The following is a 72,089-nucleotide window of genomic DNA, read 5'->3' as shown; positions in this document are numbered from 1 at the left end:
AGTAGTAAACAATTGTAGCACACAGCAATCTAGAGAATTATGGAATTTGCAACAATAAGCCATGGAATATCAAATCAAGTATAGATTGTCTACCTACCTACAAGCATGAATTAAATTGTAAAACAACCCATCAAGCCTAAGCGTAATTCATCAAATTAATTGACAAAACCATTCATAAGACAATATGTAATCACAAAGAGAATCAATAGGAAGAATTAAACCATATGAATTATAGATATATAATCCTCAATTAATTACACTTAGACAAGCAACTAATATAGAGAATTATTAGGAAGAATTAAACCATAGAAATCATAAAGATAAACCAAGATTCATTTTATATACAAGGCTAAAGCACTAATCAGTAGATAAATTCCTCAAAAAGTCAAGAGAAAGGGTTTAGTTTACAAGCTTGGGATTCATCCAAACCCTAAGGAGAAGCCTAGCCAATCATGGAGGAGATGGATGTGGTCATGGAACCCTTAAGGGCTATCTCCAAACATGGCTCCATCTTCTTCCACGTCTTCTTTTTGATGAATTATAGAGAAAGAGTGCGTAAATCTTCAAGTGTATTCTTGGTGCTTCCACTCTCCTCTTTTCCAAAAATCCTAATCTCTAACTTTTCTAGAGAGAGAATATATTAATTATAATGTAAAAATAAAAATGATAAAAAGCTAGATCGATTTTACAAAATGGTTCAATTCTCTTTAAATACAAGCTCCTTGGAGTAGTGAATAAGTCAGAAAATGGCCTTCTAATTGGTTCAATCTCGCAAACATGTGGTAGGTAAAGTTCAGGCCAACGCAGGAATAAAATAGCTCGCTACCAGCATATTCTCGATCGATGATGGATTTTCTCGATCGATCGCCAATAGCTTCGATTGATCGTGAATGACGTGGCATGAAAATATCTGTTTAACCTTATCCTTTGCTGAGCTGGCATGCTGACAAGGCTTCGATGGATCGAGAACCTTCGATTGACCGTGGTTGAGTCTTTGATCGATCGAAAGTATTCCAGTGCACTTTTTCTAACTTTTTTGAATTTTCTTCTTGACTCCAAAAAGGAGCTAATAGGCTCTTTTTAGCCTGTTTGAACCTTAATAGACAAAAATAAGGATTAGAATTAAAATGAGAAAGTAAGATAGATTAATGGAATAAAATACCTTAACTTATGTGCTAAAATGTGCAACATTTGAGCACTTATCACACCCCAAAACTTAGATATTGCTAGTCCCTAGTAATGAACTACAAAGCAAAGAAGGAAAAAAATAATCTACACAACTATAAACTAGAAAGCAATAAAAGAATAGCGCCACTTTCGTATGGAACACGGTTGTATTTAGCATATGCAACAAGCCTTTTGAACCCCTAGGTTACCCCTAGTGAACGAGTGAAGTCTTGTGAGGGTTTTCGGAAATGATACCCACAAACATCAAGCTCTTTCTCACTAAAGAGGCACCAATGATCCAAACAAGCATTGAAAGAAAACTATCTCAAGTATGCAATTTTTTCAATCACCTTTAAGCAATCTTCCAAAATTTCAGCAACAAACAAGCTAATATAGTCCTCCACATATCAAGTAAGATGATCATGCAAATCAAAAAACCTCTAGCATTCTTTTTGAGTAAACCGGAATCAAATATGTTGCTATCTTAACAAATCAATGAAATGGGCACAACTGGCCTCAAGCTAGCACACAAATCTAATACCAATCATCAAGACAAAGAATGAACCTCTTTATTTCAATTTATTTCCTACATGCTCTCTTTGTTTTTCTTTTTCACACTACTTTTTTTTTTTTTTTGGTTAAGGATCAAAGACAAGAGTATGGTGTAATGTAGTGATTTCTTAAGCTTTCTAGAAGATCAATGTAGTGAGCATTAAGTCAATGACTCCCAAACTGAACGACTTTAGGGCATAGGTATAGAGACACCCCTAAGAACTTACAAGCTCGAATCAACTAGGCTACAAATTAAAACAACTCTCATCTAATCATTTCCTACTTCCCACTTTGGTGAAAAGTGCTCATTTTATTTGCTTTTGCGAATATCATTTTTTTTTTTTTTAACTATTGTGTAGGCCTTCACTTTTCATGCGAGAGTTCGGTGCTTAATGAGGCACAAATCCCAGTTACTCGGTTAAAGGTTTGTTATTTAGCATGTAAGGTCATCTTGTCAAGAATGAAAGCTTTCAAAGCACTACTAGTTCAATTGGAATATAACCAAATCAATGATCAACTAAACATATACCTCACAAATGAATACTAGTGTGCGCATGTGCAAGTGTAGAATCCTAGAGTGAATTTCAAAGCAATCTCACAAACATGATAATATGGACTACAAAAACAAGCAAGATGTCAATCTTTTGAAAAAATTTGCCCCAAAATGACTTTCGAAAGGCATATAAGGAGTATTAAACTCATAAGTCAATCAATTTTAAAATTCTAAGTATCATAAGCCTCAAAAGATCAAAATCATAGTTAACATATATCTCATATCTCAATCATGCATTTAAAGCTCAAAACTTTAAGTAGAATGCATCAAAGTCACCTTACCCCCAAACTTAAATCGCACATTGTCCTCAATGTGCAATGAGAACAAAGAAAAAGATGGAAAGAGAATACCGTGATGGCAAAAGACAATGAAACGCGGTAATGATCCAATATGAAAGACGTTTCCCCCAAACTTAGAATCAACAACCTATTTGAATCACCACATTAGCAAACTCACATCAAATATCACAATGGAATAAAAGGTAAATGAAATAATACACTCTAAAACAATATAGAATAAAATGAAAGAGATAAGAAATTAAGCCCAAGAATAAGCATAAAAGTGTGCATGACTACACATAGGGGCACAATGGTTAAAAGTTTTTATATTTTTCTTTTTATGAAAGCAATATATAGACAAAATACAAGAAATAAAATACAAGAAAAATAAAGAAATAAAAATGTATAAACAAAATGTAAAAGAAAAATAAAGAAGTCAAAATAAAATAAACAATATGCACAATGAAAGAATAATAAAGAAATAAAGATGTAAGAAAAGATGCAGGAAAATAAAATGAAAATAAAAATATTTTTCTTTTTCTTTTTCTTTTAACATACAAAGTATGTACAAAGACAAAATAAAAGGTAAGTAAGTAAATATGCAAAAAGGAAAAATAAAAATGCAAGAAAAATAAAGAATGTAAAGAAATTTTCTTTTTTTTTTTTTTTTTTTTTTTCAAGCTTCGATCGATCGTGAATTCTGGCGATCGATCGTGAATTCGAGATCCCAAGAGCTGTTTTTAAGGCAAAATGGGGGCCTGCAAACTTCGATCGATCGAAAGGGGGTTTCGATCGATTGAAAGGGCCTAGACAAAATCAAAATGCTGAAATTTTTTAGAAAAATTTCTAAGGCAAATTTTTTTTCAAGACCCCAAAATGCAAGAAATTTGTCGTGAAGTGCAATGGATCATCAATGAAACTATCTAAACGATGCAATAATAAAAATAAAAATAAATAGGGGAGAAGTAGAGTCGGAAAACTCTACGAAAAACTAGTGTTTAACGTCTCTAGCAAGACGGTGGGGCAACCTACTAGTCAAAAGAATCAAAGACCGGATATGAGACATCCTCATGATTCGCTTGTCTAATTTCCCAAGTGGATCCTCTCCCACAACAATATAAACATCCTCCAAAAGAATGACTTGAAAAGAAATTATGAAAGATGCAATTTGTTTCCTTTCATCCACGGTCTTGAAAATAAAATCAATGATGAGCAATCTTGCACTTGGCAAGGCAAAGTCTTTCAAAGGAAATAGGAAATGCACTTTTTTCATTCATTTTCTTTTCCTCAATGATCTCCATGTCCTCACTTTCCAAGTTAGCTAAGGAGTCCATTAAAAAGTTCACTTTATTTTTGGAGCTTTCAAGGTCAAAACCACATCTTTGATACATTTTAAAAAGGCAGATCTCAAGAGGGCGAGATAATAGAAGGAAAGCTCTCTTTTACAAGTTCCTCCTCCTTGCCTACCTCTATTGTGGTCAACGTCTCCCCACTCTCTAAAGTAGCAATGGCCGGAATAAAATCATGATCAAAACAAGGAAAATCCTCATTAATCATATTGTTCTCTATTGGATTAGCTACCGGCTCCTTGCCACTTCCTCCTTTATTATCATGTTTTGCTCAATTTGATTAGTCATTAACTGACTTGCCTCTTCTCCCTCTTCCTCTTGACAAGAAAGAGTACATGCAATTTGCTCAACTTCAATTTCTAGCTTAGATATGGTTTTAGCATGAGAATGAATGAGTTAAGATTGTGAATTAAGCACATCAAGTAGAGCTAACATTTTATCTTCAAATCTGGGTAAGTAAGGTGATGGATGTGGTTCTTCATAAAATGATGGGGAAGGGTAATAGTCATAAGAGGGATCATAGAAGTGATCAAGTCCATAATTAAATAATGATGCTTGTGGTGCATTGGACTCAATCCTATGAGGATCAAAATATAGTGGAGAGTCATAAGGTGAGGGGAAGTAATTTTTCCCCAAACTTGGATCAAACAATAGCTCCATCCACATTCAAAAACCCCAAGCAAGAAAATACTGGCCTGCACACGGGCCGATGATATTGCAATAAAAATAAAGCCTCCACAAGGGTCGATGCTTGGACTTTAATAAAATAATTTAATTAGCCTCAACAAGGGCTATCTCAAGCATATAAAGAAATGAAACAATTAAGTTCAAGAGGTTCAAAAATTGCTCACAAAGGTCCTTAAGCAACTTCAAATTCTAATGTTAGCTTTAAGCTCCAATGATGGCTTTAAGATCCAATGTTTGCCTTTCTTGTAGTCAAGGACCAAATTAAACAAATAATATCAAGAATGAGAAAAGAATAGACAATGAAAAATAAAATAAAAATAGAAACAATCAAATGAACACTATTGTCTAGTCTAATCCCAACAAAACCGTTAATCCCCGGCAACGGTGCCAAAATTTGACAAGCCCAAAATTAGGAATATTTATAATTTGAGAGGTCGCTTCGCAAGGTCAAAATATGATTGTGGTTTTGGAAGCTTTTTTTTTTTTTTGTCAAATTTATATTTATAAAACCACTACTACTACTAATGAAGCATAGCGAGTAGGGATCGTTCGCAGGGATTAAACACGTAGTTGGAATTTAACTTCGATTCTAGTGGATCGCAAGATTTCAAAGAGAGAGAGAGAGTTTGGTTGATTAAACTAAGATGCAATAAAATTAAAATGCAATTAAAATAAACTAAATTGAGATAGGGTTTGATTAGTAGGAAGAGAGGTCTTGCAGTATTGGAATAGCCACCAAACTCATTCACCAAACCACACACTTTCAACTAATTGGGAAAAAACATTCTTATGAACAAAATGCGACTACCAATTGCAATATTAAGCATGGACCATAAAATTCAAGCATGAATTGTCTACCTAACCAACAAGTAAACTAAGTGTACCATGACCCATCAATTCTAAGCATGATCCATCAAAGTAGTAATCAATTGTAGCACACAACAATCTAGAGAATTATGGAATTTACAACAATAAGCCATGGAATATCAAATCAAGTATAGATTGTCTACCTACCTACAAATATGAATTAAATTGTAGAACAACCCATCAAGCCTAAGCATAATCCATCAAATTAATTGACAAAACCATTCATAAGATAACATGTAATCACAAAGAGAATCAATAGGAAGAATTAAACCATATGAATCATAAATATATAATCCTTAATTAATTACACATAGGCATGCAACTAATATAAAGAATTAATAGGAAGAATTAAACCATAAAAATCATAGAGATAAACCAAGATTCATTTTATACACAAGGCTAAAACACTAATCAAAAGATAAATTCCCCAAAAATTCAGGAGAAAGGGTTTAGTTTATAAGCTTGGGGTTCATCCAAGCCCCAAACAGAAGCCTAGCCAATCGTGGAGAAGGTGGATGTGGTCATGGAACCCTCAAGGGCTATCTTCAAACATGACTCCATCTTCTTCCTCTTCTTCTTTTTGATGAATTCTAGAGAGAGAGTGTGTAGATCTTCAAGTGTGTTCTTGATACCTCCACTCTCCTCTTTTTTGAAAAACCTAATCTCTAACTTCTTTAGAGAGAAAATATAACAATTACAATGTAAAAATAAAAATGATAAAAAGCTAGATAGATTTTACAAAATGGTTCAATTATATTTAAATACGAGCTCCTTGGAGTAGTGAACAAATTAGAAAATGGTTTTCTAATCAGTTCATTCTCGCAACCATATGGTAGGTGAAGTTCAGGCCAATGCGGGAATAAAACAGCTCGCTGCTAGCATATTCTCGATCAATCGTGGATTTTCTTGATCGATCGTGAATAACGTAGCATGAAAATATCTGTTTGGCCTTATCCTTTGCTGAGCTAGAATGCTAACGTGGCATCGATGGATCGAGAACCTTCGATCAATTGTGGCTGAGTCTTTGATCTATCGAAAGTACTCCAGTACACTCTTTCTGACTTTATTTAAATTTTCTTCTTGACTCTAAAAAGGAGCTAATAGGCTCTTTTTAGCCTTTTTAAACCTTATTGACCTGAAATAGACAAAAACAAGGATTAAAACTAAAACGAGAAAGTAAGATAGATGCATGTACTAAAATACCCTAGCTTATGTGCTAAAATATGCAACATTTGAGCACTTATCACATATCGTTTGCATAAGATTAAAAAAAACTAAATTGAATTCAAAGAACAATTAAAAGGAGGGTAGGGAATTGATATGATGGCCCAAGTTTTATAAACCCGGTACGTCAGTGATGACCTAAAGATGACCTAATAAAGGATCCGAAATGCGGAAGCGAAAGAAGTAAAATGTCCTCTAGAGATGTACGTCATCCCTAAGGCACCAAAATGACTCCCCATGAAGCCACATAACTCCAATGAGTCAAGTGTTGAAGCAACGATTTCAAACCCGATAAGAAATGAACCAAGGCTAAAATAGTCATTTCAAACTGAAATGGGTGCCAGAGTGCACACCATTGGAAAGAAAACAAAAAATAAATGAAGTTAGACCCAAGAATCGCTTGATTTGGAGTCCAGACGGAAAAGATATGAAGATAGAACAAAGTGGCATCCTCTGATTAAGAGATACCACGACCCTATCTGACTAAAACTATCATAACTCTCACTACGATTGGGGTTTTAACGCATGGATGGAATCATTGGAAAGCTAACTTCGAGATCTTGAATTTTAACTCAAGAATGACCTGATTTGGATCAGAAAAGAAGGAGTTATGGCCCTCTGAATTTGGTGCATGAAAGTTGTCCAAGAAAAATTGAAAAGGGAAGGCTTCAGGAAAGATCAACAAGCTGACGGCAAGGATCAACCTACCGAAACTGCATCATCAGCCGACTGACGGCAAGGATCAGCCAGCTGAAATGCCCTGTCCAAGCTACATACTCACTGGAATTGATATCAAAAGGCTATCAATCGTCTAACAGAAGTTGTCAGCCGACTGACGCATCAGATAGCAGCAAAAGTTGCTTCTGCAAAGTGTGAGGAAGGTGCTCGGTCCAACCCTAAAGCTATACATGCATCCCAAATGTCCCGAAACAAGTTTAAAAACATTTCATAGCCTCATACAAGCATCCATAACATGCTAAAACAAAGGGAGGGCTTGAAACTTACTCTAATGCATAAAATTTGCATAAAAACTCATAAATCACCCCATGATAGTCCCAAAACTGAAACTTAAGAGTTTTATGAGATGTGAACATGCACGTAAACGTAAAATGACATTTAAGATGCGTCCCAATGGCCCACGGCCTCAAAATATCCCCAATGCAAAATATGACCTATCAAACCTCAATTTTGCCTAAAATAACTTTTAAAAGAAAAGTTTGAAACTAAAACTCATAGATGTTTTTAAAAGACCATTTGGCCCTTGGCCACACTTTATACATAATTCAAGAGACCTTATGGAAGTGCTAAAACCCACTTCCCACCACCTATGCAAATGTAGTGAAGTTAAAGCATGCCATTTTTCTACTTTAGCCCAAAAATGCAATATATTGAATCAAAATGCAAAACCTAAAACAAAATGGTGCTTGGCCCTTGGCCACACCTCATACGTGGTAAATGAATGTCAAAGAATAATTTTCATCCACAATGCACACTCCGGTGCAAAAATGACATGTTAAAACCCTAGTTTCTCATATTCTTCTCATTAAAGGCAAAATTCAACATTTATGAATATACATGGATTTCAAAAAATGTTTGGCCCTTGGCCACATATCATATACATAAAATGAATGTCAAAAAGTGTGCTTAGGAACACATTACAAGTCTTAAGGTAAAAATGACATTTTTAACCTAACTATACATTACAACTTTAAAAGCAAAATTCAAACATGCTAACACTTGCATATGAACAAGAATTCATTTAAATGAACTTCAATCCATCGAAACGACCTAGGGATATTATGCATCCCAAAACCACGTCTTCGTGCCTGAAACAGCCTGATAACTTTCGGGTGAGTAAACAAGTTACTCGTAGGGAATGTGCATGCATAGACCTAACATTTGACAAAGTTATCACATTAATGTGAAACAATTTAAAAGGGTCATGCCACCTAATGTCTATGCCAAAGGTAAGACTCAATGAGCATCCTAAGCTACCTTAGATCATTTCTAGCATAAATCACATCATTCATACAACTCAAACAACATAGAAGCATGTTATACAAGGCAACATGATATAGATTCTCCAAGTTATCAACTTGAAACCTAAAATACGAAAAGAACCAAAGTGGATCACGCCACCTAACGTCTATGTTCCAAGTGAATCTATAGGATCATTCTTAAGCTACATTTGAACATTACAACATAAATGTACTTAACAACATCAAATTTTGCAATGATTCATTAAAAATCATAATGCATAAATGTACTTAATAACATTAAATCGCCAATAACCAAAATCACAAGTCACAATTAAACATTGGTTGTCAACTTGGAATTGAATGAAAAATCAAATAGTGGAAGACTTGGATATCAAATCCCGAAGTAAAACCATGACCTAAACAGTTATTTCGGGCACTGACCCGCTGGGAATACCACCCTAGTGCGCATTATAAAATGGAGAGACCTCATACCTCCCACACTAGAGCCAAACTCTAGCCATGTCTTGTAACAATGTCCCAAGTGACTCCAAAATTAATAAATAAGTTCACAACTTATACACAATTAAATAATGCACGAAACCACATTCCATGCACAAGTAGGTTGAAACCACACAATCCATGTCTTAGATTTCCAAGTCTAAAATGGCATGCATAATGTCAAGTCTTTACTATGATACAATGTACAATACAATATCATCTACTTAACAATTTAAATCAAACCTCCATGGTAAACTTTAAACACTAATTCTATGACATTGTAACAATAAGTTTACAAAGCTAATACTATCAAAAATTCACAAAAATCTCATATTACTACTACATAATAACAAGTTAGTAATTTAACTTCCACTATTGCACAATAAGCATTCATATTTATAATACTATAAAATCACACGAATTTAGTAATCTACTAAATTAAAGAACTTCTCTACACAAATTATATCTTCTCAATTGTTTGATTATATCAAAAGAATCATTAAGTAGATTTTAATTAATTCATTTAATTAAAAACTCTAGGTTTCGAAATAATTCCAACTAGCCTCAATTTAATATGTTAAGGAACATAGCATGGTCATCAACAATATCAAGTTAAAAATTCAATTAAGTGACTAAAACACTTAAAATAAAATTAATTAAACTAATTAATTAATTTTCTCTAGATTTTAAAATAATTTCAAATGGCCTTAAATTAACATAGGTTAATGAACATACCAATGCCTATTTTAATACCAAATTACAAATTGCTTTCATGCTAGTTACAACCATATGAATTAAATTTTCATAAAAGAAAATTATTAAATTAAAGTCTCAATACTTATTCAAATGTCATCAAATTAATATATGTTAATAAAAATATCAAGGCCTAAATTAATAACATACCACAATTTAATTCCATTACACATGCAACCATGTGAATTAAATCATATATAAAGAAAATAATTAAATTAAATTCTAAATTATGAACAAAAGCATGCATACAAGTTGTATAAGCATCAATAGCATGCAAGATAATAAAAATATAAACCTATAACATCCCCTACCTCAATTTGAGATAAAAATCTTAAATCTCCACCGAAATGAAACCGCTCCGAATCTTATGGAACTTCGGGGTTTTATCGTGGACAACACGGTGAACATTAAACCCCAAGGAGGTCACACCAAAATTTAAACTTGGCTTCAAACCTAAACTCAAAAAATGGCCAAAATGGGATTCCAATCGGTTGGAATCGAAGGCCTCATCAAGGCGGACATTAAACACTAAAGCTTCACCACTTTTTACTAAAGGGAAGAAGTCCAAAAGAGGAAAGAGAAGGTGGCAACCATAGGAGGAGCTTTGACTTGCCAAGAGAGGGGAAAGAGATGAAAATATCTAATTTCTCATTTTAGAGACCCCTATTTATAGAAAAACCTTAAAAGTACCCCGAACCGGCCCGCTAGGTCCGGAAAAGTGAAATTTGAGCAGATGCGCTCAAACGGAAAAACTCTGTAAATGAAAAAGAACCAAAATGAGAAAAAATGAACAGCGAAAGAAACAGTGTCGAAAATCGATTCCCGAGCAGAAAGATATGCCTCGAACAAGTTTGGTGGCAACCGGGATTATAAATCCTAAAACTGGGAAAAAATCACCAGAAGGAAATTCTAAGAGCACATGACTTGACGAAAACTAAAAATGAATCACGTACGAGGATTCAGGCTTAAAACGAGACATTTTGTAATAACTTTCATTAATTGCATAATGACCCCTGCAAAAAGAATTAACTGCACCAATGACCCAAAATGAAAATATCTTCCAAAAATATTTTCTTAAAAACCCACAAAATAAAATATCTTCAAAATATATTTACGAAAAATACCTCAAGAAAAGAAAATGTTTCCAAAAAAAACCACGCATCCATGCCCCTATGGACACGGGGAGCAACCAGAGTATTTTTCTATAAAAGTAAAGATACGTATTTCGTGAAAATCACTTAAAATGAAGGTACGTGAAATCAAAAATCAACTCCGAACATGAATAGTGAGGTTGTGCCAAAAAGGTGACAAACGAGGAAAAAGACAATAATGTCGAAAAAATGAAAATGTGGAAATGACGCGATCTTTTAAGGAAGTTGTCAATCTAAAGGAAAGAGTCTCGGAAACCATCCCCGAGCACTCAAGACAATACTAAGTGAAGAGAAATGGAACTCAGAAAAGAAAATATTAATAGAAAAAAAATATCCATAAAATTCAAGAAAAAAGGAAAGGAAGGAAAATGACCGAATCATTATAATTGAGTTCACCAGGACCTCGTAATCATGCATACTTGTAAATAACTTGGGGATACAATTACGTATAATGTTAAAAATGTAGAAGCATAACCCATCTGCGGTTGGCATGGCTCGTCCACCTAAACTAGGGTATGGTATGGTATGAGCCATCTTCCCTAGGCATGGCCTATCAAGGTCTTAACATTATAAGTTTAGGACATGAAATCAATCATCTGGCATAGACTATCTTTGGTTGGCATGGACCATCTACCTAACTACATTACTCCAAGGGTATAGCATGGTCCATCTACCCTTGGCATAATCTATCAAAATTCATGTATAACATGCCTAAAATCCCATTTCATGAATATAAATCTTCATTGTCACATATGAAAATAACAAAAGTATAAGTATATAATCATGCTTTCTAAGATAAGAATTACATGGTGTATATACCTACATATAAAAATTCTGCCCAGATTGTAAATCAATTTTAATGTAAAGAAAAACACAAATTGAATAATACATCACATCTTTATTCATGAAACTCATCACACACAAGATTTTTCCCCAAACTACATTATAAGACTACATAATTACTTAATTGAGGCTACCGTAATCCTCTAGGAGGGGATTTAGCTCATCGTGGTGGTGATAGAAGCTCTAATGATTGAAGAGGAAGACTCTATCTTTAGCTCCATGGCAGCCCCAAACCAAGAACATTCAAGAACCCTAACTATTTCTCATTTTCTCTCTCTAGAACTTCAAAATTAAAACTCTATATTGATATATGGTATGAGAGATATCTCTATACAAGTGTATATAACCCCCTTTTTCCATAATTCAGTTCAAAAAGCGATTAAATTGTGCATTCAAGTGAAGATGAGAGAGAAAATTAACTGAAAAATCAAATTGTTTCAAAGCTGCGCAGGTTTACGTCCGGACGCCAGGAAGTATGTCTGGACACTGAGTGTCCAGGTCACCTTGGGGGGGGGGGGGGGGGGGGGGCACGCATCGCAGGCTTGTGGCATCGGGCTTCCAGACACATGGCTGAGTGTCCAGACGCAAATTTAGCTGGCTACTGGAAATCCACTTTTTTAATTGTTGACCACGGATTATGAAAGGCGTCCGGATGTAAGATTTGCACTAAGATAGTGCATCCAAACGCAAGGCTGAGGCATTCATGTTTGATTTCTCTTTCTTTGCTCAGCTTCCGAGACCTGACTCCATTCTCAGGCTGAGTACAATCTTTAAGCTTTAAGTCCATTTTTTCGGGTTCCGTAGCTCGCCAATTTCCTTGTCCATTAAAAAGCCTTAATATCCTGCTTTTACATCATTTTGGAGATAAACCCTAAAATTAACAAATAAACACAAAAGTGTATAAAACATACTTTATTGACATTGACCGGTGTATGCCACACCACCGTCAAGCTTGATGAGTATGCATTTAGGCGAGGGCTAAGAGTTTTACATTTATAGAAGCCACTACTACCTTTCACTAAAAATATAGCTAGGGCGAGTAGGGATCGTCCCAAGGGACTGTGAGGATCGACCAATGTCGTGGAATTGTTATTAGGGCTAGTAGGTCGAGTGATCAAACAATTGGTTGGTTGGTTGATTAAAGAACAACTAAATTAAACTAAGTAATAGCAAGAAAATGCAATTAAGAGTAAGTAAGAGAAAGAGAGAGAGATCTTGGGTTTAGAGATCACCACTAAGCAATGCATTTCTATATCATTGACAAGTAATTAATGAGGGCAAATGGTGTGTTGCAATATTGGTGTGTGTGTGTTTGGTTGATTCAACAAGTAAGGATGACTAGTTAAGCATGTATTATCTAAACATCATGTGAAAGGCACAATATATCTAAGCAATGAAGTATATATTGTCTAAACAACATGTGAAAGGCACAATAAATCAAAACAAGTCATTAATCATTTCATTAAGCTCATAATCTAAATACAACACAAGGATAGAGACATATGCTACTTGCATTCAAAAGCATTGACCATCAAACAACAAGCATAGATTGTCCTCCCATTTAACACTACACTACAACTATACTACATCTACACTACTAGCATGAAAATAAACTAGGGGAGAGGCAAAATCCATCAAGAGAATCACAAGAACATTCCTTTAAGCACTATGTTTTGACAATCTCCAAATCTATAGCATCAATACACATAGACATGCATCAATAACACAAAATCTAAAGACAAGCACATGAACATCTATTCTAGTATACATAGACATATGGATAGAATAAAATGATCAATTGGAGCATTAAACCACAAAAATCATTGAATAAACACTAATCCCTCAATAATACACAAGATTAAGATATAGAAAATCTTCTTGAGGCTAACTCTAGCCCCAAGAGGATGTCTAGCCACTCATGGTGATGTTGCTCCAACCCTCAAGAGCTAATTCCATGGTTGAAATCTGCTCCTTGTTGATGAAGAACTCCAATGGTATCTCTAGCCTCCTCCTCCTCTAAACTTGCTTTCCAAGAGATGATATGAAAATAATGTTGGCTCCCCTTGTAAAAAGCAATCCTTATCCTTATATAGGTAGGTCAAAATGACATCCAAAATGAGCTGGGGTTGTGCACACAATATTCCCTAATGATTGGATAAAGGACAACTTTCAATGAGATGAAATTTTAACTTTTTCGCACCAGAGAAAGTTCAATCGATCGAACCTTAGACTTAAATCGATCGAACTGGCTGAGATCTATCGAACTTAGGCTGGATCGATCCAACTAGTTGAGCTTTTTGGAAAAAGACCAATCCGAGATATTTTTGGGAGATATTTATGGGAAAAGGACAAAAGTGGTTAGTGGGTGGTACAGCTGTGGATAGGATCAATCATTTGAATAATGACAAAAGTGTTCGATCGATCGAAGGATGGTGTTGGATCAATCGAACTTTTGGGACTTTATGCTTTTTGGGCCAAGGCTTGGATCTATCTTGAAGTGCTGAGATCCATCATTGTTCGATCGATCGAACCTTGAACTTGGATCGATCGAACTTTACTACTTGTCACATTTGGCTTCATTTGCTTCCTTCTTTCTCCACTTTGCTCCTTTCTTTGTTTAATCCCAGAATTGCTTCAATTAAGCTCTTATTTGGCTGAGTTAGCTTATTTTTGGGATAAGTGCCTAAAAAATGAAATAATATAAAATCAATCTAAAACGGTAAAGTAAGATAGATAAAGGTACTAGAATGCCTAAGCTTAAGGGGTTTAAATACGCATTTTTCAGCGCTCATCACACCCCCAGACTTAAATATTGCTATTCCCTAGCAATGAACTAGAAAGTAAAGGAATGAAATAAACAACTATACAACTATGAATCAGAAAATAATATATGGATAACGCCACTTTTGTTGGGAACACGATTGCACTTGGTACATGCAACAAGCCTTTTAAACCCCTAGGTTACCCCTAGTGGACTAGTGAAGTCTCGTGAGGGTTTCCATAAATGGTACCCATAAACATTAAGATCATTCTTTCAAAAGAGGCACCAATATTGCAAACAAGTATTGGAAGAAAACTACCCCAAGTATGCAATTTTTCAAACATTTCTAAGCAATCTCTCAAAATTCAACATCAAACAAGCAAATATGGTCCTCCACACATCAAGAAAATGATCATGCAAATCAAAACAACTTTAGAATCCTTTTGAGTGGACCGGTGTCAAATGTGTTGCTATCTTAGCCAACTAAAGAATTAATCACATCCTTACCCTCAAACTAGCACACAAATCTAGTACTAATCATCAAGACAAAAAGTGGATATTTTATTAAAGTTTTATTATTCTAGATGCGCTTATTCTTTTCACTCGATTTTTTTTTTTTTTTTTTTTTTGAATAGAATCAAAGATGGAAGTATAGTGCAATGTGTTGATCTATTAAACTTTCTAGTGATTCATGAGGTTGAGCGTTAGGTTAATGACTCCCAAATCAGACGGCTTTAGGCCATTAGGCATTCAAATACCCCTATGGACTTACAAGCTTAAATCAACTAGGTTACAAATCAAGACAACAACCATCTAATCATTTCCCACTTCTCACCTTTTGGAAGAAGTCCTCACTTTTTTTTTTATTACTTTTGCTACTTTTTTTCTTTTTTTTTAAACTCAATTATTAACCTAGAGTTTGGACCCTCAACCTTTCGGCGCGAGAAGTTCAGTGCTTGATGAGACTAGAATCCCGGCTACTTAGTGAAAAGGGGTTATTATCCACCTTTATCAAGAATGAAAACTTTCAATGCACTACTAGCTCAATTGGGATATAACCAATTCAATAATCAACAAAGCATGTACCCCACAAATGAATGCTAGTGTGCGCCGGTGCTAGTATAGAAGACTAGAGTGAATCTCAAAACAATCACAAAATCAAGATGATGTGGACCACAAGTGCAAGCAAGATATCAATCTTTCGAAAAATTTACCCCTAAATGGTATTCGTAAGGCATACAAGGAGTATTGGACTCTCAAGTCAAGCAATTTTTAAATTTTAAGCAATATAGTCCTCAAAAAATCAAAATCATAGTTAGATATGGACCAATCATAAAAATATCCCTCCAATACACAAGTCATGCTCAAAATTTGAATTTAAAGCTAACACTGTAAAGCACCATTCCCCCCAAACTTAAATGGCACAATGTCCTCAATGTGCAAAGAGAACAAAGGAAAGAGTATACCAATGCAACTAAGTAAGAATGATTGGGACTGAAGTATCCGAAGTGGGTGGCATTGCCCCCCCAAACTTGGGATGAACTGTGGTCCTGAAAATTGGCACTTGGATAAACTAATCAGATAACAAAATGGGATAATCAGTGTACAGTGGTCATGCAAGTGTAAATGGGATAAACAAATAAAGAAATGAGAGAGGTATAAGGGTGGTCCTGGAAATTGGGTAGTACTCTCTCACTGAAGTCACTGTGATGCACCTGATGTAGTCAAACATACATATATGAGAATACAATCATATGACATCCATAGCAAAAATAGATATATATAAAATGGATAAAGTGCAAGTACAACAAAAATATCAAAACCGACAGACCGGCTGTAAAAATAATAATGTACAGTGACAATAGTAAAGTATCAAAAGGAGAGAGGGATCATAAGATAGAAAAGACTGGGAGCTCAGGAGGATAAGGTAGGACAGGCAGGTCTGGCTCCGCGGATGTCTCTAGATAAATCTCTGAACATGGTCGCAACATCCGTGTGGAAGGCAGCAAAATCAGCTCTGTGGGCTGTGAGGTTAGCTCGGATGGAAACAACAGCATCCTCAAGCGTCTGCAGACGTACTCCAAAGTCGGGGGTCATATCTGGAGTCTCAGGCATAGATGAATCAGAAGAAAGCTCCTGAGTCTGCTCCTGCTCATGAATGGGCGACCTGGTTGCGGAGTCCTGCTCTACATCGTCTGCAGGGCGCTCTAAGTCTATGTCTAAGTGCTCGGCAGCTAGATCGACTGGTGCGTCGTCCGGTACAGGATGTGCTGCTGCTGCCTCTGCCTGGGCCTGTGCCTGTTCCTCTAACTCCAACTCCACTGCAGCCAGTATCGCGTGGTCCTGCAGCCTGGTAATAATGAAGCGATAGGTCTTGTTCCAGTTCTTCTTGCGGTAATGACTGGAACCTCTCTCGGGGTGCTCCCGAGGATGGATGGGGTAGGGCTGATCAATGAGAATCTGGGTGATGAGGTGGCTGAAAGGAAGAGACTTAGCCCGTCCGGGGTTCTCTTTGTTGATGTACTCGTCATACAACTTCCTCATCACGCTCCAGATGAGCGCGGGAGTGGACACCCAGTGCCCAGTGTAGAAAGAGTAAAGGGCTGTCAGATAATCGCCCCTCCTCTAAATCTTGTGCCCCGCCATATATATATTCCGATAGAGAACGGAATCAGTAAACCATAGGTCGTCGGGAAGGAATATCCGGGTGGCGAAGGTCTCACCACTGGTATGGTGACCTGTGAGGAAAACTGCCATGTCGGCATATGAAGGCCTGAATAGCCTCGGATATGTGTCCTAAAGCTCTGGGGGACATCTATGTGGACAGCGGCTAGAGCGGGCTAAAGTGTCCACTGTAATGGTGATCGGTTAACCATCGATAGAAGTGACCATCTCGGCTGTGGTACGCGGCGATGGTCAGAGGTTCTGGTAGAACAACCGAACCAGCCGTGGGTAGACCAGCTCTGTAACGGGGGTAATAATAGCGGCTAGGCCCCTCTGAATAATATCTTGGTAGGCGGATCGGGTCAGCACCGATCGAGATAAGAAGGCCGTGTCAAACTCTGACTCATGGTCGAGCGTCATGTACGCATATCGAGGCGTGGGCTTATCACGCCCCAGGTGAGTTGGCTAAGCTGGTTGATGTGGTATATGTGAATGCTCAGCTCCAGTCTGCGGTGGAGATGGTAATGGAGTGAAAGCAGGATGAGCCGCAGAAGTGGATGGTATGTGGTCATCCTCAGGCTCATGAGATGGTGACTAAGGTAGGGTAGCCTGTGCTGGCTCCCGCTGTGCATAAAAAGGCTCTGCTGGCTCCTCTGTCCGTGGCCTAGTATGTCGGGTGGGCCCTGTGTTGCCTGTTGGCAACGGTCTTCCTCTTTACCATGGCCTACAAACAGAAAAAGAAAAACTTGCAATGGGAGTTAGTGCCAGAATAAGAAATTTAAAAGCACGAAATAGAATCATGTATGTCAAGTAAAATAAACAAAACAAATATGACATGAATCTATGCAAGTGGTAGAATATGAAACATGCTAAACAATGTAAGTATGAAATGCATCCAATGTGGAATATCACAGGCATTGGGCATAGATATGATAGCATGAACATAAGATATGATGAATGAAGTGTGTGTGTGTGAGATCTGTGAAGTTCGATCGATCATAAAAAGAAGTGAGATCGATCACAAAAGTTGGATTGATCGAAAGTAAGTGAGATCGATCTCACTACTTCGATCAATCGAAGACATGAGTTTGATCGATCTCTAAATATCGATCGGAGATACTAGCTCGATCGATCGAACTGTGCAACGTTGAAAACTCAAAAGTCACAGATCTGTGACCTTGGAAGCATGGGGCCCACACGAACGTGTTCGTGGGCCCAACAACACATCAAATCAACAAATCCATCACAAATCGAGGCCTAAACTCTAACAAATCTAAACAAATCTCAAAATATCTACAAAACATACACACGTATATACACATATATATACAATGCTTCGAAGGCTCATCAATGGCGGATTCATCCATCTAAGCAACCTAAATGGAATATGTAAATCATTGAATCATCAAATCGAAGATCAAATCTCAAAGTGGATTTCGGTTCTTACCTTGAACGAGTGAGAGAAGTGGATGCGAAGAGGGAAAGATGGAATTCGAGATGAGAGAGAGATGTGAAGCTTGGAAACTCGCCGGAAAGCTTCACCGGAGATGGTGAAGTGGTTGGACAGTAACGGCGACAAAGAGAGGTTAAGGCTTTAAGGATGAGGGTGAGTTAGATCGATCTTGCAAACCCTCAGTTCTATTTTTTAAAAACATTCCCGACAGAGTTCGATCGATCGAACTCAATTGTGATCGATCGAACTTTGTTGAACTCTCTTCAAAGTATTTTTGGATTTTTGAAATTTTTGAAAATTGCAAAATGAAAATTAAAAATTGGGATTAAAATTAAAAATTGGAAAATAAAATAAAATATTTTTGGTTATTATTATTATTATTATTTTTAATTAAATTTAATTGAATAAACACTAATAATTAAAAATTAATTAAAATAGAATATTTTTGAATTTTTGAAAAATAAAATAAAATATAATAAAATGAAAATAAAATGAATATGCAAATGCAAATATTTTTGAATTTTTTGAAATTTTGAAAAATCAAAACAAAGTCAAAATAATGAAATGAAGATTAAGATCGATCGAAACAAGAGTTCGATCGATCAGACAGAAAGCAAAAATATGTAGGTTTTTGGCTCAGAAAATTGGTTAAGTGTTGGAACATGAGATTGATCGAACTTGGAAGTTGGATCGATCGAAGAACTTTCAGATCGATCTTGGAATGTTTCGAACGATTAGATAGAGAGCTGAAATATGCATGTTGATGCAGGCTCAAAATTTTTCTAAGTGTTGAATCATGAGATTGATCGAACTTGGAAGTTAGATCGATCGAATGTCTCTTAATTGATCTGAGAGTTGGTTCGAACGATGGGATAGAGAGGTGATTTGGATGCAGGTTTCTGCAGGTCGAAAAATTTTCTAAGTGTTGGATGCAGAATGGAGTTCGATCGATCGAACTCTGGTTTGAGATCGATCGAACTATGCAGAATGCTCAATAATGACATGAAAACTTATGCAATCCTCACCAAAGTTCCTTGAAGTGCATATGAACCAAAAACAAGTATCTAGACTTCGCAAGAAATGAAATGAAAGATAGAAATGGGGAGGAATAGGGTTTTGACACCCTACGAATGCTTTTACTAGTCTTTAACTTCTCTAGCAAGACATTGGGCTCTTTTAGCCCGGATCAAAGATCATATAATGCATCCCCTCCTTGTTGGGGTGATAGATGCTTTGAACTCCTCCCAACAAATGGTTCTTTGAAGAACTTGTTGGATTAAGCTTAAAAGAAATCTTTGGTCCTTTGTCTATGCAATCACAACCTTTGGGCTTCCATGCCCTTTCAAAGCTAGAGTTTGAAACAAGACTTTTAGAATGCAAGGTTGAAGATGATCTTTTGGAAGTTTTGGTTTTACACAAAAGCTCATTTCCTTGACATTGAAGATCATGACATTCATCTACAACATTAACTTCTCCTTCATATTTGTCAAATGAATTGGGTGTGAGATTAAAGATATTCAACTTCACCTTCATGTGGCCAAATGAGATCTTTATTATTCCCGTCCTACAATTGATGTTGGTATTAGCAGTTGCCAAGAAAGGACGGCCAAAGGATAACGGGAATTTGGCTCTTAGGATTGGGAATCGGTTCCGTGTCTATGACAACGAAATCAACCAGGAAGAAGAATTTGTCAATCTTTATCAAAACATCCTCAATTATACCATTAGGCTTCTTAATGGATTGGTCGGCAAGTTGCAAAACTACCGACGTCGGTTTCAATTCACCTAGGCCCAATTTGACATAAACTGAGTATGGAAGAAGGTTAACACTTGCTCCTAAGTCAAAAAGCGCCCGATTAATGATATGATCACCAATAATGCATGATGTAGTGGGTGAACCGGGATCCTTAAACTTTGGAAAAGTGTTATATTACAAAATTGAGCTTACTTGCTCGGTCAAAACCACTTTTCTTGGTGCTTGAATCTTGTTCTTCCGCTTTTGAGGGCATAAGTCTTTCAAGAATTTGGCATAAGCCGGAATTTGCTTGATTGCATCCAATAGTGGAAGATTAACTTTCACTTGCTTAAACATTTCTATGATTTCATTGGTTTTTGCCTTTTGCTTATCTTTTGAAATGGAACCTTTTAAGGCATCCGGAAATGGAACCTTTGATTCAAACACTTTTTTAAAATTTTCTTTTAAACTTTCTTCAACACAAGAAGTTTTCAAATCATTTTTCAACAAAACATTTTCAACATCATTTTTCAAAATTTCTTTTTCAAACACATCTTTTAAGACTTTCTCATTCACAAGGTCATGTATATGCAATGAAGGAGGAATGGGATGTGAAACGGGACGGGTGACAACTTAAGGTTGCACCGGTTCACTCTCTTCATTGGACATTCCAACTTGATTGTCCACAAGCCTACCACTCCGCAAGGTAGTCACTACATTAACATATTCAATGGTATGGCCTTCCGATAAGGAATGGGTTTCCATAACACATTGTTGCTTAAGTGGGGCATTTATAGGCATCTTTCCCTTCTCTCTTGAATTGAGAATGCTTGCTATTTGTCTTACTTGGGTTTCTAGCTTCGCAATAGATTGAGAGTGAGAATGAAGCAATTGAGTGTTAGCCTCTAAAGTGTCCAAAGCATTCAAAACTTTCTCTTCAAAGGCGGGACTTCTAGTATTACCTTGGGAATAAGATTGGTTAGGAAAATGAGAATTAACAAATTGATTCCCTTGTGATTGATAAGGTCTATAACCTTGTGATCCTTGGTTTTGAAGTGGATGTGGAATGTACTTCCCTTGAAAACCGCCTTGGGAAGGGTTTGAGCCCTCTCCTTGGTTTTTCCAAGAGAAATTCGAATGATTCCTCCAACTTGGATTATAATAAGTACCATAAGGGTTGTTCCCTTGGTTCACAAAAGCTACATTGACTTATTCATTAGGTTCACTTTGCACTTGTCCGTGAGGACAATGAAAAGTAAAATGAAGAACACTAGAACAAGTCATACATGTTTCATTTGATGCACGATGAGAATGGTTAGGGAAGGAAGATACTTGGTTCGCCGAGTTTTGGTTAATCAAAAATTGATTAAACCTTTGAGATAAAGACTTCATTTCGGCGGCTATTTCATTTGAATGGTCGACTTAATGTAAGCCAACACTCTTCCTACCTTATGAATTTCTACCATTCTTAGATGATAGTGTTCTATGCAAAAAAAATTCACTCATGCTCTCATGAAGATGCCACACGTCATCCTCATGCCTATCAATGTATGAGCCACCCATGGAAGCATCAACCATACCCTTATAGTTGTCCGATAAGCTCTCAAAGAAGTATTGAACTAATTGCCATTTGGGCATGTCATGATGTGGACACTTCCTAAGCAATTCATTGAAGCGTTCCCATGCCTCATGAAACGTTTCTCTATCCCCATGTGAAAATTCTCGAATTGAGGTCCTCATGGCATTGGTCTTAGAAACCGGATAGTACTTCTTTAAGAACTCTTGTTACATTTCTGCCCAAGAAGTGATTGAAAAAAGCCTAAGATTGTTAAACCAATACTTTGCCTTGTCGTTTAAGGTGAATGGAAAAAGTTTGAGTCTTAAAACTTCTTCCGACATGTCCGTATATTTTACGGTGGAAGATACTTCAAGAAACTCATCTAAATGCTTGTAAGGTTCTTCACTTGGAAGTCCATGATAGTTAGGAAGCATTTGAATGGTTTGTGGCTTAATTTCATAATGATGTGTTTTAAATGGAGGCAATTGGATTCATATAGGTGCATTATACTCATTAGGCACATAATGGGCTCTTAAAGCAAGAGGTGGATTAGCTACTTGAGGTGTAACATGAACACCTTGGTTTTGAATTCCTTGATTGTTAATGAGAGGTTGTAGATACATTGGCCTTGGCATTCCATATGGAACTTGGCCTTGTTGTTATGGTGGTTAGTGAATGAATGACCTAGGCATGCCTAATGGTACTTGTATGTTCTCATTGTGCACATTGGGATAAAGAATACCTTGTTGGTTTATGTGACCAATGTCCTCAACATGATCATCATTATGATCATCCATTGAAAGATAGGCTCTATTTGAACTTCCTCTTCCCCTAGGATTTCTAACGATAGATTTAAGATGCAAATCAAGAGGGACAAGAGTTGGTCTCAATGAACGAAGTCCATGCATGCACAATGCAAAACACAACAAACACAAAGAATGACAAATATTATGCCTTCACAACAATGCAATTAGACTTCTTCCACAAACACTTAATTCATACACCATGCTTTAACAACAATGATGCAAGACAATTAAAAATAAGCCTCCACGCGGGCCGACGATTTAACTAAGGGATTGAGTAAAGAAAGTCTCACAAAGGTCCTTTAACACTTCAACTCCAAATTTAAAGCTTAACTTAGCAAATTTTTAGAAATTTTTTTTTCTTTTAGCTTTTTGCTTTTTTTGCTTACTTGAATGCTTGATGGCTCATTTGCTTGCTTCCTCTCCAATAATGCACCTAGTTAAGTAAGAATAACACAATAAGTAACCAAAGAGAAAAATAGAAGTAAAGTAAAGACACGATCAAAAGAGTACTAATCCTAATCAATTCCACAAATCCGACATTACCAAATCTAATCAATCAATCCCCGGTAACGGCGCCAAAAATTGACCGGTGTATGCCGCACCACCGTCAAGCTTGATGAGTGTGCATTTAAGCGAGGGCCAAGAGTTTTACATTTATAGAAGCCACTACTACATTTCACTAAAAATATAGCTAGGGCGAGTAGGTATCGTCCCAAGGGACTGTGAGGATCGAGCAATGTCGTGGAATTGTTATTAGGACTAGTAGGTCGAGTGATCAAACAATTAGTTGGTTGGTTGATTAAAGAGCAACTAAATTAAACTAAGTAATAGCAAAGAAAATGCAATTAAGAGTAAGTAAAAGAGAGAGAGATCTTGGGGTTTAGAGATCACCACTAAGCAATGCATTTCTATATCATTGACAATTGATTAATGAGGGCAAATGGTGTGTTGCAATATTGGTATGTGTGTGTGTGTGTTTGGTTGATTCAACAAGCAAGGATGACTAGTTAAGCATGTATTGTCTAAACATCATATGAAAGGTACAATTTATCTAAGCAATGAAGCATATATTGTTTAAACAACATGTGAGAGGCACAATAAATCAAAACAAGTCATTAATCATTTCATTAAGCTCACAATCCAAATACAACACAAGGATAGAGGCATATGCTACTTGCATTCAAAAGCATGGATCATCAAACAACAAGCATAGATTGTCCTCCCATTTAACACTACACTACAACTACACTACATCTACACTACTAGCATGAAAATAAACTAGGGGAGAGGTACAATCTATCAAGAGATAAGTATGAACCATCAAGAGAATCACAAGAGCATTCCTTTAAGCACTATGTTTTGACAATCTCCAAATCTATAACATCAATACATATAGACATGCATCAATAACACAAAATCTAGAAACAAGCACATGAACATCTATTCTAGCATACATAGACATATGGATAGAATGAAATGATCAATTTGAAGCATTAAACACATAAATCATTGAATAAACAAGATCTATATAAATCAAAGTGTCAAAACATCAATTATAATACTAATCCCTCAATAATACACAAGATTAAGATATAGAAAGCATGTTTGGGGCTAACTCTAGCCCCAAGAGGATGTCTAGCCACTCATGTGATGTTGCTCCAACCCTAAAGAGCTAATTCCATGGTTGAATCTGCTCCTTGTTGATGAAGAACTCCAATGGTATCTCTAGCCTCATTCTCCTCTAAGCTTGCTCTCCAAGAGATGATATGAAAATAATGTTGGCTCCCCTTGTAAAAAGCAATCCTTATCCTTATATAGGTAGGTCAAAATGACACCCAAAATGAGCTGGGGTTGTGCACACAATATTCCCTAATGATTGGATAAAGGACAACTTTCAATGAGATGGAATTTTAACTTTTTCACACTGGAGGAAGTTCGATCGATCGAACCTTAGACTTGGATTGATCGAACTGGCTGAGGTCTATCGAACTTAGGCTAGATTGATCCAACTGGTTGAGCTTTTTGGAAAAAGACAAATCCGAGATATTTTTAGGAGATATTTGTGGGAAAAGGACAAAAGTGATTAGTGGATGGCACAGCTGTGGATAGGATCAATCATTTGAATAAGGGCAAAAGTGTTCGATCGATCAAAGGATGGTGTTGGATCAATCGAACTTTTGGGACTTTATGCTTTTTGGGCCAAGGCTTGGATCTATCTTGAAGTACTGAGATCGATCATTGTTCGATCGATCGAACCTTGAACTTGGATCGATTGAATTTTGCTATTTGTCACCTTTGGCTTCATTTGCTTCCTTCTTTCTCCACTTTGCTCCTTTCTTTGTTTAATCCCAGAATTGCTTCAATTAAGCTCTTATTTGGCTGAGTTAGCTTATTTTCGGGATAAGTGCCTGAAAAAAGAAATAATACGAAATCAATCTAAAACGGTAAAGTAAGATAGATAAAGGTACTAGAATGCCTAAGCTTAAGGGGTTTAAATACGCACTTTTCAGCGCTCATCAGACATACTAAATTGACTAAATCATGCAATTAAGGGCACTTGAATATGCAACATTCGGCGCTTATAAGTTGGATAGTGTAAGTGTTAGAGTCGATGTGGTGATGTTCTTGGGCTTAACCAATAGGTTGACTTGAGTTTTCGATTGTAGTTGATCTTGACATGGTGGGGCGGTATGTTGATGGTTATTCATTTCTTTCGAGCCTTTTTCAAGGTTTCAAGTTGGCTAGAGATTTTCGTAAGAGATTTCTTTTTTCTGATGTGGCAATAAAGAAATGAATAACATGGGGAGAATAGGAGAACGACATAAGGACGAAGGCCAATATGTTTTTCGCCTTAAGGAGGGTAGATTTCTGGGATGAAATCTGATGAGCGCTGAAAAGTGCGCATTTAAACCCCTTAAACTTAGGTATTCTATGACCTTTATCTATCTTACTTTCCTATTTTAGACTAATTTCGTGTTATTGCCCATTTTAGGTGCTTATCCCCAAAATAAGCTAATTCAGCCAAATAAGAGCTTAAAAGAAACTAACTCAAGCTAGATGGAAGAAAAGAGCAAAGTGGAAGCAGAATGAAGCAAAGTGTGGAAATCAGCATGTTCAATCGATCTCAAGAATACTTCGATCGATCAAAAGTTCATCGATCTAGATTCTCCAAGATGGATCTAAGCCCTGTTGTCCTTATCCAAAGATCCCACAAAGTTCGATCGATCCAACAATTTTCAGATTGATCAAAAAGATTCCATCTTATCCTGTTGTACCACCCTACCTACCACTTTTGTCTCTTTTCCCAAAATATCTCAAATCTGTCCTTATCCAAAAAGGCGCCGCCATGGGAGGATCGATCCAGCCAAAGTTTGATAGATCTCAGCCATGTTCGATCAATCTCAACACAGTTTGATCGATCGAACTTCCTCAAATCCGAAAAAAATATATTTCCAGCTCATTAAAAGTTGTCTCATTGTGCAATCATTGGAGGAGCCCTTGTGTACGAGCCTAGACCATTAGGTGTGACATTTGAGCTACATATATAAGGAATATGAGCCACTTTTACACATAGTCTTGGATAGTCTTTGATGTACTTTTTAGAGTAGAGAGATACAATTCTTAGAGGGGAAGAAAAGAGAAGAGGAGGCTAGAGACACATTTTAGAGAGGTTTTCCATCTTCCTCAAGAAAAAGAGCACTTCTACCAGCCCTTAAGGATTGGAGGACGCCATTCATGAGTGGCTAGACATCCTCTTGGGGCTAGAGTTAGCTCTAAGCATGCTTTCTTTACCTTGATTTATGTATTTTTTAGGGGATTTGTGTTGTAATACATGTTTTGACATATTTATATACATAGATCTTGTTTATTCAATAATTTGTGTGGTTTAATTCTTCCAATTGATCATTTCATTCTATTCATATGTCTATGTATGCTAGAATAGATGTTCATGTGTTTATCTCTATCTCTTGTGTTGTTGATGCATGTCTATGTTTATTGATACTATAGATCTAGAGATTGTCAAGACATAGTGCTTAATAGAATACTTTTGTGGTTTATTTGATTGTTCATACTCATTTCTTGATAGATTGTACCTCTCCCTTAGTTTAATTAGTTTAATTTCCATGTCATTAGCTTAGATGTAGTGTTGCTACCTTAGCTGTTAAATGGGAGGACAATCCATGCTTGTTGTTTAATGTTCCATACTTATAAATGCAAGTAGTATATTTCTCTAATTATGTGATGTGTTTGGATTGTGAGCTTAAAGAAGGATTAATGATTTAGTTTAATGTATTGTGCTATTCATTGTGTTGTTTAGATAATATATACTTAATTGGTCATCCATACTTGTTAAAACAGCCACACACAGTCACTATTGTTGCAACATATATTTCTCCCCTCATTAATTGTGAATTGAGTGTATATAAAGGTGATGCTTAGTGGTGATCTCTAAGTCCCAAGACCTCTCTCTCTTGTTTTCTTTATCCTTTAATTACTTGTTTTACATTGAGCTTGCTTAATCTTAATTGTAGTTTAATCAACCAAACAACCTACCTTTGATCACTCGACCTACTAACCCTAAGCATTGTTTCCATTACTAGTAGCCCTCTAATCCCTTGGGACGATCCCTACTCACCCTTGCTACATTAGTAGTAGTGGTAGTAGTGGTTTTTATAAATTTAAACTTGACCCAAAAAGCTTTTGTTGAACCTACATTCACTACATTAGTTTGGCATATAGGAACGGCCGAGATCACCGTCAAAATCCTTGTAAGAAGGGTAAATTGTGACGTCCTAGATTTTTTGGTATTTTTCGAGCATTTTTAAAAATTTTATGGGTGCACGAGGATGCATGCCATGGTGTTTCAGGAGTTATTGGAGACGTTTCTTCAGCTTTAGAACCCTTAGAAAATCATTTGGGTTTATTTTGGTTAGTTTTAGTTTTCGTATCCAGGAGGTGCAGGGTGAGCCCTGCGGCAGATTTTCGTGTTTGGAAAATTTCTCGACATCACTATGTTCTTCGTTTATGTTGGAGTTATCCATTTTGCACTGCGTTGTGTCGTTTGTGAATGTTAGGGACTTAAAACGGACTATTTTAAGCATTTAAGTGGGGAATAGGACCCGCCGTTTGACTAGCACTATATAAAGGGTGACTTAAGTTAATTTTTGGCAACAAAATCATTTTCTCTTCTCTCATCAGCCGTGGCTTCTCTCTCCCTTTGGTTCCTCTTTTCTTTTTCTTTCTTTTTCTTTTTTTACATGCTTCAGGCATGAAATCGATCTAGTTTGGCTTTGATTTTGATGACGCTGTAGAATGGAAGTTTGACGAGTGTGTCAAGACCTACATGTCTATTGTTTCAGATTTTGATTTGGGGTATTTTGGAGATTTTGGGTGCGACCCGAGTTTGGATTTTGGAGGCGTCGTAAAAGGATTATATACTCTCCTTCGCCTCCTCTTTCATCCTAAGGAGCCAATTTCGCAAGGGAGGCATTTTGGTTTCGGTGGGATTAGGATTTTCATCCTAATTTGAGGTAAGGGTGTTTAATTCATGGAGTCCGAGGTGATTTGTGAATTATTATGTGTTATTTGCATATATTAGCATGTTATGGATACCATGTTTTAGTCATTTGATTGATTATGTGAAAATTTAAGTAATTGACATGCTTTGTATGATGTTAGATGTGTAAATTGTGTGTTATCTATGTGGGAATGTGATAAACATGCCTTGTATGATGAAAATGTGCCAATTATGTATGTTAAAATGATTATGTGGAAGTATACTTAAATAAGGAAATTATAAATGTTATAATATGAAATTGGTAAAGCATGTGTATGTAGCATGATTTGAATATAGCCTTCATGATTTTAAGCATGTTTGATGTTTGGCAAATTGATTACATGAAATAACTTGTTCAGTTTTGTATTATGAAAGCATGCTTATGTGAAGTGGTTTTAATGGTATTTAACGGCATGTTTATTCTTGAGGCAACCTAGAGGTCTAGTCATTTTAATTTAGAAAGCGAACTTTCATTAAAGTATTTTAAGCTCATGCATTGGGTAAGAAATGTATGAGTGAAAGGGTGATGTGAGAATGATGAGATTCAAGTTAAGGAAGGTTGTAATGGACGAAAGACAAACGCTAGTCTTATTTCCGAGATTTCCGATAGCTAGGCCCCAAATGGTAATGAGTGGTGGTCTTACGCTAGGGATAGCTAGCCAGTATTTTAAATGGTAGACAAACGGTAGTCTTATGCCATTTGGAGTTAGAGACCTCTAGTGTGGATTTGTATAGTGAGATGGGCTGGTTGGGAAAGTGCATTGGTGTATAGGATGAGATCATGGGATTGGTTCAGGAAGACTCATGGCATAAGAATTAATTACACTGTTAGTTTTGTGATGGACTTGTATGTGTGTGTGTGTGTGTGTGAATGTGGTTAAGTTGATACATTTAAATTTTTGCTAATGCCATGAATGGATGATTTCGTTATTTTCCCCGTAATAGCATGATCCTCCTATCTTGATCTCCTTTTCTATATGTGTTTACTAACGAGGCTTTAGGAGCCATGACTTAGGCATACTCTACTGAGCGGTTGTGCTCACCCCTTTACTTTAAACATTTTCAAGACTTGGAAGTGGGTTGGAGAATGGTGCGTTCTTACAAGCTTAGACGTAGGCGTAGAATTTATTTTGGATATCCTTTGTAACCATGACTATTTTTGTAAAGCTTAGCATGACCTTGTATTATTTTGAAATATTTTCAAAGAGAAATGTAAAAGTATTATTTTGATGTTGTAACCTATCAACTCGTGGGTACTTTGAGCACTTATGACCGTGGATGTTTCAAATAGTTTTCAAAAAGGTTATATGATTGTATCAATTCAAAATTTCATTCATGATGGGTTTTTTTATCAAATTGTTCACATTTTCAAGTATACGATGTTTTTCCCACTTTATACAAGTTTTGGGACCGGTTTAATATCATTTACGCTGTCGCAAGTGAACCCGAATGGATGTCAAGTGCCAAAATCACTCAAAGGGAACCAAAACCACAAACCTAGGGAGAATCGGTCGACGTGTCACGTCGACCAGTATCTCAATTATTTGGGCAATATGCTATTTACGGTTGGGGAGCCAAACTGGTCAACGTATTGTTCCACACATCGACCGAATTACCAGAACCAGTCGACGTGTATGTCCCACACATCGACCGAAACCTGGGAATGAGACATTTGTGTTTGTAAAGCTATTTTCGTCCATCCTTTGACCATTTTATGACTTCAACAAGCGAAGTGGACCCCGGTACATTCTTGTAATGATGCCTCGATAAAGGAAATGTCTGTATTGCCCTTGAGAGTCCACGGGTTCGAGTAAGGACCCGGTTAGTGATTCGAACCCCCGAGTTTGGTTCGTTACATAATTGATCCATTTAATTCTCTAATTTAATCCCTAAGGTCTAGCATGTGATGGAGAAACTATAGATTCAAAGGGGAAGAGATAGATAAAGAACTTGCCTTATGAATTTCAGATTAAAAATCAACTATATAAACTCTCTAGTCTTCTTCTCCAATTCCGGCAACCTCCAAGCTATCTCCGGTAACCTTTTTCTTCTTGTTCTATCTCTCTCTCTCTAGATCTCTGCCTCTTTTGTAACTCCCGTATATGTAAAACCTCCTTCTTCTCACTACTACATATATATATACTAACTCACAAATCCTAACCTGAGACTAACTAAAATAATAATAAGGGTTAAAAAAAAATAATAAAAAAAACCCTGAACTATAGGGGTTTTACAACCAACCTCCTGAACTGCAAAACACCCCCTGAACTATGGATTTGTTGCAATTTGCTCACCTAAGCTACCGGAAAAGAAAAAAGACGAAACAGCCCTCCCAATAAAACAACCCAATTTCCCCTCACCCAACCTTCCTTTTATTCACACCACACAGGGCAGAAAAGGAAGAAGTGGCAACGGCGGCGGCGGCGAGGAAGAAATGCAGCGGTGAGCTCAGCGGGCTGGTTCGGTGGTGGCTTGGTAGTGGATGACTTGGCGGCTACTTAGATAAAGTGACGGTAACGGGGACGAGCTACAAACAATCCATGTAATCGACTGAGAGATCGAAGAGAAAAATGGTAAGAAACTGAAAAAAAAATTAAAAAATAAATAAATAAAAAAAAAATCGCAGAGTGTAAGAGACGGGAGAGAGAGAGATATAATTTGGGATCTGTTTTGAGCCACTGAACGTACTGTACGACCGTGTGAACGGAGGCGGAGATGTGTGGATCAACGACAACCGATTCAGGGTCATGAGGCAGCTTGGTGAAGGTGGCTTTGCCTATGTCTACCTCGTCAAGGAGGTCCTCACCAACTCATCTTCAACTTCTGGTGTGGGATTACCAAGAAATTCAAGGACCCTTCTAAAGCCTCAGGTTCAGATCGTTTATATTATGCAAATGGGTTGATTCATTGAATAATTTACCATTTTATTTTTAATGAAGTTTGAATCTTGATGGTGGTGCAATCAATGTACTTACTCTTATATGTGTTTTTCAATCTTGGATCAATTGTGTATATCTTGATGAATCGCACATAGGAGTATTGGGTTGTGTGTTTATTGTTCTTTTTGGCATTGATATATTTGAAATGTTTAAAAATTCGTTTTTTTCTTTCTTTGATTCTCGATTGATGGATTTGAAATATGTGATTTTTTCTTTTCTTCTCTTTTTGTCTTTATTATGAACATTTGGGATTGTATCATACATAAGAGTAGTGTTTTTGTTTGGTTTTCTTTGTTATAATGATGTCTGGAACGTGTCAATGATTTTGCCATTTGGTCGATGCAAGAAAATCAAATTTTCACGGTGATGGCAGTGGCTGGGGTCTTTCAGTACAATTGGGAAATTGTTTGAGAAACGTTTGTGGCTACGACTGTGATGCGAGTGGGCTGGTTCACTATAAATTATTTGAATTTCTAAAAATTGTGGTTCAATTGCTTTGGATGGTGGTGGCAATGGATTGTTTCGCTGACATGGTGGCGATGGATTGCTTCGGCGATGATGGTGGTGGCAGTGGGTTTTTAGTGTGGTTTGGGTTAAACCGGTGTGGAAGATCTTACAAGAGCTCGGTGTTGATCCACGAAGGCATAGTGATTTGTAAATATGTGTGTGTGTGTGTGTGTGTGTGTAGAGTGTTTGGGTATGCCATTATGGAGGTCTATCGAAATCAAGGGCATTTTAGTCCTTTCATGCGTCAAAGGGCAGTATGATCTTTTAAAATTATTCAACTATTTTTAACAGTCAACTTTCATCGGAACTTGGCCGAATGGGACGATCGGCAACAAATTTGCATAGTTCAGGGAGTTAGTTGCAGGTTTCCTCATGGTTCAAGAGTTTTTTTTGCATTTAATCCTAACAATAATAATATTATTATTATCCCATACTGAGGATGCCAAAGGCGGCATGGGCCGGATCTAACCCACATGATGAAGAATGGGCCAGGCAAATGGCCTAGGCCCAAACCAAGCTATCGTGAGGCAAGCCCCATGCCGAAGAGTGAAGCTGAAGGCCTGAAAGATGAATGGATCCATGGATACAACAGCCTCGATGATGAGCCCAATGGAGGAAGCTAGTTATGGATCTTCTAGAACATTGTAAACAATCTATAAATAGGAGAAAAATGAAGGAAAAAAGGGATGGAAATATTTGAAGTGTAATGAAACTCTATCAATTTAGAGAGAGAAAATTTCTTGCATCTTCAATGGTGCCGTCTGTGGGAAACGATGAGAATTTATTGATGATTCACTCAGATTGATTTGATCTAGTAGTGTAGCGCGTGAAGACAAAGCCTGATCGTTGAAGGCAGAATCAAGATCGGTGAAATTGTGATCGGAGAAATTGGCATTTGATCTACACAATTCTGATTTGTGCTTGTTTTGGAGAGCTGTGCGGTCGGAAGTTGCTAAGATTGCTGAATTTGGCAAGTTCGTCGCCTGAGCAACCCAGATCTGGTTAACCACGATCAAAATTCAGCTACGCTAGAATCCAGATCTAGGGCGTCTGCATTAGCACAGCTCAGATCTGATTAGAAATTCACGGTTAATGACTTTGCTACGATCTGGAATGATGATCGGAGGAGAGAGTTCGAATCCAGTGGAGAATGGCCAGCAGATGAAGCTTGATGAATTGATGAACATGATCGAGGCTTTGAGAAAAGAAAATGCATACTTGAGAGCTGGAATGGAACGCCGAGAGGTTCCGGTTGCACCGCGACCGCCTCCAATGGGTGAATGAGGCGTGCGACCTGATGAAGCACATCAAGGCGAGCAAGAGGGAGATAACCACGTCGATCTCCACCGCAAGGAGGTTAGGATGGAGAATTTATTGCCAAACGCTCGTCGAGCTGAGGATCGAGAAGGATCTGTACATCTCGATCCACATCGTGAGCATATCCGGCGAGAAGAAAATATAGCTTTCAATCCGCATCAGGAAAGGCATAATCGCGAACAGGATATGGAGTTTGATTGTCACAAGATTAATTTGTCGTGACAAAAAGAGTTCACTGAGGAGAGATCGTTCAATCCAACTTATCGACCTTCAATGGCCATATATAATTATAGGAGTTCGGAAAGAAGATCTACAGATCAAAGAGTCGTCACGAGGTTTGAAAGAGAGAATGAGGCCCTCCGTTCGGTGGCACGGACGGTTGATTCGCCGTTTACTGACGAGATCTTGAATGCTCCAAGCCCGAGGAAGTTTTCCATGCCTGTTTTCATTTTGTTCGACAGAACGATCGATCTGATTGATCATGTGTATCACATTCAGTTGAAGATGGCACTGAACACGGAGAATAATCCTTTCATGTGCAAATGTTTTCCTACAAGCTTAGCTGGACCAGTGCTCAACTGGTTCAAAAACGTACCGAGGGGCTCAGTGAACAGTTTCCGTACTTTGTGTGATCAGTTCATAAGCTAGTACTATGGAAATAAGCGCCCTGCAAAAGATATCTCTAGCCTGTTCACCATGAAGCAGCATGATGATGAGCGTCTCCAAGCCTTCCTTACCAGGTTCAACCTAACCAAAAGCATAGTGATAGAATGCCATCCCTCCACGGTGGTTCAAGCATTCAAGTTAGCAATGACCCAAGGGACACCGGTCCATACAAGTTTGGTGGTAAACACGTCGAAGACAATAAACGAGCTGAATGAGAGAGCTGATGGTTTCGTGCGTTTGGAAGAAGAAGAAGCGGCTAATTCTAGGAAGACATCTATCATCTTCACAGAGGAGAAGTCCAAAGCCAAGATACGGCAGAAACAAGCTCCGCCGCAACGTCAGACCTCCTGGAAGGCAGAGAAAAGGCCAAGGGAGGATGATTTGATTACTCCACTTGGCAAGGCTATTCCAGGAAAACAAAGATAAGTTTTGTCCTCCTTTGCCCATTAGACAACCTCTTGAACAGAGGGATCAATCTAAACATTGTGCTTTTCATAGTGACTTTGAATGCAGGAACCTGAGAAGGCAAGTGGAGATGCTGATCGCCCGGGGAGAGTTTGCAGGATATGTTCAGGGGCCAGCACAAGAGCAGAATCGACCAGCTGAGCAGGTCAAGAGAAACCAAAAGCCAAACCACCATAACGCTCAGCCTGTCCGGATTATAAATGCAATTCATGGCCAACCTGGACAGGCCGAAGAATCCGAGGAAGTATTTCGAACACGTCTCCGCCAAGCACAAATGAAGAGACAAATAGGTAGTGTCAACACTCTACACCAACAAAGCTCAACAACGCCGATAAGGTTTGATAAGACAGACCTGATGTGAGTTCAGATTCCTCATGAGGATCCCTTGGCCGTCAGTTTGACAGTGGCTGAGTGTTTAGTACGAAGGGTGCTAATTGATCCAGGTAGTAGTGCAAATATCATGCCAAGGGTCACTTTTGATCGCCTAGAAATCAATCCAAAGGAGTTGAAGTCTACTGGGAACCCACTGTTAAGGTTTAATGGCAAACGGGTAGAACCGATCGGCACAGTGGAGTTGATGGTCCGTGTAGCTGAAAGGAACCTTGTCGAAAGTTTCGTGGTGGTGGAGATCCATCCCTACTACAATCTGTTGATGGGGAGGGGGTGGATCCATAGGATACAAGGAGTCCCATCGACCCTACATCAGGTGATGCGATGCATAAGTCCGGATGGGAGTAAGGTGATAGATATCCATAGAGATCAGGTCGCAGCAAATGAGTGTTACTTGGAGACTCTGAAAGCTGTAGGGAAGGGAAAAGCTCCTACCCGATCTGCTAATGAGCAATAGCAATTACAGAAGCCTCCCCTCAGCATGAACAGAGAGGAGGAGTTTCCAGTGCTGACCGAGGAACCACTGGTTGAAGTTCAAATTGATCATTTAAGCCCAGATCGAACCACGAAGGTAGGTTCAGGGCTTGCCGAGGAAGAAAAACGTCAATTGGTTGATTTCCTCTCCCAGAACGCCGATGTATTCGCTTGGAGCCATCACGACATGCCAGGGATCGACCCATCAGTCTCTTGCCATTCTCTTAATGTAGATCCGACCGTCAAGCCAATGAGGCAGAAGTAGCGAAGGTTCACCCCGAAGCGCAACCAGATCATTGCAGATGAAGTTAATCAATTGCCGGAGGTTGGGTTCATTAAAGAAGTACAGTACCCGGACTGGTTGTCGAATGTGGTCGTAGTACAAAAGAAGAACGGAAAATGGAGAGTTTACATTGATTTCACTAATCTGAACAAAGCTTACCCGAAGGATAGTTTTCCACTTCCAAAGATTGATCAATTGGTAGATGTAACAACCGGATATGAGCGACTGACCTTTCTGGATGCATATTCAGGCTACAATCAAATCCCAATGGACCCAAGCGATGAGGAAAAGACCTCTTTTGTCACCGAATGAGGGATCTATTGCTACAAGGTTATGCCGTTTGGACTAAAGAATGCCGGAGCCACGTATCAGAGGTTGGTTAGCAAGATTTTTAAGGATCAAATGGGTAGGACAGTAGAGGCTTACATCGACGACATGGTGATCAAAAGCAGACAGAAGGACCATCACTTACAACATTTACAGGAGGTGTTCGGTGTGCTAAGAAAGGATGGAATGAGGCTAAATCCAACTAAATGCTCGTTCGGCGTGGGATCTGGGCAATTTCTTGGCCACGTGGTCAACAACAAAGGAATTGAGGTTAGTCCAGCCCAAGCGGAAGCTTTGCTAAAAAATGCTGAACCAAGTACCATCAAAGAGATCCAAGCTCTCACCGGACGCATAGCGGCACTGAGTCGATTCATTTCTAAGTTATCCGACCGATGCAAACCATTCTTCGATACAATCAGGGGTCATGGAAAATAGTCCTGGGGGGATGAGCAAAGGCAGGCGCTGATCAAGCTGAAAGAATATATGCGGAGCCCACTAGTCTTGAACGCCCCAGCGCCAGGTAAAAAACTTTTCCTGTACCTTGGAGTTTCTAACATTGCGACCAATGGTGTGCTGATACGATGTGCCTAGGGTAAACAATTCCCAATTTTCTATGTAAGTAAAACGTTGACTGAGTCAGAGAGAAGGTATTCGAAGGCCGAGCGAGTAATCTTATCCTTGGTAAACGCAAAAAGGAAGCTCAGGCATTACTTTGAGTCTCATCCTATAATCGTCCTGACCACATTTCCTATAAGGATGATTCTGCATAAGCCTGATCTGTCCGGACGAATTACGAAATGGGCAATAGAGCTAAGTTCTTTCGACATAACTTATGAACCCCGAACGGCTATCAAAGGACAAGCTGTGGTTGATTTCTTACTGGAATGTAATGTAGATGAGCTAGATGAATGCCTTGGAGAATCTTCATGGAAGCTCTTCGTTGATGGCTCCTCAAATCAGATGAGGGCAGGAATCGAGATCAAGTTACAAACACCAGAAGGCACTACGCTGAGCCAAGCAATCAGGCTTGAGTTCAGAGCAACCAACAATGAAGCAGAGTATGAAGCACTGCTGGCTGGCTTAAGGTTGGCTAAGGAGCTAAAGGTCAAAGCTTAGTTGCCTTCAGTGATTCGCAGTTAATAATTCGGCAAGTGACTGGAGAGTATGGAACAAAGGACGAGACAATGAAGGCATACCGCTTTGCCATTATGCAAGAGATTGGAAGCTTCGATCAGATCAGGTTCATTCAATTACCGAGGGAGCATAATGAAGATGCCGATCGGTTGGCTTGTAGTGCGTCAAGTTTAGGTGAAACATTGGCAAAGGTAATTCCAATCGGGGTGCTATGCCAGCCATCTATCCTTGAGGAACCGTCCAGTTTGGATCCCTGGTAGATGAATGTCATACCATATGAATCGAGCTGGGTAGATCCAATTATTACGTATATACGAGATGGTGTTTTACCCAAACAAAGGGATGAAGCAAGAAGGATCAGATCGAATGCCGCAAAGTATGCCATAGTGCGCAACCAACTTTACAAGAGGTCTTATTTAGGACCATACCTCAAATGTGTAACCCCTGTAGAAGCTCAACAGATACTGCGGACTATCCATGAAGAGGTTTGTGGCAATCATTCAGGGGGAAGGTCTCTAGCACACAAAGCGATGACACAGGGGTACTTTTGGCCGAACATGTCACAAGATGCAGAGGAATTTTCAAGAAGGTGCGATAAGTGTCAAAGGCTCGGACCATTGATCCACCAACTGCCAGAAGATTTGCACGTAATGGCTAAACCATGGCCTATCGCACAATGGGGGATGGATTTGGTTGGCCCATTACCGACCGCCAGATCGCAAAATAAGTACGTTATGCTTGCAACAAACTACTTTACCAAATGGGTGGAGGCAGAACCGTACCCCAGTGTGACTCAGGCCCATGTGAGACGCTTCATTTGGAATAATATCATTTGTCGATTTGGTGTGCTGAGGGCGATCGTCATGGATAATGGGACTAACCTTGATAGCAAGCAGGTGAGGGAGTTGCTGGATGAATATGGAATTAATCAAAAGTTAGCAGCAGTCAGCCACCCACAGGTGAATGGTCAGGCCGAAATCACAAACAGAACGATCTTTGCTTGTATAAAGAAGAAGCTTGAAGAAGAGAAAGGGAAGTGGTTAGATGAACTCCCAAACGTCTTGTGGGCGTATAGAACGACTCCAAGACAACCGACCGGAGATAGCCCCTTTGCCATGGCATATGGTACTGAGGCAGTAATACCGGTGGAGCACCAAGTTCCTACCATTCGGAGTTTAGCGTGGAATCAGGAGCAGAATGATCATATGCGGAGATTCAACCTCAACTTGCTTGAAGAGAAGAGGAATGTTGCAGCAATAAGGTTCGCATCATATCAACAAACACTCATGAACAGTCACAACAGAAAAGTGAAGGGTTTTGCACCTAGCAATTTGGTTTTGAAAAGAAAAGTTGGTATTATTAAGAAAATGGTGTCGCCGTGGGAAGGTCCATATAGAGTTGCAGAGGTTATCGGAAAGGGGGCATATGTCTTAGAGACCATGGTTGGAAGGCTGGTAAACAAGCCTTGGAACGCCACTTCTTTAAAAAGGTATTATCAATAAAAATTGAGTTTCAATTTAGCCAATGTCTACCTTTAATTGCATACTTGCAAAAGAGCCAAAAAAAAAAAAAAAAAGTATCGTCTTCTTCTAACAAAGTGACTGAGTATGAGCAAAGCCGAGTGGCAAGTGGAATTCTAGTCGAGCGCCAGGCACTCAAGCAAAGTAAGTGGCAGCTGGCACCACGAGCCAAACGCCAAACACTCGCTAAAAAATAATGAAAAAGCCAAGTCACAAGTGGCGTTCTAGCCGAGTGCCAGGCACTTAAGCAAAGTAAGTGGCAGCTGACACTACGAGCCGAACACCAAACACTTACTAAAAAATAATGAAAAAGCCAAGTGACAAGTGGCGTTCTAGTCGAGCGCCAGGCACTTAAGTAAAATAAGTGGCAACTGGCACCAGGAGCCGAACGCTAAACAAGCCGAGCACCAGGCGCTTACCAAAAGTAATGAAAAAGACAAGTGGTTAGTGTTATTAGCCGAAGGCCACACACTTGTGTTAATATATATATATATATATTATTAAGTACTACAAAGTGATGTAGAGACTCAGATCAGATATAGTCAAAAATTATCCTTTCATTCATTATAAGTTGAAAGATTACAAAGAGATACTTAAGACGGATACAATCAAGTTCTGCCTGTCTACTCATTCTCCTGCTCACCCTCAGCAGCCTCCCCAGAACTATTAGCATTCCCCTCCCCATCATTCGTCGCGGCATCCCTCTGAGGGGGGGAGTCAAGCTGAATCACCACTTCATTCTACTGAGTTCCATCCTTAATGGTAGTCACAAGGGGAACCACAGTAGAGAGAGGAGGTACGTCTAAAGGCTGAGCGGGAAGAGGAACAGGGATAACTCCAGATGAGGCAATCCCATCACATTCTTCAAAAATGTGTTGGGCAGGAGTGGGTTCTGGATCAACATAAACTCCTGGAGGATCAATTCCCAAATCCTTGTCAACATCATTCGGGCCTGTACCTGAGATCGTCTGACCCTCAGCTAGAAGGCGATCGTTGAAACCTTCTCGGTATCCTTCAGCATACCTGAGGGCCCAGTGCGGGAGAAACGATTGTGCAGAGCCATTATCCCTCTATTAACCCTGCTGATGACACCGAGCAGGGCATTATGCTCATCTAGAGCCCTCTTTTCAAAGGCCATACGCTCTGCTTGTTCATCATGAAGTAGGCACTGAAGATTGTCTCTTTCGGCCTTGAGCGCTTCGCGCTCGATCTGCCAGACGCTCTTCTCGATCAGAAGGGCGTCTTTTTCGTCTTAAAGGGAGTCTGTTTCCTTTTTCAGGCCATCCCTTTCCTTCTCAACCTTGTCCAGCTGCACCATAAGTTTAGCATTTTTGGTGCTGATGATTTTGTTCTCTTTGTGACCCACTTCAACGTCTTTGGCGAACTTTCGTACCTTAACATTGGTAGCCTCCACCTGCTTCTGCATTGCCATCATACCAGACAAAGTCTGCAAAACAATACATGAGTACTAATTAAGCCGAACGCATGTTTAGAGAAATTATAATATAAAGGCATTTCAAATGCAATAAGGAGGAGGGTAGGGAATTACCTCCATGGCTACAAGGGGAAAACAGCTGAAGACCTCCTTCTGAGACAGAGATTTGGCGACCTCAATATCTTTAGGAGAGCACATGTTCTTGTAATAGGTCATGGTTGTTGGACCTTCCCTAAACATGGTTTCGCTCGGCCTTACTACCGAGCCGTAAGCTCGGACAAATTTGGGGGTCCACGGAGCCTCACCAGAGGAAGAGCCGGTTGCAGTGCCGAACCCAGAAGGAGCAGTTGGCCTAGCCGGAGGGGGGATAGGCAAACCTGGCCCGGAGGTCCGAATCCTCCTTGTGAGGGGAATATCGTCAGGGCTGCCTTCGCTCTCAGGCTGAGGCCTTTTTCCCCATTCTTTATCATGAACGGATGCAATGAGGGCAGTGGTATTCCAAGCTTGAAGGGCGGAGTTCTGGTTGACAAGTAGAGCAGTGGCGATTGGGCGAACAGTCACCATGTTCGGGTTAGTGCTGGATGTGGTGGCAGATGAAGATGCCGAAGCTGGAGAAGAAGAAGCCGCGGGAGCAACAGGAACAGCATTGAACCTGGGAGGATCCTTCCTCCTGCAGAAGGATGGAATGCGAAGCTGGCTCATTGTGGTGCCGAGGAGAGATATATCACTTAAATTCTCAGATGTGAGGAGTTCCGAACAGGAAGGAATGTCGTTCAGAACGTAGTCCTTTAAGTAATTGGTCCTATCCCTGCAAATGTTATAACTAAGTTCATTATCCTGCAGGATACCCAAAGAATTGCAAAGAAACGAACAGAATCGAGGAATGCAAGTTTCACAAGGGCAGTCTGTCTTATGAGTTTTGAATTTCTTATACGAAGATACGGAGTATTTGCCGAAGGCGGTAGGGATAGGATAGTCCTTGGCAGCCGGAGCAAACCAAGCACCTCGAACGCCAACAAAACCCTTTTTCCAACCCTTTTCAGAATTAAGCTTGTCTGTACAGATGGATTTCTTTTCAAGAGGGTAAAGATGGTAATATGCATCCTCCAGCCTGATTTTGTTGACCTTGTAACAGAGGAGAAGATCAATCAAGTCAAGATCTAGGCCTCTGTCACGATTCAGAAGCAACAGAACAGACAGAACCCTAAAAAAAATTGGGGTTAACTTGGAGAGGAAAAAGTTTCAACCTATTGAACACATAGCAGAAGAAAGGGTGAAGACGGAATCTAATAATGTTGAGGTGATAACGGGAAAACAAGACTTCACCAGGAAGAAGACTGGCACCAGTTCTGACATTAACGTCTTTGGGACATTCTTTAAGGTGAATATCGGAAGGGAGATGGAGCTTCATACGCAGAATATCCAGGATCTATAGGCATGATGCTGACGATTATGATCTTTGGGGAAAATGTGCAAATACTTTAAGAAGAAGAAGAAACAAAACTAGCCTTGAAAAGATGAAGATCAGCAAGGGATGTTGCAAAAGAATTGAGAAAGAAGAATCTTTCACTGAACTCGCCGGAGAGTATTTAACTTGACAAGAAAAATCTGAGTTACCTTGAGAGAACGAACTAAGATCGATTGACAGTGATTTATAAGGGGTACGACAAGGGAAGATGTGGATAGGAAGGAGTGGTATATAAAGGGGAAGTGGTCCCACTAACCGAGACGTCAGGGAGTTAAGACGATTCAAATTTCAAAGACATTAATTCCAAGGCCGACTGCTCGATGCCCCACATGATCGTCTCGAGCCGTCGAATCATCATTAGCCGTCAAGTCATCATTAGGTCTATTGATAATCACACCCTAATTAATAAGAGAGTGATTATAGGGGCAGTTGAGGATGCCAAAGGCGGCATGGGCTGAATCTAACCCACATGATGAAGAATGGGCTAGGCAAATGGCCTGGGCCCAAACCAAGCTGTCGTGAGGCGAGCCCAATGCCGAAGAGTGAAGCTGGAGGCCTGAAAGATGAATGGACCCATGGATACAAAAGCCTCGATGATGAGCCCAATGGAGGAAGCTAGTTATGGATCTTCTAGAACATTGTAAACAATCTATAAATAGGAGAAAAATGAAGGAAAAAAGGGATGGAAATATTTGAAGTGTAATGAAACTCTGTCAATTTAGAGAGAGAGAATTTCTTGCATCTTCACATACATATTATTTTACTAAATTAAAATCCACATGATATATATATATATATATATATATATATATATATATATAAATTTATACACACACACACACACACACACACACACACACACACACATATATATATATTAATATATATACCTTCCTATGGGTCATAAGCATTCTTTTTTTTATAAGTGGTATTATATTTAAAAAAAAAAAAAGAAGAAGAAGAAGAAGATATATATACAGGAGCACATAGGGCATACAGATAAATGAAAAATTAGGAACATGGGTCAAAAAAGCCCCATTTCCAATAGCAAATAAAAACAAAAGCTTACTAAATGAAAATATCATGTAAAGCATTCTGGACATCAAGCACCTCCAACAACATCTGTTTGGCCACTGTGTCTGGTGATTTCAGAACATCACCATGTAGTCTAGCATTCCTTTCTTGCCAACTTCCCCAAATTGTTGCAGCAAATAAACTCTTCAAAGTTCTGGAAGAATTATATAATTGCTTGAACCAATCAGCCAGCTCTAGCATAGTGGATATTCCCGCAAATTGATCCATGTTCCAATTCAGGGTACTCCCAAACCAGGACCAAACTTCCTTGGCAAACGGACATGAATAAACATATGATCTCTGGTATCCACATCTTGCAAACAATTAGTACATCTTGCAGTTAATTGTAACTTCCTCCGCTGCAAATTCACCATGGATGGGAGTCTATCAAGCATAACAAATACTGCATTAGTAGACCATCTTGGCCTGGCCTTACCCCAACACAAAGAGTGCCATTCAACCTCCTTATAGCTAGACCTGCAACTATCCCAAGCTCTCTTGAAAGTGAAGCTGCCCCCATCCCATAAGAACTTATCCATAGAGTCACTAACTAGTATAGCAGCAATTAAGTCTCTAAATTGTTAAAAGATGTCCTCTTGTAATATCCCCATGTTCCACCCACCATTCAACATTATACTGTTCAAGGAAGAGTTCCCAGGAATTGAAAACCTCCTGACCAGCCTAGGCCCAAACCTTTGAGCAGCAGTCTGCCCCTCACACCAACGATCAAGGAATGCATGACTGAGATGGCCTGAACCAACCTGAAAGGAGATATTTTGCAATACAATATCTCTAACAGCTAAAATTGATTGCCATATAATTGAACTAGTAGTTTTAGGCACTACATTCCAGTAAGAGGAAAGCAATGCATACCTCTGTTTGAACCAAGACACCCAAATTCTATCCTTACTAACCGGAAAATCCCAAGTAAGGAGCCAAGGACACATTTAGAGGCAACCTGAATATCTTTGATTTTCCCCACTCCCAGCTCACCTTTAGCCTTTGGTCTAGTAACCATATCCCAACTCAACAAATGCATCTTCTTTGCATTTTCCCTACTACCCCACATAAAGTCTCTACATACTTAACTAGGCCTTCTCCAATAAGCCCAAACCCATTTCTTTGGGCCAAGTAACTATAAGCCCAAACCATGATTAAATTAAAATAAAATAAACCAATTAATTAAACAAGCAAATTACACATAAACAAATAATGACAAGTAAATCACATCAAATAATTTAAAATAATCTAATTAACCAATTTAATCAAATAGTCACATAGTCATTTAATAAGAACAATTAGTCAAAGAAAATAATTAAAATGCAATTAAAATAATAAATTAAATGCTATAAAAATTAGGGGTATTACAGAATCAGACATCAAACGCACTCTACATCACCAAACAAATACCTCACAACTCACAAGAGTGGTGGTTACAAGACCACCGAACAATTACATCCAACCTTGCCTCATTATCCAAGGGATACACATAGTATGAGACAATGAATCCCACCTACTACATAATACATATCCGACGACCACTACATACGATATCTACCACATAGATATACAAACACAGAACCACACAAGCATTCACCAACTGCAACATCCAGTAATCCATCATGCCCAGTGACTCCCAAACGGCTAAGTAAACAGATCCTCTATTAACCATATCAAAGAAAAATCACCCAAATCTCAAATGTACTATCAGGTGATCAAGATACAAATACCAAAATATAACTCAAGAATCAATTAATCAAACCACTAAGACTCATTGGACTCGTAGTCCTGCACCAACCACGCCCACGCAACACACAACATCGTACTCTCACTGTCCCTAATCATGCGGTTGGCTCTGGTGCCTCAGGATGCATCAGGTCTAAAGTTCGACTCCTCTTGGGTGCAAACAATTCTTTTTTTTTGTTACGGGGGGAGGGGGAAGGTGAGTACCAACAAGAAAAAATTAAATTAAAATTTATAATTACGAGTGCAACTACATGTTATTTCTTTAGCACATGTCTATCACAATTAAATCCTGCAATATCATTTTCCCTCATTTTTTTTTTCATACTCAAACAAAATGAGAGAAAAAACCTACTATTTTATGCCATTCAATAATTAATATTCATTTCCGTCGATCTAATTGTTTGAACAAATGTCCATTTCATATACTTCTATATACACATTATAAAATAAAATAAAAAATTAAATAATACAATAATGGTATATATAAATATATAATATGAGTTGACATATAATATTTGAACTTTTATGTTGTTGCACTCATAAATATGAATTTTATTTTATTGATTATTATTTTTTAAATTAAACGTATGGTATTGTATTTAACTGTTATTTATAGGTGAAAGAAAATATAAGAAATATATTCACAGAGGATTCCTAAAATCACTCTCATGAATCACTCCTATCAATATTCTGCCAAACAAATAATTGGTGCTAGTCTCCACTAATCTTCACTTGTGATAAAATCTGAGGACTGGTCTTCACATGGCCAGTGAATAAATCAAAATTTCATACCTTGGGAAACTAGGAACAAATGATAGCATCAGTTGATCTACTCCATATATTTTTATTTTCTCACAAAGGATCTCCCTTTCTGGAATGGGCTTGCTTCATTTGTAGGGTGGAAGTACTCGTTTGGCCTGTAGAAGAGTTTTGTTGGAGGCATATGTAGGTGCCCTACTTAAGTGAAATTAAAACAAGTGAAGATCAGTTAAAATCACCCCCTCAACTACATAGTTGAAGGGGGTTTTTTGCCAAAAATATTCATAAGAGGGGTTTATTGCAAATGGGTAAAAGTTGAGAGAGGTTTTTGCAATTTGCTCAACTATTAACCACCAAAATTTGTAATATAGTAATACTTCCACACATTTTTAAATGAAAAATTGAGTGCTCAAAGACCCCATAAGAGCAAAGTGGGTATATGAGTTTGTTGTTAAGGTGAAAACTAAAATTGAAAAGAAATTGATAAAACTTTAAAGATGGATAAAAATATATATAAAGGCCTCAAAGGGACTCGAACTCTAAAGGCCCTTTATTAATTAGGCTTAAGATTTAGGAATATGCATATATTGATTTAAGAACCTTGTTTATGTGAAATTAAAAGGGTTTAATTCATTTAGACCCCCTGTGGTTTGTCAATACTTCAAGGAGGCCCTCCCCCCCAACCCACATTTGCAAATCTTCAGTCAGACCCCTTATTAGACATTGTCGGCTGACAATGTTGAAGGAGGGAATGAAATGTCTATTTTACCCTTGTTCAAGAATTAATATTTTATTAGCAAAATACCATCTCTTATATATATATCACTGTTCTTCTTCCTTACTGCCCACACAAGTCCTCCTTAAATCATTGGATTGCTAAGCACATCAAATCATCAATACTACGGCGACTTAATGGTGGCCGTTAAAGAATCCACATAGGTCACCGGCAACCCACTTTTGTCATAACGCAACCACGTTTAAGTCGCCGGGAAAACGAATAATCAGGTCGTTGTGAGGCGACTTGGTGATTGGAGTGTAGCAGCGACCATACAAGTCGTTGCAAGTTGCTTCGGGTATTGACTTGGGTCGCTAATAGTGAACCCGAGGCTTAAGAGAGGACGGTGACCATTGTGTGACCCAATTTAGGTCACCGTCAATAATGTATTTCAGATCACCGTCGGAGACCTGGGTAAAAGAGAAAGAAGCGACTACGGTGACCTAATGGTGGCCATTAAAGAATCGACATGGTATAGGCGACCCACTTTTGCCATAACGAGACCACGCTTGGGTCGCCAAGAAAATGAAGAACCAGGTCGCTGTGAGGTGATCGGAATGTAGCAGCGACCATACAGGTCGCTACAGGTTGCTTTGGGTAGGGTCTTAGGTCGTTGTTAGTGACCCAGAGGCTTGAGAGAGGACGGCGACCATTGGGTCGCCATCAATAATGGATTTCAGGTTCCCACCGGCGACCGAGGTGAAGGAGAAGAAGGCATCAACCTTCACGATTGTTGCCGGCGTTAATTAGAGTAGTAGGTCGCTACTCCGACAATTATGCTAGTGATAAAGGCATCGGCAGTGACCAGTTTGGTCGTCGCCGATTAGTGTAGTATTCGCCGGCAACAAGGAAGAAGAAGATGGCCGTGATGGAGAATAGGAGAAATGACTCACAGTTGTTCGTAATTTCAAAGCTCATCAGAACACACCGTTGTTCACTGTTTCGAAGCTCACCGAAACTGTAACCACGCTTAATTGGCCTTTTCAAATCTTCAATGTTAGGTGAAGTACACAGAACCAAGATTAAAACGCTCTCTCTATATTGTTCGCCAATGCTTTTCTGATGGAAGTCACTAAAGCTTTTCTGTTGGGTCTTGATGCACCAGTGCTGATATATCAATGTAATTTACAGTCTGAACTGTAGCACGCTGTTTTTCTGAAGTTGGGTAGTTGAAGCAGAAGCTCTCGCCTGTCTATCATAGCGCTAAAACTATTGCAGCAATCACTATTGAGCATGAAAAACCGGTGGAGTTCATATGAACGACTGGGTAAGATCGTTAGACTGATATGGGTTTCGCCAAAGCTTGGAGCTCGCCGGAACTGGAGCAGTTTCAGTATAGTAAGGAAGGTTGTAATTGTCTTTTTACTTATGTTAAGGGTGAATTGGGCATTTTCAGTAAATTTCTGCATGACATTAGCAAAAAAGGTGTTTGACCATGTTTGACCTTTACATGAGGGGGGAAATGGATGCGAATCAGAAAAAGTCGGGGGTCTGACTGAAGATTTGCAAATGTGAGGGGGTTTGCTTGAAGTATTGACAAACCACAAGGGGTCTAAATGAATTAAACCCAAATTAAAACAATAAGGTCCAATGAGTTTAATTGAAATCCATGGTACCAAGATTTTGGTCGAAATAAATATTGTAATAAAATTCGTGTTCCATACATTACGCAACATTTCCTTCTACTTTTCACTTAACTTTGAATAGACAACCTTTTACTTCAATTTAAATCTTTCATTTCGAATCCCTTAAGTTGACAAATTAATGATTTGATGCAAACCTTATGGTGTCTGATGGGCAGGGGAAACATTGATACATTTTTAAAAAGGTTGATTTGGATTAGGAAAATGATTTTATACTCAATTTTTATATACCAGCCAAATAAATTGGCTGAAAAAAAAAAAAAAATGTCATATGAATATATTCAAAGAATCTAATTTAGTTATCTATAATGTCGAGAGATTAAGTCTCATTCAGAGCATTATAAGAGTTAGGGTCAGTTTGGTGCAATGGAAAAGGGAGGAAAGGGAAGGGGAGGTGATGGAGGGGGATTAAAAATTTGTGTTTGGTAAAAATTGTTGAAAGGAAAGGGAAGATTTTGGAAGGTTATCTCAAAGCTTGTATAGTGTTTTGCTTACCCTCCCAAAAATGGGAGGAAATGGAAGGAAAGGGAAGGAGAGGCTTGATGAAGAATTTCTGATGCCAAATTTACCTATACAAAAACAAGAATTACAGAGCTTGATGAGTTGATTTAGAAAAAAAAATTAAAACAAAACCCATACATACAAGTTAGCAGTTGCAGAGAGAGAGGGGGGGGCAAGCTTGAGAGTTGAGAGACAGCCGCTAAAGCTTGCGAACGGCGATCCCGAACTGGAACAGCGGGCGATGGAAACTAAAAGAGATGGGTTTTGATTTTTGGAACAATCTGAAATGATATGCCGATATGGGTTTTGATATAGGTAATAGCTTTTGAACTTTTGATTCTTGCAACAGATAGATAAACTAAACTATATGGGTTTTGAACTTCTGATTCTTGTAGATTTGTAGTTTGCAATTGCATAGAGAAAGAGAGAGGGCAAGTTGAGAGTTGAGAACGAGAACAGAGATGGAGGCAGTGATTGGGGAGGCTGAAATGATTTGCCCTATATATATATATATATATATATATATATATATATATATATATTTAACTTTTAAAATATAAAAGGGTATAATGGTAAATTTATTTAAATAATTTCCTTTCCTTCCTTCTTCCAAACATAATTATTATCTTCCTTCTTCCAAACATAATTCTTATCTTTTCATTTCTTTTCCCTCATTAAGCACCCAAACACGATAAGGGGTTAAAATTATCCTCCCCTTTCATTTCCTTCACTTTCCCTCATAACTAATGTTATCCTTTCTTTCCATACCCACCGTACCAAACACAGCCTTACTTTCCTAGTTAGTCACTCGTAACCATGAAAATGAAAATGAAAATAAAAATGAAAATGAAAATGCAAGACTGAAAATGAAAATGCATGTTTGTTACGATAGGAAGACTAAGCAAATTTGTTACAAACTTAAAAATTGGGAAGTCGTCAGAAGTACTCACAGTATAGTTGCATCGCAGGATCAATGAAAATGGAATCCCAGGATTGTACATGTATAAGTGTATATGCATATATGTGTGTGTGTGTGTGTGTATTTGTGTATGTATGTAGGTGGCTGTGTGCATATAAATTTTAGTTTCTTTGGTTCTGGATTTGTGGACTTCTGTTTTCTAGCTTGATTTGCTTCTGCCCTGATTTGTTCTTAAAGATTTGTAGGTGGTTCTAGTTTGTTTGCGTATGTTTGAGCTTGGGAATGCTTCTTGTAACAAATAAATAAATAATAATAAATGAAGCATGTGGCAAATAAATAGGACAATTTATATATGGAAGAAAGTTGAAAGGAGAAGCAAGATGCAAGGGAGTATGATGATGTAGACCTTGTTACCAATCCACATGTAGCAAAGGAAATTGAGTGAGCATAGCTTAATGTACTATTTCAATACCACTGCATGTGCAAGTCGTCTTCATCTTTTCCAAGCTGCTTCTTTTTGGTGGAAAATCTGCCAAAGACTTGTGAAAGTCTTTTCAATCTTAACAACACACCAGTTGAGCCTCTCCTTCTCTCACACACACACACAGCCTTGGAACTGTACTACAGTCTCTTTGATTCTGCCCAGACCACCAAAAACCATGTACCTTTCTCATCTTAGAATCATCATCACCGTCTATATCATCCACCATCTGGTATTCACAGGCACCGGTGACTCGCCTGTCCAATATTACTCGGTGGATGACATCGCCATTAACTGTGGCTCCTCTGGTAGTTCATCTGCTTTTGATGGTCGGGAATGGATCGGAGATATGGGCTCAACATTTACTTCACCAAAAGAAGCAAAACCCATATCAGTAATTTCATCAGCAACAGTCCACCAATCACTTTTTGCCGATTCTATTCCCAACCTGACCGCCCGGATCTCTCATGCTCAGTTCACCTATACATTCCAACTCAGGCCAGGTCAAAAATTCATTCGCCTACTCTTCTATCCAGCTTCATACCCTGGTTTTGAAACATCCAAGGCACTTTTTAATGTTAAAGCAGGTCAGTTTACCCTCCTCAACAGCTTCAGCCCTTCCATTACTGCTGATGCTTTGGGTGTAAGTTATTTTGCAAAAGAATTCTGTGTGAACATCGAAGAAAATCAAGTGTTCCACATAACCATTACTCCGTCTAAAAGTACCAGTTATTTTGATGTTTATGCTTTTATCAACAGAATTGAGATCGTCTCCATGCCCGCCGGTCTTTATTACACTGCCAATGGTGATTTGGGTGCTTTTCTTGTTGGCAACAAGTTCCGATTCTGTATTGATAACGGCACCGCGTTAGAGATGGTTCATCGCTTAAATGTAGGAGGGAGATCCATTTTGTCGGTAGAAGATTTTGGCATGTTCCGCATGTGGTCTGAAGACAAGAAATACTTGTTACAATCAAGTCTTTTACGAGTGAGTACAAGCAATATGATCACATACAAAAACATGCCCACATACGTTGCACCATTTAAAGTTTATCAAACAGGTTGGTCAACAGATTCAAACCAACTAACAAACCAAGCGTACAACTTCACATGGAATTTACCAGTTGATTTGGGATTCAGATATCTGGTTAAGCTCCATTTTTGTGAGCTTCAACCCATGATTACTGACAGCAGTCAAAAACAGTTTGATCTCCTATTAAATAATAAGATGGTTGAGATTGATGCAAATGTCATCAAATGGAGCGGTGGAAATGGGGTTGCAATATATAGGGACTATGTGGTCATGATGGAAGGAGACCGAATGGAGTGCCGGCGTGATCTAATCATAACTTTGCAGCTCAAGTATGTGTCAAGCACGAAAAAAATTGACCCGATCCTAAAAGGTATTGAGATATTTAAGTTGACAAATCCGGACAACAATCTCGCCTGTGCAAATCCTGTTTTCAGAACACATGCTTCAAGACCTAGAATCCCAAAACTCCAAAGAATACTTTCGGCTTTCAGCAGCATAAATTTCATCGTAACAGGTGCAATACTCATACTCACTCTATTAAATTTCATTGTCTACCATTTAAATATTTTGCAATCAAACTCTAGCAAAATTAATATCTTGTCATCATTGGATGAGGAGGAGTTGCACCGTCACTTCTCACTTCTTGAGATCCAGTTGGCCACCAACAACTTTGATGATGGACTAGTCATTGGTAAAGGTGGATTTGGTAATGTGTACAAGGGGCTCATCAACAAGACAAGGTGTGTTGCCATAAAGAGGCTGAATTTGCAATCCAAACAAGGGGCTCAAGAGTTTTGGGCTGAGATCAACGCCCTTTCCGATCTTCGGCACAATCATCTTGTCTCTTTGATTGGCTACTGTGATGATTGTCTGGAGATGATCCTGGTCTACGACTACGAGTACATGGCCCATGGGACCCTTGCTGACCATCTCCACAAAGGCAGTAGAAATGGTAGTGGTGACATTCCTCTTTCCTGGGAACAACAACTCAACATCAGTATTGGTGCTGCACGCGGGTTGGACTTTCTGCATACGAGTAGCGGTGCCCACCATGGAATCATACACCGTGATGTGAAGAGCTCAAACATTTTGTTGGATGAAAATTGGGTAGCTAAGATTTCTGATTTTAGGTTGTCAAAACTGGACACTGCAAACGCATCGCGCACCCACATTAGCACCAATGTAAAAGGCACATTTGGGTATCTGGATCCAGAGTATTTCATGACTAGAAGACTAACTAAGAAATCAGACATATATGCCTTAGGTGTGGTGTTGTTCGAAGTATTGTGTGGGAGGAGGGCTGTGGATTTAACACTTGAGGATGAGCAGCATAGTCTAGCCCTCTGGGCCCCAAACTGCATCCGGAAAGGAAAAATTGATCAACTCATTGACCCCAGTATGAAGGAGCAAATCTCACCTTATTGTTTAAGAAGGTTTGTTAAAATTGCCAACAAATGCTTACATGATCAACCAAATGAACGGCCTACAAGGGCTGAAATAGTGGCAAGACTCGATTTAATTACATCGGAGTTGCACAGGAGGGCTGACTCATCCAAACAAGGGGCTCAAGAGTTTTGGGCTGAGATCAACGCCCTTTCCGATCTTCGGCACAATCATCTTGTCTCTTTGATTGGCTACTGTGATGATTGTCTGGAGATGATCCTGGTCTACGACTACGAGTACATGGCCCATGGGACCCTTGCTGACCATCTCCACAAAGGCAGTAGAAATGGTAGTGGTGACATTCCTCTTTCCTGGGAACAACAACTCAACATCAGTATTGGTGCTGCACGCGGGTTGGACTTTCTGCATACGAGTAGCGGTGCCCACCATGGAATCATACACCGTGATGTGAAGAGCTCAAACATTTTGTTGGATGAAAATTGGGTAGCTAAGATTTCTGATTTTAGGTTGTCAAAACTGGACACTGCAAACGCATCGCGCACCCACATTAGCACCAATGTAAAAGGCACATTTGGGTATCTGGATCCAGAGTATTTCATGACTAGAAGACTAACTAAGAAATCAGACATATATGCCTTAGGTGTGGTGTTGTTCGAAGTATTGTGTGGGAGGAGGGCTGTGGATTTAACGCTTGAGGATGAGCAGCATAGTCTAGCCCTCTGGGCCCCAGACTGCATCCGGAAAGGAAAAATTGATCAACTCATTGACCCCAGTATGAAGGAGCAAATCTCACCTTATTGTTTAAGAAGGTTTGTTAAAATTGCCAACAAATGCTTACATGATCAACCAAATGAACGGCCTACAAGGGCTGAAATAGTGGCAAGACTCGATTTAATTACATCGGAGTTGCACAGGAGGGCTGACTCTTATATAGAGCAAGAGATTATCGATGTTGGTGGAACTTGCAACGAGTCTATTGATGGGAGTATTTCATCTGAGAATTCTCTATCAATGTCTGGGCATTACAGTATACACCCTATAGAGGTAATAAATGAAAACATGGTGGTGGAGAGTATTTCACATGGACCAACTAAGAATACCGAATTTTGGAAACAAAAGAAGGATTACGATTCTAGTCGCAGACCATCGTCAGGGTGGAGGGTTTGGGACACGCTTTGGCATAGATAAAGAGGAAAGTGGCCAACAAACAAAGCAACCATTCCTTCAATGATAAATGCTAATCCACCGCCTTCAATGACAAGTGCTTATCCACAGCCAAAAGTATATTGTCGTCGCTTCTCAGTAGCAGATATTCAAGCTGCCACAAACAACTTCAATGATTGCTTCTTAATCAGAAAGGGTTATGATAGGACCATTTATGCGGGTTTTATCCAAGAAATGAGGAAGGTTGCTATCAGTCGATTCAATTGGAAAAGTAATACACCAGATCATTGGTCTATCAGGCAGTATAATAGATTTTGCATGGACTTGGAGGTGCAGTCCGAACTTCGATGCATCAACATCGTGTCCTTGGTTGGGTACTGCTATGATGGGGATGAAATGATCTTGGTGCACGAATACATGGCAAATGGGAGCCTATCCGATCATCTTCACAATACCAGCAATGATACTCAACATCTCCCATGGAAGCAGAGGCTCCAAATCTGCATCGGTGTGGCACAAGGACTGAACTACCTTCACAGAGGTGTGGAGCAGAAAATTATCCATGTAGACATAACTCCGTCCAAAATTCTCTTGGATGAAAACTGGGTTGCAAAGATTTCAAATTTCAAGTTAAGCATGTTGGTTCCCAAGGACGGCTCATTAGCCCCCTCAAAAGTTTTGGGTACATATAACTATATGGCTCCAGAGTATGCGCAACATGGGCAAGCAATGGAAAAATCTGATGTGTACTCTTTTGGCGTGGTGTTGTTTGAAGTTTTGTCGGGAAGGCAAGCATTTAAAATGGAATTCCAGATTCTGGGAGAGACTCTAAGGGAGTTGCTCCTGGATTGCATAGAAATGGAATTACTTGAACAGATCATTGATCCATATCTCACCGGGAATACTATATCGCTTCTTTGCTTGAATGCGTTTGTGCAGATTGCTAGGAAGGAAATGCATATCTGAGATAGAAACCGAACGCCCTCAAATGAATGATGTTGTGCGCCTACTCAAGCATGCTTTGGAACTGCAGGAATTTACTGATGGTGCATTGTTGAATGAGGTAATCAATTACTCCCTTACTCAATATTTTCTACCTAAACAATGTATGTATGTTCCGTATAGGCAAAACATAGGATGGCAAAACTTGTAAGCAACTGTCATTTAAATCCAAATCTAATGGGGAAAAAGGGCTTGCAATTTAATATAAGATTTTTTTAAATCCACTAAAATTTTATATGTAGACTACACGTTTGGTATAATTCTATAGCAAACTATGGTCTAGGACAATTTCATATCAACCCAGACCAACATTGTTGCATGCAGGCACAATTTGGGGCACCATACTTGGATTATCTAACTTATTAATGATTTGACCGGAAGATTTCTTTTATGCATACATTTATAAAAACAAATGACAATTTATTCAACAATATTTTTCTAAACCTTATACTAAAAGTATCATAATTTTTTTAAAAGTAATCCTCACAGTTTCTAACAATTGGAATAGACACCAAAAATTTTAAAATTTTTTATTTTTTTTTTTTTAATATGTGTTTCCCTCAACTAAATTTTTTATTTTTTATTTTTAAATATGTGTTTCCCTCAACTACAAGTAACATTTAGCAATTTACATAAATTTTCAAGTATTCTACTAAATTATTTTCACTCATCTTCAGGGACGAGTACAAGAGAGTCAAGTGACCAACCATAGTTCACATTTGCAGGACTTCGAGCTTTCTGGCCCGCGCTGAACAACTTATTATGTTCTTGTAAGCTTAATATAGATTGGATTCCATTATTTAACAAATAAATATGCCATCGGCGAAAGTTTGTACCTGAAGAACTTTGATGGTAATTTCTTCAAGAGAAGCACATGTACCATTGTTGTGACTTCTACCCAGGAAATGATTTAACTATGTAATAGAAGCACATGTGACAATATTTCTGAATTCAAAGAATATGAAACTATCTAGACAATTTTGGCAAATGCAAAAATCAACACAATGCAGATAGGTAACGATTAGTGGAAATTGCAAAACAGAAGTAAAAAGTTAAAAAAATTTAAATTCGAAACAAAATCCCTACTGAAACAATGTAATACTATTTATTGTTCTTTTTCTTTGAATATCTTTTACTGAAATTTTCGTTTCTGGATAAAACATTAGTCATTTATTATGAAGTACCACTTGAAGCAAATTCTTCCCATGAACTTAAGTTCCTAAAAACACGGTTCCGAAGGTGCAAACCTCTAGTTAATTAAGCTCGATCAAGATGACTATTGCAATTGCTTTCTCATTTAGATTGTTTAAAATTCATCTTGATGCTTAATGAGAAACAATGTCCATCCCTAAAAGGCTTGAGGTTAAAATTTTACAGTACTATACCACATGATGCACTTCTAACCATGATCAAAAAAAAGATCAAATCACAATATGCTCGAGTTGATTTATGGCTCTCTTTGAGCAACTTCAAGGCCCTAATAAAAATCTTCTTTCTTAGCTTTTGGGGGTGTTCAATTTCCTATCTGCAATCTTTTTGTCGATATATTTCTGTTAAAAATTAGAAGATACTATTAATGGATCATTTGATTTGTTTTTTTGGGATAATTAAATTTGAAGGAATATTAATTCACAAGTGAATTTTCCGGTGCAAGTAGCAGTTTGATCATAAGTGAATTTTCACTAAAAGAATTGGAACTTATCTAGCTAAGAAATGGCAAAAACAAATTAATCACCCAGGACTTTAAATGGTGGAGAGATCTTTTGCATGACAAATCTTGAATGGGGAAGCTCTAACAAACTTCCATTCCATGTCTGAAGGCCTCTTGGAGGTGTGCGACAAAAGGTCATGTCACTTACTGTTCTCCCATTATGGTTCTTGCTTTGTATTTTCAACCTAAATAGTGTTTGGGTATTAAGTAGATAGCATACTTAGCTGGTGAAGAAAAATAAATAGCTTGCTAGAGTATCTAGATTGGCTGTTCAGAACAGAACCATTCTAACTACATGAACAGATACCGAACTCCAAATCTGATGGTGAAGAAATCTTTTCCAAATTATGACATCAGGATTACAGTCATATTTCCGTACTCGTAAATTTCCCCCCGTTTTTTTTCTATTGAGTACTAAAACCTTTATTGGTGATTTTAATTACCCAGGAGTTTAATCATAAAATTGTTATAAAGCATTTTCATTTTTTTTTTTTTTTTTTTATAAGCATAAAGCATTTTCATTTGATAGAACCAAACTCAAATTTTATATCTACTACTTCATTTCAGCCACTAAACCACAAAAAATAGTATAGTAACATATGAAAAACCTGTTTCTTAGTCTATTTTTGTGGATACATTACTACCTTAAAACATTTTTTTTATTTTTTATTTTTTTTATTCAAGGGATAAGTAAAGCATGGATTGAAAGTTTCAACACAAATCATAAAATGAAAAGTAAAAAGCAAGCGCGACAGATTATCATATATGGAAGGAAATGAAAAGGGGAAGCAAGAGGCAAGCAGAACCATTTATTTAATTAATAAAAAACCCTAAATTTATAATTTCTCCTGTAACTAAGCATTCAGTGAACAAGTTGCTTCAAGGAATTGATCAGTTGCAAGTAAAATTGGAAATTGGAAATTGGAAATTGACAAAACTGAAGTTTGGAACAGAGTGGCATTTTTGAGACACGATTTGAACCTATTTGACAAGAATTCTAATTATATGTTGGAAAAGTAGATTAGAACGTACCTCATCAATGATCAAAGCTTCTGAGATGTTCCAATTACCCATAGAGATCTGCTAGGGTTTGGAATCCCAGAAAGATTTTTAAATCTTAGAGGGAGCAGTTGTTAATTCCATCGTCGACTCGCCATGTAATGCTGCGAAGTTTTCAATGGAAAATGGGCAAATAAAAAAACACCTAAAAAATTTGGTTTTTATATTTTCAATTAAGTTTTTATTTTTTTTTAAATTTTGTTTTTTTCGGTAAAGCTTATCATTTAATCGGTAGAAGGCTATATTTTATTTATTTCATTGAAATATAATTGTTGCATATTTTATTTATTTCATTGAAATATAATTGTTGCATTAGTATTTTCTTCTTGCAATTTTAAATTACTAAAGGCTTGTTTAGCACTTGTATAATTATATGGTTAAATGTTTAAGATTTATAATGCTACCATGATGTAACCTTTTGCTTTGATATCAAAATGCTAATGTAAGTATACATATGCATTGATGACTTGTTAAAATCAGGTCATATTTAGTCTCGAGGACTTAAGACATGGAACGTGTGATACGTATATGTTGTGACATATTTGTTCATGGAAGGTGAATTTTGTGCATTGTATGCATACGTATATGTTGTGACATATTTGTTGATTTTGGAAATACTTGGGGCATTTGTTATGTTAATATAGCTAGAGTTAGGCTCTAGCGCGGGAGATATGAGTTCTCCCCATATAGTGGCCACTTAAGTAGTTCTCGGCGGGTTAGTATTCCAAAGTAGCTAATTTGTCTTGGTTATAATGTTCATAATCGGATGTGATGTCCAAGATATTCCTATTACATAATTGTTTTTCGTTTCCAAGTTAACAATCCATGTGTAATTGTAACTTGTGATTTTAGTATTGGATGTTCCAATTTGGTTAAGCGTAGTTTTAAACCGTGGATTTGATTTATAATGCTTCGATATTAGTTCTAAGATGATCCCTTAATTTCATTTTTGAACTAAACGTTAGGTGGCATGTTTCACATGTTATGATCTATGTTATGCTTGCAAGGCCATTGAAACCTTAGGTTATCCACATAGTGCACTTTCCTATAGAGTAATTCAATTTACTCACACCCGTTGATTATACATTTTTCAAGTGATGGAGTCCCTCTTTTGGATGGACACTTTCCTTTGCTCATTGTGGATTTGGTGTCATGGACACATTTGTTTTATTTACATGCAAAGTGTTTAGTATGCCCTTTTTGGATCAGTTTTGTAATCATGTTTGTATAAAGTACATTTTGGATCAATATATGAAATTGAGGCCAATGAGCCATTTAATATGTCTAATGTATGTTTCACATGTCATAGGGTTAGTTATGCATGTTGTGAGTATTTATCTGTGCGTTTTTGCACTACCATGCCATTTTCGATTTTGCATTTCACTTAGGAACTTAGTTTTGAGGTCCATGCATTTTCTGGTTTGCAGCTAAGTTTTTGAAAGCTTTTCGAGTCATTTCAGTCGACCGATACTCTATTTCGGTCGACCGGTATCTTTTGCATTCAATTAAATTCTTCAGGCAGTAGCCATTTTCAATATTGAGGCCTCTACCGGTAGACCGATTTTTCATTTCGGTCGAGCGACACTTTCACTTCATTTCGGCAGACTGAATCTCCATTTCGGTCGGCCGATTTGTTGTCTTTTCATCTCAGGACCCTTGTGTCATTTTCATTTTTCGCTTGACCTTGCATGAACCATTTTATGGCATTCATGATTTAGTTTGACCTAGTTCGTGTTCCCTTAATTGTCATCGGTGCCGGAAGGTACCGCTTGACCTTTATGACCTTAGTTTCCGCATTTAGTTCCATATTGAGTGTCGTTACCTTGTTAGAGGATCTTCCTGCGTCCTATAGGTGGTATTCACCTCTAATGACCTTCTCTATTATTTCACTTCCGTATTCGTTTTCTATTTGAGACTCGTGATCTCTAGGGAGGTCACTTTGTTGTCTTAGTCGTGTTTACCTATAGAGACTCTTCTCCTTTCTTGCTTCCGCATTTCAGACTCGATATCGTGTCAGGTTCCGGGTTACTCGCTAACACACTAGGTTCTAGAAATTCAGGCCATCACAGAGTATACCCTTTACACACAAATCTAACCTTGTTTCTAATCACTGCATCCTTTTCATTCATCTTATTTCTGAAAATCCCCTTAGAGCCAATGAAATTTTTGTTTTCTGGCCTCGGTACAAGTGTCTAAGTGTCAATTTTTTTGAATTTGATCAATTTTTTTCCTTCATTGCAACTATCCAAATTTTATCACTTTTAGCTTTATTGTAAGTCTTTGGTTCAATTGAAGAGAGTATGGCAAAGTTATTGTATTCTTCATCATCTTCTTGTTTAAGTTCACTAAGTTTTTTCTTAGCCCAAGTTCGGTAGAAAAGGAAATGTGGTTTCTTTATGGACAACAGGTTCTAATTATGAAGAACTTGCTTCATTTAACCCTGGAGGCAAACCTTCATCTTCGGAGACTATAGATTGAGGATTCTCATCAACTTCAGAGACTATGGATTGAGGATTCTCATCAAACTTCACATTAGTTGACTCAACCATTTTAGAGGTTCTAAGATTGTAATATCTATATGATGTAAACCGAGCGGTGTATCAATAATAAACCACTATTTATAGCACAATTTCAAGTAGAAAATGGCTAAGTGAGGGTATCGATTCACGAAGATTGCTAGCTTATGGCAATCAAAATTGAAAGATTACTTTCGAGTTTGATAAGTGTCACAAATTGGATTGATGATTGGTTGGTTTGTCACTTAGCATAAAAATAAACTTAAAACAGAATTTAAAACGAATTCAATGGTTTGAACAAATAAAGAGAGGAAACTAGGGAGTCAAGTTCACCAAGACCTCATAAACATGCTTTTATGCAATCAACTTGGAGAAAACAATTATATATAACTATGATGTGTAGAAATATAAAACAACTACAACATTTTCTAGAAATATAATTCAGAACTAAGCATAACCCATCTTTGGTTGGAATAACTCATCCACCTAAACTAAATTATGGTATAAGCCATCTTCTCTAGGCATGGCCTATCAAGGTTCTAAAATTGTAAGTTTTAGCACATGAAAGTCAAACATCTAGTATAAACTATCTTCAGTAGACATGGACCATCTACCTAACTAAATTAATCTAAAGGTGTAGCATGGTCCATCTTCCCTTAGCATAATTTATCCAAATTCCTACATAACATGCCAATAAAGCCATTTCATGAATTCAATATCATTGTCACTATGAGAAAATCATGAGTATGATTATATAAATATGCTTTCTAAGACAAGAATTGCATATAAACATACACATAAATAGGAATTCAATTCAGATAATACACCATTTCAATGTAAAAACACTAATTCAATGTAAATCATCTTCTAATTCATGAAATCTATTATATACAATATAATTTCCCCAAATTGAAAACAAAATACTACATGATTACTTTGTTAAGGCTACCTCAACCCCCTAGGAGGGGATTTGGCTCATTCTGGAAGTGGTACAAGCCCCAAGGAATGAAGAAGAAGCCTCCATCTTCAGCCCCATAGCAACCCCTCTCAAGAACACTCAAGAACCCTAATATTTCCTCACCTTCTCTCTCTAAAAATGATACCAATTTCAATTATAATTCAAGTATACAATACAGAGATATGTATATAGCTCTCCATAGTCAGAATAAAGTTCAAAACTTTCGAAAAATCATGCATTCAAGTGGAGAAGAGAAAGAAAAATAACTGAAAATTTAAATCAGCACATTTATTCGCTGGTGGGCGTCTGGACGCCAAGATGGGTGTTCGGACGCAGCTTATCAATGCTGTGTGTCTTGCGCGCACTGGGTGCGTGTGCTGCAGCCTTCTAGCATGTGGCGTCTTGTGAAACCCCTTGGATCCGAGACACGGGTTAATCAGGCCAGGCCCAAACCCGAGGGATATCAAACAATTAATATATTATAACGAACACGGAATACAAAATGAATTTAAGAAACAATGGTTTAAGCTGAAAGAAATCTAAAATATAAAATCCTTTAATATTAAATATACTTAAATCCCAATAATCCAAAACCTCCATAAGTTAACAACTCGGGAATCCATCTCTAGTGGACCCCTAATAAAAAAAATCCTAAACTGAAATGAAAGTAAACTGAAGATAAAATCCAAATCAAATATCTGGAAGGAATTCCTACATCGTCGGTAGAATGGAAGATCGTCTCTTCTTAGCATGAACAAGTTCAAGCCTGGAACTAACGTACACCTGAAAAATAGGAATAGGTCAAGCCCACGAACAAGTTCTAACCTACTACAATCCAAGCAGAGACTCGATACGCATATACACTCTAACCAACTCAACAATAACTATATAAGTCATGTATATATATATATATATCCACACTATGGACTCTCGCTGGACTACGATACGGGTCTCAACCTGAGTAGAAGGCAACATGCAAAATGCACCTGAGTGGGCATGACTACCTAAGCCTAACAGGGTACACCACAACCAGCATAGCCAGCTACGCGTCCTACTACATATACGCTCCCTTACTGTCGACTCTGAGACTCAAGCTCATGTTACCGTACCATAATAATATATTTAAAATTCGTTCATAACCATCCATAATAAATCTAGTAGTCGTTCAGTTTATTCAACTGCACAGACTTAACATAGATAACCAGTAAACCAGCTAGTCATTCAGCTTGTGCAGCTTCTTTGACTTAGCATAAATATAAGTAGGATTTAATTATAATCCATTCCCTTATTCCAATTCAGGTTGGATTTAGTATTTTGTAACTAAACCATTCCTGGTATGTCACCGTCCCATACCGGTGCATACAATCCATCCGTCCAGAAGTTAATAATACAAATCACAAATGTAAATACCAACAAATTCACAATAAGCAAAGTCAAAATATTAAATTGAACATCCTTACTTTACCCCATTACGCAGTTATCCAAGAATTTCTAATACAGTCAACATATGTATAAGTAATTCATCTATTATAAGCATATAATCATTCTGTAATTTAACATGCTTACTCCAGTAACTGATAACTCTTATCATGAGATATATCAATCAATTCCATATTGAACAAATAACAAATAGATAAGCTATCATGCTTATATCGAATTACAAATGTAGAATTCTCCAACACCTGAGATTACACAAAATCCGTTTCCTTGTTCCTTATTTCATGACAAGTATAATATTAATTATATCAATTATCATGCTTGTCTACTATTTATCAGTACAGAATTAAACAAATTCCCATTCATAGAGAATGATTAACCCGAGGTTTAGAAATATTAAAATCCTCCACAATTGAATTAATCAACAGTTTTATCCGTTATTAACTACTGTTCAAGCTATGAACATCTATGGTTCATTATGCATTAAACCCACTCTCTGAAGTTCAACAAGGCTTAGAACATCTCTAAACACTCCAATACAACTTCCAACAGAATCTGAAAACGTGAAAATCCAAGCCTCGTAGCCAAAATCGTCGCAGAAAAACCAAAAAAACTGGAACCCAACTAAAAGAGCCTGCTCTTCTTTGCTAGGAGCCGGCTCCAAGACCTCCAAGAGCCAGCTCTTGGTCTCCAAGAGCCTGCTCTTGATTCAAATAGGGTGCTCCTTCAACCTGTGAGCCGTCTCTCTTCTCTGTTATTCATCTCTTTCACGTCTGGCGATTTTCCAACGAACTGTTCTTCATTCCTAGGGTTCCTAAGTGTTTTAATAAGATTCTAGTGTGCTAAAGAAATAATTAAATTCCTTACTCACTCAATGACATTAATTATACATCAATTATGCCACAAGGACTTTAAACCGGGATAATTTCCATTCATGAACACCAACGGTTTTAACAAATCAACCTTGCAACTAAATTACTTCCAGTATTTCTCCAACATGTTATAGAACTACTAAAATTCATTATTCATCAATTTACATGAATTAAAACAGAATCTACACCAGAAAGAATTTAAAACAAAAACAATATACAGTATATAAACACGTCCAGTTTATAAGCATCTAACCATGGAACCCAGTTTAATTTTAGTCCTTATTAAATCTTAGAGTTGTATTAAACGTGCAAAGAACATGAGTCAATGGGATAGAGTTAAGATTAGAACTTGCCTGTGAGATTCGGTTCAAAAATCTCAATGTTCTTCTTCTAAGCTTTTCCGGTAATCCTTCAGTTTCCCGTCTCTATTCTCTCCCAGACTTCTCTACGTCTCTCTGTTTTAGTATGCCATGAATAGGGTTCTCAAACCCTAAATCGAACATAATACCTATATTTATAGGTTTACGCCAAAACCCTAGTTTAACTAAACCCTAAACTGAAAACTTGGCCCATGGAAAGCCTAATTAATGTTTAATTATATCGGCTACCTACATGACCTCTAAAAACCTAATTTAATAAAACACATCTAATGTAATTTAAATTAATATAACCATGCAATAAAAATCAATTTAATGAAATAAAACAAGTACAAACAATTTAGGACACAATTAAGTCAATTAAAATAAAAGAAAATCCAAATAAAGAAACAATTAAAATAAATAAGCAAACACAAACAAATCATTAAATAATTCACCTAATTAATTCACAATTAAATCAAACAAATTTCACCATAAAACAAAGTAAAACACACTTAAACAATTAAATAAATTCCAGGATTATCCTTTTAAAATTAGGGGTATTACACGTCTGGACACAGAAATGGGCTTCCAGACGCAAATTCCTTTGGCTACTGGAATTTTAATTCTTCGAATTTGCAATTGCTAAGTATAATTTCCACAGGGGGTCCGGACGCCAAGATTGCGCTTGGAAGCTGCGTCCGGACGCAAGTCTTGTTCTTCAATGGCTTTCGTCTTCCTTGCCAGGCTTCTCGGGTCAACTTGTTTCCTCAAGCTGAGCTTGTTAATGGTCCTAAGACCCATTTTTGTTGATTCTTCATCTCGCCATGACCCATGTTCATTAAGGTTCCGTAAAACTTCGTTCTTATTCCTTTTTGGAGATAAGCCATGAAAATAGACAAAACACACAAAAGCCTGTAATATATACTTTATTGATAAACTAAATAGACTACAACATGCAATTATGGGCGCTTGAATATGAAATATTCGGCACTTATCACCCCCCCAAACTTACATTTTGCTAGTCCCTTAGCAAAACAAAAATAAAAACATCTCATCTTTCGTGGGAGTGACAATTGCATTTAGCATATGCAATAAGCCTTTTAAACCCCTGGCATCCCTAGAGGACGAGTGAAGTCTCGTGAAATGATACCCACAAACATTAGCCAAACCGGTGCATGAAGATGCACAAAGCTCATTCTTACAGTTGGAACATATGACATCGGAGAACATTTATCATAAAGACTACATCAAGTATGTGAACTAATGATATCTCAAAACAATTTTCAACTTTCAGCATTCTTGCATCAACAACATAGTCCACATACATAACTTTAAACATCTCATCTATAATAAAATTCATCTCAAGCTTCCTTCAAAAGTGAACTGGGATTATATATTTTTTTAGAAATGCATTCTAACCCCTTCAATCGCACATATCATATCTTTCCAATCATTGACTCGTCTTTTGAAATACAATCTCCAAGGCATGAATTTATTCGAACTATATATATTTTTTATTTTTATTTTTTTTGGGATGGCCATGCAATGTCTAAGTCCCTTAAGCTTTCTAACTACCTTATGTAGCGAGCGTTAAGCCAACGACTCCCAAACCAAATGGTCTTATGGCACTAAGTGTAAAAACACTCCAAGTGGCGTAATGACTCGGGTTAGCTAGGCTACAAAATCAAACAGGTCATCAACATATGATACTCTCCCAACTCGTCTTCTTTTTTACACGAACACTCCATGCTTGGTGAGGCATGAGGTCTGGTTACTCGGTCAACAAAGTAAGACAATGTAAAAATATTATTATTTTTTTTATTTTCTTTTCCAATTCAACGCCAAGGAAACTTCTTCCATCCAACTCATCAATTCAGATAAACCATTTCCATGATACAATAAAAAGGAAGATGCAAACAATTTTTTTTTTTTTAACTTTCGGTATGCTCAAGTGAAGTGTGAATTCGACTTAGAGATGAAAACTCGAAAATGTTATATCTAAGTTATGCAATGGACCTTTTTCATCTACACATGCATACTAACAATTTTCAATCATTTTTTGATGTCACATGCATCCATACAAGCTGTATTAATCACATAAATCTCCATCAAACAAGTTCCAACATTAGAAATCATTTCCTTATAATTTTTTTTTTCTTTTCAGAATTTTTCAGAATTTTTTTTATTATATATATATATATATATATATGTGTGTGTGTGTGTGTGTGTGTGTGTGTGTGTGTGTGTGTGTGTGTGTGGCCAATTTGAAAATGAACTATACAACAAGACATAAAACTGGTCACACCCAAACACCCCCAAACTTAGACAATGCATTGTCCTCAATGTATGAAACAAGCATTGTAAGAACGGAAAACATAAAAAGGGTGAAAAAAAGCAACACTACCAAGTGGAAAGCACATGCCATGCATCCAACCCATGAGGAGATCCCAAGTATCATCTCCAAACTTGCATCTAATAATCTGTCAAAATAACACTAGGCACCAAGCATAAATATATATCTAAAAATAGCACTCATGCTTTTATTAAACGGGGGAAAGGAGAACAAAATTTGTGCACATAAAACGTGCACCCATATGTCAAATGCCAAACACGGCCCAAACAAATATCCAACAAAACAGTACTAAGAAATAAAATAAAAATAAGAAGAGCATAAGAATGCTCAATCATCCATCGGTGCCAACGAAGATGGACCGGCACCGCCACGATCAATAAGTGACTGAATCATAGCACACAAAATATCATGCCCCTCTCCCTATGATAGGTCTCAAGGGAACCTCCAATGGTGTCAACCCGCGACTAGATAGTGTCCATGCGAGTGCTCAATGAATCATAATCAGCCCGCGTCATTGCGGGTGGAGGTGGAACAACAGAAGGCACAGGGGCATCCTCTATAGCAGCATCAACATCAACATCTGCAACATCACCCCAATTTGGAATATCCCAATTTCCAGCTGCCTTATGTTCTTCAATTGGGCAATGCTCTTCTTCCACTCTGTGAGTGTATAGTTCACCTTAGTGGTGTCACGCCGCTCGTTTGGTGGGATAACAAACCCCTTGTCCTTAATCATCTTGGTAATCAGATAAGGAAATGGGAAGGACCATATCAATGAGTTGTCGGTTTGCTTCACAATCAAGTCGGTATAGACTTTTAGAATTTGGTCCCAAATGAGAGCGGGAACTAAGAACCACGAGCCAATTTCTGTAAAGTAGAGAGAATTGAGGAACGCACCACGGTACTCCGCATGATGGCCAATTGGGAAGACATTTATAGCAAGTACGGACTCGATGAACCAAATTCGACACGGCAAGTAGGACTTGCTAGTGGAATTGTTCTTCTTATTCGTGAAACGGTTATGGCACATGTCTTTCACAATATCAACTAAATCAACCATATCTAAAAAATGAGAGGCTGACCATTTGTATCCAAGGGTGATTCAATTGGGTAGCAACAAGTGGAGGCAATGTCATCCAAAGTGAATGTCAAAGTGGTGCCATTGATGAAAGAGGTAAAAACAGTCGGCGCCTCATAATCATAGGAAATGTTTTAGTAAAACAGGAGGACAAGACGAGAATGGACCACAATATGACACGACTTGAAGAGAGATTGAAGGCTACGGTCCTTGAGATTTTTGACTGACCATGCCGTCTCGGGGTGCTTTTTGAAGTCATCCCGAATATCAAATTTGGTCTCAAATTCAATAGGCCATTCACTCTAATCGAAAATGAACTTGTGACAGCCCTGGTTTTTCAAGCCAGTGCGTCCTATGATGAACCGTAGTTTGACCCGATAACGGATCCGAAATGCGGAAGTGAAAACAGAAAACAGGTCTTTAGAGATATACAACATCCCTAGGACACCAAAGTGACCTTTCATAAGACTACGGAACTCCACGAGAACTGACGCGGAAGAAAAGATCAGAAAAAAGACCAAATAAGCCCCCAAGGGCAAAATAGTATTTTACATGGAAAAGACGTCCCTAGAATGTATATCGTTCCTGAGACACATCCGTGACTTTGCATAAAGTCACGGAACTTAAAAGAAAGTAGCGGAAGTGGAAAACAAGAAAAATCGGACAAAAATAGCCCCAAGGGCAAAATAGTCATTTTTGAAAAAAAAAAAAAAAAAAGAATTTGAGTGCCACTGAGCACACCGCTGGAAAGACAAAGAAAAACTAATCAAGATGGACTCAAAAATCGCATGATTCAGAGTTCGGACGAAGGAGAAACGGCATGACGAAGAAAAACGAGCACTTAAGGCTAAAAGGGTAAACTGGTAATTATCCAGGATGATCCAGGTGCAACCGAGCACACCATTGGAAAAACAACGAAAAATTAGTCAAGTTCAAAAAAATTCACTCAATTTGGAATGCAGACGAAGGGAAACAAGCGAAAACAAAAAATCGACGTCACGACGTTGAGACGGAGCACCACGAGCATCCCACAAGCATCCTGACAAGCACCATGACATGCTAGGGGAAAAAAAAAAAGAAGATTCAGCCAGAACTGAGAACCGAAATGAGGTCCAAAATGAATTTTTCTGGAAAAACACGAAGAATAAACCCCCCCCTAAAATCGAGTTTTCTACGCGACTATACGAAAGAAAACGAAAAAAAATCACTTAGATCAGAAGAGAGTCAAAGGGCAAAAAGTTGCTACAGTATCTGTCCACATCTGAGAGCAGAAATGGGCTATCAAACGAATGTTTCTGGAAAAATATGTAGAAGAAACCCCTCCCAAAATCAAATTTTTTACCCGATTGCGCGAGAGAAAACAAAAAAAAAAAAACACATTATGCAATGGCCAAAATGCCGTTAGATCAATAAAGGCTTAAGAACTCAAAAAATACAACTTTGCACCAAGTATGCATTTGATCCTAAATGCATTTCTAGGTTAAAACAAATGTGCATGCAAGTGTAATAAATGATTCTAAGCGCACGGGAATGGTCCGCGGCTCCCGAGAAGCCCTGACTGAAAATTCAACCCCCCGACGGCCAAAAATGATAAAAATGAACTTGGAATCGAATTTTGAAATCCAAAAATATGAAATGGAGTCAAATTACTGTTTGGCCCTTGGTCACACTTCATACATGATTAATGAAACCCTACGAAAGAATAAAAATGGAATTCCCACACCCGATGCAAAAGTAATGAAGCAATGACTTATGAATTTTCAAGGTTTCCATAACATTTCATGAAATCAAGAATCACATAAGTTGCAATATAAATGTTATTGGCCTTTGGCCTCATCTCATACAAGTTAAATACATCGTAAATGGTGTACTTATATACACATTACATATGTAGAATCAAAGATACAAGTTTTGATATATAAGGCTACAAAATGACATTTCATGTTAACATTTGCATGAAATGAAAATTTAAAAGCTACAAACCATCCAAGGAATGATGAGCATCACGAACCAAGTCTTCGTACCTAAAAAATGTCCCCGATAACTTTGGGATGAGTAACATAAAGCTACTCGTAGGAGATGAGCATGCATAGACCTAACATTTTACAAATTTATCACCTTAAAGTGAAACATGTTAAAGGAGCTCATGCCACCTAACGTCTATGTCAAAGTGAGACTCAGGGAGCATCCTAAGCTACCTTAGAGCATTTCTAGCATAAACCACATCATCCATGCAATTTAAACAACATAGGAGCATGCGATACAATGCAACAAGATAATTAATTTATAAGTATACGTACACAAGTATATACTCAATATTGAAATGTATTTAAGACAAGTATACAAGACACAAGTATACTAGGTTAACTCGAAAGTAGATCATCAATTTACAAGTGTACACACGAAGTACGCTAAGCAATATTGAAATGAAAATGCAACATATATATTCAAGTATACATTTCTAAGTATACTAAGCAATGTTGACATACATGGCATACAAGTATACAAATCCAAGTATACTAAGCATTTTTGATATATAAGACGTTTAAGTATACAAATCTAAGTATACTAAGTAAGAAATAAAGTATCATGCATCCAAGCACAAGTTAAAAGTAATCTACGATTACAACTAGAAATTGAATGCGAAATCAATAATTGGCGGAAAGACAAAGGACATAAGGTCTCAATGACCAAGCACGTGGTTCCGGGTTACTAGCCCGCAAGGTACTACTTAGTGCGCAACTAAACCCAGAATAAAACCGTTATATTGGTGATTTTGGGTTACTAGCCCTCAGGGTACCACCCGGTGCGCACTATATAAAATTAAGGGAACTCTCATCCCCCGTACTAGAGCCATGCCCTAGCTGTAATAATTTTCAATGTCGATACAAGCTTTCCAAAAATCATCAAGTTATGCAACAAGTATATCACATATACATAATGCACCAAAATCAATCACCACGCACAACTAAGTCACGGAATACACACGAGCCATGCCCTAGGCATTCAAGCTACAATGGCATATTAAATGTCATATAAATAAAATGCGAATACTTACAAGTTAAATCATAACTTCAACTCATGGAATACTATCATGAAATCATATAACAAGTTCCAAACTACAAATTAAGTAAGAATACAACATCAATGCCTAATTACCTTAATGGAAGTATAAAAAGGAATTTAATTATCTTAAGTAATTAAATTCTCAAGATTACAAAGCAATTCCAAATATTCTACAATTCAAATATGTCAAAGGTCATATCAAGGCCTATTTTAATTTCATGATCAAGTTAATTCTACACTAGGCATCACTAGGTGAATTAAATTCCATACAAGGAAAATAATTAAACAAAGTATTTAAGGTTCATTCAAATATTATCAATTCAAGGTATGTTAATGAACATATCAAGGCCCACTTTAAAATCATATTACAAGCTAATTATACACTAGTTATAACTAGGTAAATTAAACTTAATACCAAGAAAATAAACAAATAAAGTTTTCAAAATTTATTCAAATATTCTCTATTTAATACATATGATAGAACATGTCAAGCTCATCAATAATATCAAGTTAAAAATCCATCAAGTGAATAGAACACTTAAAATAAAATTAATTAATCTAATCAATTAATTTTCTCTAGAATTTAAAACAACTCCAAATGTCCTCAAATTCACATATGTTAAAGAACATACTAAGGCATAATTTACTATCACATTACAAGTTGATTCCATGCTAGTTACAACCATGTGAATTAAATTTTCATTCAAGTGAAAGATTAATTAAAAGTTGCAATACTTATTCAAATCCTCCCAATTTAATATATGTTAACAAGCATATCAAGGCTTAATTTAATAGCAAGCTACAATTTAATTCCAAGCTATATACAACCATGTAAATTAAATTCTATAATTAATACAAAGACATACTTACAAGTTGTATATGCTTATAAAACCATCAATACAACACATAATTAAACCTAAAACATCCCTTACCTCATTTTGTGATGAAATCACAAATCCCCACCGAAATGAAAAGGCTCTGAATCCGACAATGCTCCTAGGTTATGTCGGGAACTACGAGGGAAGCAACTTTAACCTTTGAGGCACCATGAAAATCCAAACCCGAACTCAAAATCTGGACTCAAAAATGGTCAGAATCGGCTTCTAATAAGGGGGAAAGGACTGCCTCATCAAGACCTACTATAAACGCTAAGGCACTACAGCATTTTACAAAGGGGAAGAAGGTCAATTTGAGAGAAGAAGGGTGGTAGCCCCCTTTAGGTTGTAGAACTGATCCAGAATGTGTGGAGAAGAAGAGGAAAATTATGTTTTAATTTTTCAAACCCCTTATTTATAGAAAATCTCAAAAAGTGCCCCGAAAGGGTCCCGCCGGGTCCGGAAAAGTGAAATTTAAGCAGACGCGTTCAAACGTAAAACATCGTGAACGAAAAAGGACCGAAATGAAAAAAAAAAAAAATTGAACAACGGAAGACATAGAGTCAAAAACCGAGTCCCGTGCAGGAAGATATGTGATCGACGGATCAATTTCAATTATAAATCAACCCGTTTTGCAATAGCACAAATCACTGTAAAATAGGACTATTGGCCGGGTAAGTCGAACCACAAGGACTGCTAGTCTATGCCAACTTAAGTGTCTAGAATCATCTTTTAGAATGATAAGGGGGTTTATAGAGGATTTGTTGGGTTGTCACTTAAACTATGAATTTAGGAATGTATAAAATAGTAAATTGCAAGGAATGTGAAGGAAGGAGATCTAGATAGAGAGGGCTAGGGAAGCAACTTCACCACCTACAATATAAACATGCTAGACTATGATTCATTCGGGGGAAAATAACATAAATATACGGCTATGATAAGTAGTTACTCAAGGTTACTACATTACCTTCAAAGGATTCATGAAATCAATGAACAAGAACAATTTATCAAAGATTTTACATGCTCAACTACCTAAACTAAAGTGTAATTTTGGACATGTTCACTAAGCTAGAAATTGTCAAGTCATCAATCACATAATAAGAACACATGAAGCTAAGAATTAAGAATAAGCCATCAAAGGAAGAACCTAAGCTATGGCCTATCAAATCTCTCAACAACATGCCATTAATACCATTCCAAAAATCTCATCTTCATTGTCACCATGAAAATGTAAACCATACAACCATGAAAACATACATTATAAGTCAAGAAAGTAGATTCAACATGATTATTAAATCAAAATCAGTTCATTACATCAAGTAAAAGTTCTAGATTATGGAATCACCACAAGAGTACATTATTTTTCCCACAATAGAATCAAAATTAGAACATGTTTACAATGAGGGGTTCCATCACCTCCCTAGAGGAGGAGTTAGTTACCCATGGATGCCCTAAAAGAAGGAAGAAACTTCAGAGCTCCCTCCATTTTCGAGCTCCACCTTTCTAGCCACAAGAACTCTATCCTCTTCTCCCCTTTTTCTCTCTCCAAAAATCTTGCAAGATATATGTGATGATATCTAATCTCTTGGTTCCCCTCTCTTTTTGTAGACAATAAGCCTACCAAACCTCCTCCAAACAAAGCTCCATTCCCATCAAAAGACATCTCCAACCAACTCATAAAAGAGGGAAATCCGAAGTTGAGGGAATCAAGGCACAAGTGGGACTGCATGTTCCTTCGAGCGCTCGAAGACCTCGAAGAAGAGACTTTGAGTGGTCAAAGATGTTCGAAGTGATTCTGCCCAAATTTTGAGGGCTCGAAGGTCCTTCTTCGAGCACTCGAAGATGCAACAGATTGCATTCTTCTACTTGTTATGCTCTAAACTACTTTGATAAAAAAGGCCATAACTTTCTGCTCCAAACTCCAAATAACGAACCGTTTGATGA

At 37.8% G+C, this 72,089-nt stretch overlaps 2 protein-coding genes across 5 annotated transcripts; one reads left to right on the top strand and one right to left on the bottom strand.

Annotated features, from left to right (window-relative positions):
* Positions 1–16,417: 16,417 nt before the first annotated feature.
* Positions 16,418–56,977, bottom strand: LOC132275925 (uncharacterized). 4 transcript variants are annotated; one of them, XM_059777125.1, is made up of 3 exons: positions 56,605–56,968; positions 23,265–23,311; positions 16,418–18,050 (listed from the first exon to the last, which is right to left on the bottom strand). In XM_059777125.1, the coding sequence occupies exon 3, from the start codon at positions 17,204–17,206 to the stop codon at positions 16,577–16,579; it is 630 nt and encodes a 209-aa protein (XP_059633108.1). In that variant the 5' UTR covers positions 17,207–18,050; positions 23,265–23,311; positions 56,605–56,968; the 3' UTR covers positions 16,418–16,576. The 4 variants fall into 4 exon arrangements, 3 of the variants coding, with proteins under 3 accessions (XP_059633108.1, XP_059633109.1, XP_059633110.1); XM_059777126.1 differs by lacking the exon at positions 56,605–56,968 and adding an exon at positions 49,184–49,287; XM_059777127.1 differs by lacking the exon at positions 23,265–23,311 and having other exon boundaries at positions 56,605–56,969.
* LOC132275924 (receptor-like protein kinase FERONIA) lies at positions 49,430–54,841 on the top strand. The gene is made up of 2 exons (XM_059777124.1): positions 49,430–53,922; positions 54,539–54,841. Exon 1 carries the CDS (start codon positions 49,437–49,439, stop codon positions 52,881–52,883), a length of 3,447 nt encoding a protein of 1,148 aa, XP_059633107.1. The 5' UTR covers positions 49,430–49,436; the 3' UTR covers positions 52,884–53,922; positions 54,539–54,841.
* Positions 56,978–72,089: the final 15,112 nt, after the last annotated feature.

The sequence above is a fragment of the Cornus florida genome, unplaced genomic scaffold, assembly GCF_030987335.1.
Source record: "Cornus florida cultivar Cherokee Brave unplaced genomic scaffold, ASM3098733v1 CherokeeBrave_3.0.0_Hap2_Chr10, whole genome shotgun sequence".
Lineage (NCBI taxonomy): Eukaryota > Viridiplantae > Streptophyta > Magnoliopsida > Cornales > Cornaceae > Cornus > Cornus florida.
This window is presented reverse-complemented; position numbering and strand designations above follow the sequence as displayed.

Bases quoted from the DNA above. Each gene is read 5' to 3' on its own strand.
- LOC132275925 (XM_059777127.1), bottom strand. From the start codon at position 17,206: ATGAGGAAGTTGTATGACGAGTACATCAACAAAGAGAACCCCGGACGG.
- LOC132275924 (XM_059777124.1), top strand. From the start codon at position 49,437: ATGTACCTTTCTCATCTTAGAATCATCATCACCGTCTATATCATCCAC.